Genomic DNA, 61,271 nt, shown 5'->3' with positions numbered 1-61,271 from the left:
ATAGGATAAAAACGACAAATTAATTCCATGTTTTTTTGCCACAAAATTACGTTTTATGATGTACGGAAAGTGCATACTCTCTTTCACTCTCTCTCCCACTCAACATTCAGTATGGACACACACTCGCACAGAAACGTGTTGTCAACGCTTCTCTGATCATTTTAATCAGAAAATTAGTTTAACAACTTAAAAGCTACATGACATTTCTCACTAGCAAGTTAATAACGTTGCTTTTCTTGAAGCAGGTAAACTTACAGTTTTGCTATTAGTTGCTATTTGCTGCCGAACACTGTTGAGGGACACGCAGATTCAGGTAATTTACACACGCTTAATCTCTCTCTCTCTTATAACTGCATTATAACGGCATTAGTCTGCTATCAGTGGCTCAAGCCTTTGTTGCTAGCTCTAAAATAACATTTTGGAATTAGCAAAGAGGCCTGGGATGAGATGCTTAAGAAATGAGTCCCACACACACAAGAGCGTTTTAAGGACAAAAACCTGACAAATGTCTTTAAATACATCATCTGAACAATGTCTTGAGGTGTGGTAACCGTAGTATAAGCAGAATAATGGATTGCGGGCCGTTGAATTATTAGAAAATAATGCACACCCAAGGTGTATTTCAGTTATTTCAAAGGTTCTTACAGCCTACAAGAGCAAAACAAACAAAACCCACAACGACACTGACTGAGCAAATACATTTAGTAAACAATAGGATAAAAAACGACAAATTAATTCCATATTTTTTGCCACAAAACTACGTTTTATTATGTTCGGAAAGCGGATACTCTCACAAATGTCTTTAAATAGATCGTCTGAACGATGTCTTCAGGTGAGGTTACCGTAAGCAGAATAATTGACTCCAGGCTGTTGAATTATGAGAAAGGGATGTGCATTATTTTCTAATGCTTCAATGGCCTGGCGTAAATTATTCCTTGATGATGCTGATTATCCTCAAGTTCAAAATCAGCTGTTTCTGTAGGATTTTTTAGGCCATCATCAACAAGACAATGGGGGCCGGTCAAAAACTGATGGAAAAAACATGTCTTGAGTCACAAATGGTGACAAATACAAGATCATTCTGCCACTAAACTGACAGGTCTCCATTAAAAATCTGAAGATTTCATCTTTCAGCATGATAGTAACCTCAAATCTAAATCATTAGTTTTGGAAAGAAAGTCAGAGCCCAGAACTAAATCCGATGAAAAAACTTGAAGAGGGCTGTACTCAAGAGATCCCTCACAATTTGATCATCCTGGAGCTGTTTAGCAAGGAAGAGTGCGAAAAAACACTCAAAAACTCTTATGCAAAAAGAATGACTGCTGTATTAAAAGCAAAAGCTATTTTTACCAAGTATTAAGGGACACACGCTGCAACTAACCCGCATATTTTTCTTTAGTTTTCCTTAAAATATTGTATTTGTTTGTTACTTGAATTTTGTTGGTTTAAATATTACAATAAAGGTGGGAAAAGATCTAACCATGACTTATTTTTTATGAATAAACAATTTTATAAATACAATAGATACTCCTTAAAGCTACAATATGCAAGAATTTTTGGCCTCTAGAGGGCGCTACATTCCAAACAACAACAACGGCGTAGCTTAATTGATGACGATGTGAAGGAGCGTGGAATGATGGGAACTGTCGTTTTAAACTCCACCGTGGATGTAAATCAGTCAGACGGGAATCGAAAAATCATGTTCATGGATGAGGCTAAGTTCTTTTTTTATAATGACATGCTTTTTGTGGCGAGGGGGGCGTGGTTCAGCGCGGTCTGTAATGGGAGAGAGAAGAGACGAGCAAGTAGGTCAAGTGCAAATGACGAACACCTGTGTCTTATTGCAGTGATCGGCGTGGAGAGACTGCTTATAAGCCGCACGCTGGAACGAGAGAGAGACTGAAGAGAAAATTGGACGCAGAGAAAGAAAACCGGTGGATCCGAGCTCTCATTTTTGAACTGTTTTGTGCCGTCGCGGTTGCCATGGTGAATCCGCGTTGTGCACGACTTTTGTTTGTTTTGCTTTATTTTAATAAAGTACGAGTCCCAGTCACGCCGACCCCTGTCTTCTTCCTTCCTGACTCTTGAACCTCATCACACTTTTATTTCAATAAAATGAATTAACCGCAAGAAAAGTAAGGTTTAATACTAAATTGGTTATCATAGATGTTACTGTATGTCGAATTCATTGTTGTGATAACGCGGCACAGTTTTACGTGTTCTAAACAATTGTTGTAATAACACAGTCTCACCCCCAAACGTCACATACTGACGCGTCTTGACCAAACGGCAATATACGGCGAAAAGGGTACCCCTAAAACGTCCGTATGTGACTATTCGGGTTATGGGTAGGTTTAGGTATGCGTTAGGGTACCGCTAAGAGGCGCTGCTGGTGCGCTTATGTCTTCGTCTCATATGGACGTTTTAGGGGTACCCTTTTCGTCGTATATTGCCGTTTGGTCAAGACGCGTCAGTATGTGACGTTTTGGGGGTGAGACCGGGCTGGTTGTAAAAGTACATTCGAACATACCCACATCATTTGTCAAAATACTGATTAATCTTTATGTATAACACATGCTATATTTACATGGCCATAAACACCAGACGTGATAAACAATGTCAATAAACTAAACACAAATCTAAAGCAATAATACTTCCCTTACATAAACATAACTATTACCGAATGCTACATTTGGAAAATATAAAATTAAGCATGCTTTGTCGACAGAACCAGCTGCAATCGGTAAAGAATAAATGTGTTCCATAACGACAGCACGAAACAAGCTAACGTGTGTTGCTTGATAGACGCTACAACTACAACTTCCGCATTTGTCCAGCGGAAACCAAGGGTAATGCGGATATGACGCAATTGACTGGCGACTCCCAGCTCCCCCCTGCTCTAACGCCCCGTTTCCTTGGTTAAAATCGCAATTTTCTCACGATTTAAAAATAGTTGGAAACATTTGGGATATTGTAAGTAATCAACTTAACAAAATATATAACACTGGCCTTGAGATTATGGGATATTTTAATGCAAAATTCTTGCATATTGTACCTTTAATTTCATTGAGGTTCTCTACGGTCTAAATATTATGGATTTGTACATGTCTTTTTGCAAGTTCTTCATCTTGTGATCATGTATGGATCCTGTGAGAATAAAAGTCCATTCATTTTCTATGAAGAAGATCTTCCTGGAGCATTGTGTCTGAAGATCATGCTTGTTGGGTCATTTGTTAATATAACCCAGAGCTGCAATGATGGAGAGTCACAAGATGAGAGTATACGCACAGTCCTGTCAATGGTGCTCTTTCACTATTGTTCTCTTTTCCCATGTCTTTTACCTTCTTAGCATTCTTCAGTTGGTATTAGTGTTATAGTGAAACAATCTTTGTATTATTATTCTTAGAGGCGTCTTTTCAAAGGAATCTTAATCGAGTTATTCAAAAATGTTATTAGGCCTATATTTCTACTACAAAGTTATTACATTTAACTGCTACTGGGACCCAGGAATGGACATTATATTTTAGTGAATTTCTCTGACATCATACATGTCACATGTCACAACCTGGGTGTCCTGTAAAGAGCACATTCAGGGCTTTTCAGAGATACCAAATGTTTGGAGGTTTCACCATGAAAACAACTTCTCCTTGGTCTTTAAAAATGTCAATGTGATCAAATGTAGCTCTCTTATGGAAATATGATAATATATTGTAATTATCATTTAAATCGGACTACTTTTCAAATTGTATTTCATAAACCAACATCTCAGGAAAATAATATGGGGTTTCAAATCAAAAAATGACTTTCTGTTCCAGAACAGGGCGTTGATTTCATACGTGTCCACTGTAGAGGACATCAGGACTTAAATCATGTTTATCAGGCATTTTGGGAGACACAACACGTGAATATGGAAATAAATTATACATCAATATTCCTATGAAATAGATATTATTATTAAAATGTTGCTAATTATTACACTTCTTTTTTCATTAAATGTTGCTCCAAGAACGCATTAATGTGCACATTAGATACAGTGTATGGATACATACATCATTGAATGGGAAAATTAATTTATGCATTTTATATTGCATAAAGTAAAATGGTGTATCAATTCATTCCGTTATATCTTTCATAACATAGTTGAGAATCATTTTTATACAAATTTTGGTTAAAAAAATCCTGAAACCCCAAAATGTTGGTGATTGGAAAAAAAATCCCATTGTTTTTGCGTATACATATAATTTCATGTCATTTTATTTTTTAAACCTTAGTCCTGTCCACTACAGAGGACATAGCATAACGTATGAATAAAATATTATTTTTCCAAAATGTTTTTTTGAAAAAAAAAAAAATTTCTGGGTCTCAGGAGGATATGTGTACTTATTTATACTATACTATTACTTTATTTTTTAAACATTTCTCATTTTTATAAGTTTTAGATGTCTCACTAATTAAAACAATAGACTCAACTCGCCAGCTTATTAGTGTGTTGAATAGGGAGACATCTTGAGACCGGGGACCGTAGCAACACTTTTTGCATTTCTCTCAGTTACTCAAAGACTATTTGGACTAAACCAACCATATTAAACTTGCATCTGTCTGCTAATTACCCATACCATTTAAAGATGATTACATATGACATATCGTCCACAGTATTCATTTGAATGGAAGAAGCCAGATGTTGCAACTGACCCCAACCCAGGGGACAGCTGCAACACAACCATGGGACGGTTGCAACATGTTAAAAATACCTTAAATTTCACTAATTAACTTGAGCTTTTTGTCTCAATGAGCATAGAATTCTGAAAATATTAACTGTTTTAGGCCTACTATAATATTATAGTATTGTAGCCTATTACTTATGTAGAACATAGGCCTATAGATTCAGTGTGCAGGTGTGTAGACTTGGAATTAAGCCTTTCCCCGTTATTATTTGATTCACAGGACCGGACACCAGTTATCTTGCCAAGAAAAATCTTTATTCTTATATATCAGGAGAGAAACTCTGAGAAGATGTTATATTCATGCCAGGTCTATGCGTTTCCGTGTTTCTCTGCTGTAGTACAGTAAGATTGAGCTTAAATACACAACTGAGCGACTTTCGACTTGTAAGGTAGGAAAAAACATATTGTTTTTAGACGGAACGTACACTCACCTAAAGGATTATTAGGAACACCTGTTCAATTTCTCATTAATGCAATTATCTAATCAACCAATCACATGGCAGTTGCTTCAATGCATTTAGGGGTGTGGTCCTGGTCAAGACAATCTCCTGAACTCCAAACTGAATGTCAGAATGGGAAAGAAAGGTGATTTAAGCAATTTTGAGCGTGGCATGGTTGTTGGTGCCAGACGGGCCAGTCTGAGTATTTCACAATCTGCTCAGTTACTGGGATTTTCATGCACAACCATTTCTAGGGTTTACAAAGAATGGTGTGAAAAGGGAAAAACATCCAGTATGCGGCAGTCCTGTGGGCGAAAATGCCTTGTTGATGCTAGAGGTCAGAGGAGAATGGGCCGACTGATTCAAGCTGATAGAAGAGCAACTTTGACTGAAATAACCACTCGTTACAACCGAGGTATGCAGCAAAGCATTTGTGAAGCCACAACACGCACAACCTTGAGGCGGATGGGCTACAACAGCAGAAGACCCCACCGGGTACCACTCATCTCCACTACAAATAGGAAAAAGAGGCTACAATTTGCACGAGCTCACCAAAATTGAACAGTTGAAGACTGGAAAAATGTTGCCTGGTCTGATGAGTCTCGATTTCTATTGAGACATTCAGATGGTAGAGTCAGAATTTGGCGTAAACAGAATGAGAACATGGATCCATCATGCCTTGTTACCACTGTGCAGGCTGGTGGTGGTGGTGTAATGGTGTGGGGGATGTTTTCTTGGCACACTTTAGGCCCCTTAGTGCCAATTGGGCATCGTTTAAATGCCACGGCCTGCCTGAGCATTGTTTCTGACCATGTCCATCCCTTTATGACCACCATGTACCCATCCTCTGATGGCTACTTCCAGCAGGATAATGCACCATGTCACAAAGCTCGAATCATTTCAAATTGGTTTCTTGAACATGACAATGAGTTCACTGTCCTAAAATGGCCCCCACAGTCACCAGATCTCAACCCAATAGAGCATCTTTGGGATGTGGTGGAACGGGAGCTTCGTAGAGCCCTGCACGGGCCTCAAATCTAGGCCCGAGCCCGGCCCTGGCCCGAGACGCTCAGGCCCTAGCCCGACCCGTGTCCGACAGCTCATCAGAATTATCAGCCCGAGTCCGACCCGAGCCCGGTTTTTTTTTTTTTTTCACAGCGGCAGCCTGCCCTATTTGCAGCCATTAAAATATGTCCGTTTTGTTAGTTATGTTTCTTTTATTTTCATTTCTTTATTAAGTTAATTTAGACAAATGTTTGGAGCATTAAAAAAAAAAAAAAAAAAAACGACCAAGCAGCCGAGCCGACAGCGAGTAAAACATGTTTGATCAATTTAGCCTCTCAAATCAACGCTAATACTTTAATTGGCTACAATAAAATCCATAGATATAAAACACTTCAAGCATATCACACAGACAGTTAGTTTAATGTTTATTTATTAAACCACAGTGAGTAATTTTTTTTTTTTTTGAAATACTGAGGCAGGCTCAGGCTGCGCGCAAAAGCGCTCGCAAACGAAATGAGCAATAGAGCAAATTAAATTAAATAAATCAAAAACAAACTTGCAGGTTATCTTACCTCAAAAATGCACCACAGAACATGGCCATTCTTTTTTCCAGTAGTTTCCAACAGTTAAACGAAAATAAAGTCCAATCAAACGAAAAACATCAGTAGCCTAGTTTCCAACAGTTAAACGAAAATAAAGTCCAATCAAACGAAAAACATCAGTAGCCTAGTTTCCAACAGTTAAACGAAAATAAAGTCCAATCAAACGAAAAGTTAGAACAGTCTCTTACAGAGCATCGTGGAGAAAAAGAATAGCATCCACAGTGGAAGATTTTAACCCAGTCCTCCTCTCTTCTATCACTTATTTTCTCTTAATATTCTCCATTATTTGCACGTGAGGTGAATCGTTGGTTGCGCTGGAAACCTTCTGTGTGTGCGCGTGCTTGCGTGCGTGAGACTGTCATGTCAATCATATGTCAGTGTAATTATAAGATTATGAAAGTTATGAGGTTATTAAATGTCTTTCTATGTTTGTTCTTCTATCGTCGACGTCAACTTCTCATATTTTTTTAATTAATGTCTAAAAATATAAAAAGAAGGATAACCCAAAAAAGGCCCGAGGCCCGGCCCGCATGTGAACTATGACGTGAAAATTGGCCCGAAGCCCGGCCTTAGGGGCGTAAAAAAGTCGGGGCCCGTCGGGCTCGGGCTGAAATGCAGGGCTCTAGAGCTTCGTGCCCTGGATGTGCATCCCACAAATCTCCATCAACTGCAAGATGCTATCCTATCAATATGGGCCAACATTTCTAAAGAATGCTTTCAGCACCTTGTTGAATCAATGCCACGTAGAATTAAGGCAGTTCTGAAGGCGAAAGGGGGTCAAACACAGTATTAGTATGGTGTTCCTAATAATCCTTTAGGTGAGTGTATATGCTAATGGTAATCCACTTTCCACATTAAGAAACTATTTCTCAGTGTATATTAGTGGTATACAAATGGTACATTTGCATCAGTCGAAACATTCATTTTCTTGCCAAGAGCATACCCAGCAAACACATTTACGTTGTGGCAACGTCTCTGGCACGTTGCATTTCTGCTATGGCAACGTCACTGTATACGTGCTCGCAACATTGTAACAACGTAGAATTGTAAGACGTGACAGGGCTGTAGCAACGTTATTGCGCGACATTCAGCAACTGAGAGACGACGTTCTGACAATATTTTTATATGGTGTACTTTTGTTAGATAATTATATACTTTTTATCGTTTATTGTTTATCTATATTATTTAATGGGGCTATCAACACCTGCAAGTGTAGCCTACACTTTGAAGAGTAAAAATGACATAAGGTTTCGTTAATTCAACTTTATTAAAATTGCATATAATCAAATTGCACTTCCAAAAGTCATACATTTGTGAAAAAAATAAAGAAATAAACGAATACACATTTATTTTAAGTATAATAAATAAAACATGAAAAGCAAAGGCAGATCAGAACATTTAATGAACAAAACCGGGTCTGTATGGCAGACAGTAGCCGAGCAGGTGTCACCGGGAAACATATCCACAAATCCAGAGGAGCAAAGAAACGAATGAGACTAAATAGCGGAAAAACTAAACCGTGCGAGCGATGCTTCATTAATCACATTAGAAATTAAAGCTGTAGGTTGTGTTTGATAGCTGAGGTAACTGTTAGGCTAAACGCAATACTCACGTATCGTTGCTCGATGATGAATGAGAACACAATGAGCCCAACAACAGGTGGTTGGAATTTAAAAGGCTGATTTTCCCGCTTCAGGGCAGTGACGAGTACATTATGTAGTCCAGTGGTTGTCAAGACACCCTAGGCACAACCTTAAGCAATGGCCCTGAACGATGGTTTAATGTCAACATTGTGACAACGCTGTAACAACTTCACCACACAACGTAGTTATAGCAACCTTTTGGCCATGTTGTTAAAACGTTGTTAGAAGGTTGGCTACGTTGTGCCAACGTTCTGTGTTTGCTGGGTACCAACTGTACACATCTGAAGTATCATCATCATTGGAACTCGCTAAGTGAATATTGCATTTTACACATAGCCTACCTTTAAGCAGAATACATAATCCTCCCAGCTTGCCAGCTACCATCCTTATGTCTAAAATATGTTCCTTAAACACGTTTCCATGCAATCTATAGTAAACTCGCGCATTTTAAACTATCTAACTGTGCATGTGCACTTGTGCAGTATGAGTGTCATCACTCATAGCTTGTTTCTGATTGGAGAAAAATTACATGTTGCAGTCATGCCCTGTTGCAACTGTCCCCAGTCTCTCCTATTCTAGGAGGATTTTAGAGGGTTTTGGGTTATGAACCCATGTCACTCATGATTGACAGGGAATCCATGTCTCAAGAAATCAGTGTTTCTTACAGGGCCGAACTGACTGGCGTTGTCATGTTGTGACGTCCTGCCGAACTGATGTCTGGGGATATTAAAGAAGCTTGTTTTTGGACACAGGCTACCGGGTCTACTGCCCCATTATCTGTGGTGATTGGGGTTTATGTGTGTTAATTATGTTGTGGGGGCATGCTTATTAACACTTTTGTTTTGACCATCCAATGCTACCTGTATACATTTGGGTAGTTCTCTTCATCAGTTTCTAACCAAGCAGTTCGTGTCCGCGTCTCTGTGGATTATCCTCGTTCTCAAACTACTATTTTTCCAAGTTACATTTTGTTGTTGGAAACGTGGGTGTGCTTCACAAGAAGATGGATGCCTGTCTTAACAGTAAGTGTTTTATTATTTAGTAATATTATTAAGAACCTTTATTTTTATTTATTTATACGAGAGTGGAGAGTCACTGTTCTATTGCGTTACAGGTTCTCTGCGCTTCAGGTGACACGACCGGTGCGAGTCTTTTCGATATTGTTGAGGAGCTTAATTTCCTGAATCAAGCGAATGGTACGTATAATTACGTTTTATGTTTAAATGTTGCGTGTGTGTGTGTGTGTGATGCATAATCATGTGTTTTTAATTAACCAGGAGATCCGAATCGGGGGTCTGGCATTGTATCAGCGCGTGCATCTTCGCGAGCGTGCGCGAACATCCGTGACCTACCCAGGGTAGGTCGCTTCAGCCAGTCTTTTGACCTTTTCTCTCTCTTTTTTTTCAATAAAACTCTAGCTATGCAGACCCAAATTAGCGTTGGGAGAAAAAAAAAAAAAACATTTTAGTATGTACAGTCCAACCCTACTACAAGAAAAACTATTTTAATAAAGACCGCTGTTGCCAAACCACTAGCTACTGTCCAAGACTCTTGATTACTTGACTTTTTACCCTTGAAACTTTTTACAATTCAATTTATATACATACAAAACAATGCCTAATGTTTCCTTTTGCTTAATTCTTGCACTGTTTTACCTCAACTGTTTTGTGATATTTGTCATTGAAAATACTTTATACATTCTATATCACTATCATTTGCAGCTCCACAAAAATGATTAGGCCTACTCATTTTGCTATATTAGACTGACCCGTTTGTGTTGAGTGTGTGCTTCATTCCTGTTTATACTGTGATGTGCATGTGTAAAAATATCTTATCTTCTTTGTTTTTCCTCTCTCTCTCTCTTTCTCTCTCTCTCTTTTTTTTTTTTTTTTTTTTTACCTGCCCGACCGAAACGGGAAACTATCACAGCGTTTGTACATGAACCTCCTCGAGACAGCGCGCACATTGCACCACTCGGTAAGTGTTTGTAATTCGCCATTATACTACTATTATATGCTATTATGGTTTGTTGAGTTTAGTTTAAAACTTTCTTATGTGTATTTCCAGAAGGCTTATCAAACCTTGTGAACAGGATTGATGCGCCTGAATGCACTAATGATACGGAGAAGGCTAGTTTGAGAGGAATAGTGGCAAAATAGACTCAAACGTAAAGCTGCTGCGGACACCGGTGCAAAAGCAAAGGTTCCGGTTGGTGGGGCTGTGAGAGACAACGATTTCAAACCACAGACATCGGCCTGGAAGAAGCCAATACGATCAGCTGCTAAAGGGATGTGAACAAAGCTGTTGGATTGATTTCTGTTCATTCTAAATCAGATGCAGATAAAGTAGCAGAGTACGATAATGTTTTTATTTGGCTGTAATAGTGAGATATCGCCTGTGTGTGTGTGTGAGAAAATGTTAAAATAGCAGTCATTAACAAATGCTTTAACAGTGGTGTGGTTACAGCACAAAACTGATTATCCAAATTTTTGGTAGTCTAGGACATGTGCACAGACTTGCAAATTGCTGGACTGAGTAAAAAGACCTCTAAGCAAATAGCCAGATACTGTTCTGTGTCAGCAATAGGCAGTCTGCATGTTTGGAGAAGGCGATGTCACCTCTATCCTTAACATGCATAGCCTATTTATCTATGTGGTTGTGACTATTAGCAGTGTTTGTATTGTCAGGTGAAACATAACAGGCTCTATGTGAACATTTGGATGCTGTGTTGTTTTAATCAGTACTGGTCATTCCAAATAAAAGAATCAAATGTGTGTGTGCGTGTGTTTGTGTGCATGCGTAGGCCTATACAATGTGACAATGCACTGTTGTTAACATACATGTGCAACAAGTTGTTTAAAAACATAAAACATAAACTTGCGTATCTCTTAGAGTATGCAGTTTATTGATCATTTTAACTAACTGTAATGGAGACATCTCTTTTCAAACCCCCTTTATAAATAAGTATGTTGAAAAAACATTATTTTATCTTTTAATGCACACATCGTTTAGCCTGGCTAACGTCAGACGTTATTGAGACGTGGTCTAGGAACCATATGTTCATTTTCTCGTATTTGAGGCGTGGTTTACGAATGCCCAGAGCCGTTTATTGGACGCTACGAATGTCTATCAAATGCGCCTGTACGTAGCTCATAGCCAATCGTTTCAATTATACCAGAAGACGTATGTAGAGCAACAGAAATTCGACGAGGAAGAAGACGAAATAAACTCGCGTTCTAAACTACTTAGAACACCATCTAAGGCTGCATCGAAAGGTAACTTCGCGTCTGATGCCATGTTGGATCCATATATAAACAAACTGCTTCGGTGTGTCTCATAGACGTCGTCATCGTCTTACTGCTCCCTCCCCGTTCTGTGATTGGTTCCCTTTTTGAGGGGAAAATCTGGTCCATGGTATCCAGACTGCCTAGCAGCGTGAATAAAATCGCTGAATGTGATATTTCAGTTTTTCTTTTTTAATAAATGTGCAAAAATTTCAACAATTCTGTGTTTTTCTGTCAATATGGGGTGCTGTGTGTACAATAATGAGGGGAAAAAAAGAACTTAAATGATTTTAGCAAATGGCTGCAATATAACAAAGAGTGAAAAATTTAAGAGGGTCTGAATACTTTCCGTACCCACTGTACGTTGTTTAAAGGATTAGTTCACTTTGAAAATTTTTTTTGCTGATAATTTACTCACCCCGATGTCATCCAAGATATCCATGTCTTTCTTTCTTCAGTCGAAAAGAAATTAAGGTTTTTGAGGAAAACATTCCAGGATTTTTCTACACAGAATGGACTTCAATGGCAACCAACTATACCAATGTTCAAAGAAGGTTCAAATGTCCGTCTCAATGCAACTTCAAAGTCTCTACACGATCCCAGTCGAGAAATAAGGGTCTTATCGAGCGAAAAGATCGGTCATTTTCAACAAAACAAAAAAAAATATATATATACTTTTTAACCACAAATGCCTGTCTTGTACCATCTCTGAGATGTGCCATGTATTACATCATCACGTTGGAAAGGTCACAAAAAAAAAAAAAAAAAAAAAAAAAAAATTAAAACAAAGATGTCGGACAATTTTGAAGTTGGAGGAGAAAATGAGATGAAATTTTTCGCCCTTCCCTACCTTTTTGAACCTTTTGAGTACACAGACAAATAACTTAGACAGATGACGTGATGCGTGACCTTTCCAACATGATGACGCAATGCGTCGCACATCTCGATGAGATGGTACACGATGAGCATTTGTGGTTAAAAAGTATATATATATTTATTTATTTTTTGAAAATGACCGATTGTTTCGCTAGATAAGACCTATATTTCTCAACTGGGATCGTGTCGAGACTTTGAAGCTGCATTGAGACGGACATTTGAACCTTCTTTGAACATTGGTATATTTGGTTGCAACTGAAGTCCATTCTGTGTAGAAAAATCCTGGAATCTTTTCCTCAAAAACCTTAATTTCTTTTCGACTGAAGAAAGGATATCTTGGATGACATCGGGGTGAGTAAATTATCAGCAAACATTTTTTTCAAAGTGAACTAATCCTTTAAGTAGACACTTTGCCAGTCCAAAGAAATAGGGACCCAGTTCAAACAAGCAGGAGTGTCTAATCTGACTGGGGTGATCCACAGACAGTTGTAGATTCTTGAGACATGGTGAATAAATGTAGCGATTGTTGAATGATTGTACGGATCTGCAAGCGTTTTTGATGGCTGTAATATGTGGGTGGGCTTAAGAAGCGGGCTTCGGGGTTTTTAGACATAGACATCTTGTCTATGCATGAAAAAACGTTAAGCATATGAACATCTTTCCACTGAAACAAAAATTTCATGTCGTAACACATGTGATGCTCAGATTCACGAATAGGCCACGCACGTTCGCAGAGCTTTGTCTTGTCGCTGCAGCCAAAAATATAAACGCAATCGTCTGGTAACTTTTTACTATGGTCTTCGACCACACGAAATCTTGTGTCAGGAGTTAAACCATCCCACTCGGCGATGTACAACGGATCATCACCACTGTCGTTCAAATCTCTCCAAACTTAACATTAGTTGAAAAATAGAAACCAGTCTGTGTCGTGGAAAATCAGACATGGGGCCTGCGATGTAAAATCGTCTCCAACATCTCCAGTGTAGAGTTTCACAGTACGCAACACCTTGTCAAACGCATATCTTACCACGATTACCAGACATTGAGAAATCACGTTTCACAAAAGCCATGTCTTCATGAGGAAACTTTGTCAAGCCAACATTTTGCTTTTTCCTAGGAGGAAAAGTTACAGACTGTCTCATTTCAACAGGTCCTCTTGTTGGCGAAATACACATAACCTTTCTAGGGGTTTGAGGAGTTCTCGGAGCAGCCACTGTAACTGGAAAGTTGCAGAATGACTTCTGTGTTCAACAGTGTAGCCCCTAACCTTATTTAAAACATCCAATTCAAGATGTAGGTAGTGACGAAGGTGTTAAAAGCCAGAGCAGGAAGGAACATACCCATAATACTTCAATGGCAAGTTGTGAGGTGCGAGCTCATTAAACCAGTTGTAAAACCCAATTAAAAGCCAAATTTAACATCTGTTTGATCTGATTCTGTCTTTTAAAATATCCCCAGACATCAGCCCGAGAGGACGTCACAACATGACAACACATCGCTATACTTACCTGGCATATACATGTTGGACAGTTCGGCCCTGTAAATCAGAAACACTGATTTCTTGAGACATGGATTCCCTGTCAATCATGAGTGACATAGGTTCATAACCCATAAATCAAGGTCATAAAACATAATTTTAACAGAAGGTGTATGGTAATACTACTGAGAAACACTGCTATTCCTCTGGTGTTCTTCGCATGGCGGTCAAAAATTATCAGTTTTTTTATTTCAGTACTACACTCACCTAAAGGATTATTAGGAACACCTGTTCAATTTCTCATTAATGCAATTATCTAATCAACCAATCACATGGCAGTTGCTTCAATGCATTTAGGGGTGTGGTCCTGGTCAAGACAATCTCCTGAACTCCAAACTGAATGTCAGAATGGGAAAGAAAGGTGATTTAAGCTATTTTGAGCGTGGCATGGTTGTTGGTGCCAGACGGGCCGGTCTGAGTATTTCACAATCTGCTCAGTTACTGGGATTTTCATGCACAACCATTTCTAGGGTTTACAAAGAATGGTGTGAAAAGGGAAAAACATCCAGTATGTGGCAGTCCTGTGGGCAAAAATGCCTTGTTGATGCTAGAGGTCAGAGGAGAATGGGCCAACTGATTCAAGCTGATAGAAGAGCAACTTTGACTGAAATAACCACTCGTTACAACCGAGGTATGCAGCAAAGCATTTGTGAAGCCACAACATGCACAACCTTGAGGCGGATGGGCTACAACAACAGAAGACCCCACCGGGTACCACTCATCTCCACCACAAATAGGAAAAAGAGGCTACAATTTGCACAAGCTCACCAAAATTGGACAGTTGAAGACTGGAAAAATGTTGCCTGGTCTGATGAGTCTCGATTTCTGTTGAGACATTCAGATGGTAGAGTCAGAATTTGGCGTAAACAGAATGAGAACATGGATCCATCATGCCTTGTTACCACTGTGCAGGCTGGTGGTGGTGGTGTAATGGTGTGGGGGATGCTTTCTTGGCACACTTTAGGCCCCTTAGTGCCAATTGGGCATCGTTTAAATGCCACGGCCTACCTGAGCATTGTTTCTGACCATGTCCATCCCTTTATGACCACCATGTACCCATCCTCTGATGGCTACTTCCAGCAGGATAATGCACCATGTCACAAAGCTCGAATCATTTCAAATTGGTTTCTTGAACATGACAATGAGTTCACTGTACTAAAATGGCCCCCACAGTCACCAGATCTAAACCCAATAGAGCATCTTTGGGATGTGGTGGAACGGGAGCTTCGTGCCCTGGATGTGCATCCCACAAATCTCCATCAACTGCAAGATGCTATCCTATCAATATGGGCCAACATTTCTAAAGAATGCTTTCAGCACCTTGTTGAATCAATGCCACGTAGAATTAAGGCAGTTCTGAAGGCGAAAGGGGGTCAAACACAGTATTAGTATGGTGTTCCTAATAATACTTTAGGTGAGTGTATATTTTAGTTTTATAATGTTTTTTTATTTAATATTTTGTATTTTTAGGGGATTTTATGGTACCATAAAACGTGGTCACGTTATTAGCATAAACCTGAAAATTTAATTTCCAACTTAAACTGTCGTAAATCTTGAATACTTTAGAGCACAGGCTTAAATTTGATCTCTTTTCAAAGACGATACTTGATAAATTCTTTCTGAAGTGAAAAAAAAAAACGTTTAAAAAAGTGCATTTAAAAGTTACAGAACTTTACGTTTATTGTTATGAAAAATGTACAAAAAAACTATTTTCAATTTTTATATGAAATATATATTTTCAAAAACACGTTTTACTCTAAAACTGCAAGAAAATCAAAGCCATAAATCTAAACAAGTTGTTCCAAATTTGAGTTTGATATCTCAAAAAATGAGCTTTCTGTAAGATTTAATTTGGCCGCAGTACCGAAAGTTTCCACTAGATGAAATTCGTCTCCTATTCATTTTCGTTGCGCTCATTTTTGACCACAAGGAGCACAAGAGTGACTTTTTTTCAGGTCCATTTAACCTTTTCGAATCATGTCCATGATTTTTTTTTGTGTGTTCACGTAAGTGCCAAAACCTTTACCAAGTTTCGTACCATTCCGATGAAGTAAAAAATAAATAACATAAAAACGTAAAATTTTTCGGACAAAAATGACCGGAGCACCAGAAGGCTATACAGTTACTGACGTTGGTTAAAACATAATTTGAGCTCCTTACGCCAAAGTGCCAACTTAATTGTAGCTTTAGCCCCTGATGGTTTCGTTGTCTTTATGCTAACATTAAATTTTTTATTTTTGAATTTGTTTTGTAATGAGACTAATTCATGAGATAAAAGTATACATTTAGTGTATAGATGGCAAGATCACGCAGGTTTGCAGCGTACAACATCAGGAAGATCAAGTTCAGGAAACTTTTATTAACATACAAAGATTGTTACCTTATAATAGCAAAATTTTCTTTGTATAAGGACAAGTCACAATTATGAACACTGTGCCAAAAGCCTATAGAAATGTGCGACGCTGCGTTTAAAGGCGTACATTTTCAATGACATCAAGTTACATCAATGACATTCAAATGACACCAATTTTTGTTTGTTTTGCAGGCACTAAAATAGAAAAGAGGAAAATATTAGAAATTAAACCAAAAAAGTGAGAATGCCGGTGTATCAAGTTCAAATATCACTAAACCAAAAAGCATGTGAAATGTACAACACAATCAATGAAAAGATTTCTCAAAATAGTAAAACACCACAGATATGGTCAGCATTTTTTTTTTTAAGGTAACTACACAATTTCAGGAAAAAGGATAGATTGAGGACTTGGTAATAGTTAACATTTAAAATGAAAGAGAGAGAGAGAAAAAGCAGCAAATTATGATAGTCCGGCGCTGTTAATATGTCTAGTCATCCTCGTCCTCTTCATCACTCAACACTCTCTTGTATCTGCGTTTCGCTGGGGCTGCAGGACTCTCCCGGTCTGAATCCAGGCTTCTGTCAAACTTCCTCCTGGATAACGGATCCACATCTGAAATATCTGTGAGAGAGACAAAAGATAGTGTCACCAGCATGCATGGGAGGAATTCACTGTGCTTTTCCTGTGGGATAAATAATATCCATCAACTGATTTTGCTCAAATTCAAGACTTATTGCAATCTGACTAGCCAATAAAAATGCAACATGGCGTATTGATCAACTCAAAACTACTTTCCTCAAACTATAATATTCCTCCTTTCCCTAACCAGAGTCTCCTCTTTCACATTTAAAACCACAATTGCCAAAATGCAATTCATTTTGCTCTATTTGTTTACTAGTGCATGCTGATGGTGTTTTATTCTTCTATTTTAACTTATGTCGTAGCCTACGATTCAATAGGTGTCATCGTCATAGTCTACATACATGTGATTTGTAATGATCTTATAGACGTTATGCACCAGAGAAACAAGGGCGCGGCCATCTTTAGAATAGTGTCTTTGAACTTTCGTTTTTGCGGTCGCTCTGTATATTTCTATGGCACTGCTGTCCAGGAGTAATTCGCTTTTGAAGTGGATTTACTTAATGTAAAGTTAACGAAAGTTATCATGAGGATTGTAATGCTTAAAGCAGATGTCTTAAACGTCAGTAGACCGGGAAGATTTTAAAACGAGCCGTTCATTCATAAATACGCAAGAAGTGCGCATGTGCGATATGTGACAGGAAAGCATCCTTACTGTGGATTTAAACACATCCACACAGTATGTAGAGGAGGAGGACATATACTGCAAACTCAGAGTCTTTCTTGACCCAAGAAATGATACATATGTGTTCTCTTCTCATGCAGCCCAAGTGGAAGGGGTACAATCAAAAATCTATAACTGCATGAGTCTGTGAGCTGACATTTTGGAATATTACGCATTGGTTTTAATGCTTTATTTAACATCACAACAGGCGTACCCAATGGAATACTCTGAGTAAGATACACCAATGGTTAGATTTTGATGTCACTATTGGGAAATAACCTAATTTATTAAAGGGAGGGGGTATAATGCCCTTTTCACAAGATGTAAAATAAGTCTTTGATGTCCCCAGAGTGTGTATGTGAAGTTTTAGCTCAAAATACCCCACAGATATTTTTATATAGCATGTTAAAGTTGTCACTTTTTGAGGGTGAGCAAAAACTTGTGTCTGTTCCTTTAAATGCAAATGAGCTGCTGCTCCCAGCACAGGGGGCGGAGCTTCAAGAGCTCATGTCCTTTTACTTCACACAGACATGCACTGAAAATTTCACAAACTTTCCGGGGGCGGGGTTTATGTACATTTTAGGGTTGGTGATGTCACTAACCCGGGAGGAATGTCGTGTAGTCTCTACCAGCCGTTTGTTGTAGTCCTTAAAAAGCGATTTCTTTAAAAGCAAATCTCTCCCTTTGCTTTGAACTTTGAGCATCGTAACTTTGCAGATGTTGTTTATGCTCAAACAGCAACATTACACACTAACTAAAGTTAGAAAAGTTAAGTTATTTTCAATCACCCCTTTAGTAAAGGTGGTTTACTTGCTTCACCGGGTTATTGGTTTGCATGTAAACCAGGACAACAGATTATTTCAATAAGCTGATTTTTGGGAGTTATCAGTGTAACGGTGTGCATGTAAACACGCTCATTGACTTAACAGTTAATATTGTTCAGCTTCATTCACTGACTATGAAATACATCAATCGTCCTCTTACAGATAAACTGCAGCATGAAACTGCTTTAGATGTTTTTATTTATTTTTAGCACTATTCAGAATTTCACAAACCGCTTAAAAGACGTATCTTACATTTTGTTTAAAAAGTCACTGCATTTACCACTGCAGGGCACTATGTGCAAGACTTTTTAAAGACGTGCAGTAACTCTGTATTCATTCCCCTTTATTCACAAAAATCTAGATCATACCTCATTATGACAAAGCAAAAACCAAATTTGTGGTAACTTTGCAAATCGTGCCACAACTTTATTTTCCACACCACTCAACCTTTTGTTTTGTTTTTTATTTGCATATGCATAACATGCATCTAATTATGAAAAAAAAATATATATCAAAGACTTTGCAGAAATTCTAGATAAGCTTTTGAGATGTTGTTCATTACCTCTCTGGTCATCATCATCATCATCATCTTCATCATCATCATCATCCAACACTCTGCTTCTCTTCTTTGAGATTCTCTTCTCTATATGATCACTGGAACACAAATCAATAAAATCACCCTATACAATAAAACCTTCACAAACTTCAGTCACTGAAGAGTTTCCATCAATACTGGCACTAACCTTGGTTCCACCGAATCAGAAACGCCCTCACATGATGGAGAGTCTTATAAAGACAGGGAAAGTCAGTTAAATGGATTCATTGGCAATTACCAAGTAAATACTTCATGATAGTCATTTTAGTTAATCGCACAGTCAATACATTTCATCGCAAGCAGCAATGATGGGGCCAAGCACACCGATGGCAGAACGTTTGATTCAATATAGCATTCCAGTGATGTTTTCAGGCAAAGTAGTTTAAAAGGTCATATCTTGACCAATAGGTTGTGTATCGTTTGAATTTTAGCAATTTCAGTTATTATTGATTCCCAGTTTCAATTCCAATATGGTAAAAACAAAACAAAAGTCAAACATAGATATTTATTCTGTCTTTTTGCAAAACATTCAGTTGCAGCTGAATACCATGAACAAAAATCAGCAGTCTAAAGAACTACTAATATAAATTTCAAACATTTTTAAAGTATACCGTCAGTAGTACAATACAACAAATAAGCAAATTAGCAATAGCACAAATAAATACTGAAGAAACTGAAATCAAGTGTAAAAATACTACATAGTTTTGCTTTTAACCAGATTATAGATTCATCATTATTAAAGTTATTCAGTCAATATTAGTGAGTGATTTAATTTTTCCTTTGTTCTTTGATTAACATTAATGACACATGAAACTATACAAGTTTCAGAAGTTTAGGAAGATGGAAGTAAAAAACTGTGCACGTTTAATCAGGGCATGAAAGAAGTGAACATGTATCACACTCACCCTTTGATTCAGCAGAGGTGTGTTTCCTCTGGCGAGACAACAGCAAAGCTCTCAGTGCTTGAGCTCTCTGCTCTTGGTTATCCTCATCATCATCATCCTCCTCCATCTCAACAGCCCGACTGGTGTCCTGGTTTCCTTCAGACTCCCCTTCAGCTTCTGTCTCAACCGGGTCCAGAGACGCTGCTAGTTTCCTCAGCTGATCAACACTCAGACTGGCAGAAATCCTCCAGAAAGACTCCTGATGGATGCAGATCGGATGTGAAGACAGCAGGTATAGTGTTTTCAAATCATCGCTGTTATAATCATATGGAAGCATTGAGAAATAGACTATATAAGTGAGAGGCCGAGAGTGAGAGACAAAGAAGCCCAACCTGTCCGTCAGAGGGTGCGCGGATGCCAACTGTGCACAGGAGTTTTTGGAAAGCCCTGTTCTCCATGGCATCCTCGTTCTCCTCTGTCAGAGGAACCAGTGCCACAGGATGAGAAACACCTGGAGAAAGAGATGCCATATTTTAAATGACTATACAGCTCTCTGAAACGCTTACAGTAGGCCTACAGTAATACTGCTGAAGTGTTTGTTGTTGCTAGAATGATTGTTTTGCACAGTGTAATGGATTGTAAGCTAATAAACAGGTTTTTTTTTTTTACGGTTTCTTCTCAAATCAATATTTTATGTCCATGTCATTATTTATATGGTGAAAAGTCATGTAATAAGTGGGACACCTGTAAATGATCCTGTCTGGTTTCTTCACTTTGCATTTTAATGAGCTAATACAATTTAAACTCAAATCAATATTTTGTGTCTAATTATTTACAGTATGTGGCAAGTAGCCGTGTAATAAGCGGGATAATGTACATCCAGCTGGTTTATACTGAACCTGAAAGCAGTCACATCGCAAAGTAAATTTCAAAATGCTCTTTCTGCAAATTAGTTTAATTTTATTTATGAATAGCGTTATATACAGTACTGTGCAAAAGTCTTAGGCATGTTAAAATCCTAACCAAAAAAAAAAAAAAAAAAGGTTTTAAGTCAGTTATTTATATATTTTGCTGTAGTGTGTCAGTAGGAAATATGATCAGTTTACATTTCCAAACATTCTTTTTGTCATTAATTGTAATAATCCAGTGAGATTTGTGTATGCACAAGGAGTCTGACAACAGCCGGTATGATCTGATCTCACCATCATCGAGTCCGTCTGTGATTACAGGAAGAAACTGAGACAGACTAAATCCAGAAGAACTGCGGGAACGTCTCCGAGACGCTTGAAGAAACCTTCCTGCAAAGCTACAGTGCTGTGAAAAGCTCTGGCACTTGTGTTAAAATGCTGTAAAGTGAGAATGCTTTCAAAAATAAAATCACAAATTGAATTTATTTATGATTTAACTTCTATTAACTAATTCAAATCAATATTTGGTGTAACGACCCTTTGCGTTTAAAACGGCTTTTGTCCAGGTACACTTGCGCATAGTTCTTCTTTGCAGGAAGGTTTCTTCAAGCGTCTCGGAGACGTTCCCGCAGTTCTTCTGGATTTAGTCTGTCTCAGTTTTCTCAGTTTCTTCCTGTAATCACAGACGGACTCGATGATGGTGAGATCAGATCATACCGGCTGTTGTCAGACTCCTTGTGCATACACAAATCTCACTGGATTATTACAATTAATGGCTAAAAGAATGTTTGGAAATGTAAACTGATATTTCCTACTGACCAGAGGTGTCAAGTAACGAAGTACAAATACTTCGTTACCTTACTTAAGTAGAAATTTGGGGTATCTATACTTTACTGGAGTAATTATTTTTCAGACGACTTTTTACTTCTACTCCTTACATTTTCACGCAATTATCTGTACTTTCTACTCCTTACATTTTAAAAATAGCCTCGTTACTCCTATTTAATTTCGGCTTGTTTTCATTCCGGCTTGTCGTCGTAAAAAAAAAAGAAAAATTGGCCAATTACACAAACGGTTTAGTTTGTCCCGCCTCCTGAATTCACATCGCTAAACTGATTGGCGTTGTGTTTTCTTTCTAACTTGTGAGAGGCTGTAGTCACATTTGGTTGTGCGAAGCGCCAAAACTCCTCCGAAGGGAACCTAGATGCGGTAAGCGAGGGAGAAATCGGGGCAAATCGCGTCAAATATTGATTTAGAGAGAGAGAGAAAGAATTAATTGCATTTTTTTTCCCTACATTACTTTTACTTTTATACTTTAAGTAGTTTTGAAACAAGTACTTTTATACTTTCACTTGAGTAAAAAGCTTGAGTTGATACTTCAATTTCTACATTTAAACCCTAGTATCTATACTTCTACCTGAGTAATGAATGTGAATACTTTTGACACCTCTGCTACTGACACACTACAGCAAAAGATATAAATAACTGATTTAAAACCATTATTTATTTTTATTTTTTTGGTTAGGATATTAACATGCCTAAGACTTTTGCACAGTACTGTACATCAGCGTTTTGAAAACATTGAGTTTGGAAGGCCTTAAAGACAAAATCAAGTTTTTAATGTTGTTTATATTTCTTTATGTGTTTAATTACTGTTATGTGTCGACTTTTATTCAAATAATGAATGGATTATATACAGCCTAGAAAGTTTACAATTTCTAAAAAGCAGTCGCTCGCTGATTTCGATCTCACAAACCTCCATTATAATCAATGAAGCTGTCTACACTGCACAATGAATATCTTATTTGTACTGTGTCTACACACTTTGTTAATGACAGGATTCGCAAACTCTGGTGTTTGACCGGTGACTGGATTCTGACTAAATTAAACACTTCAGATTGGCCACTGCGTTCAAGAGATCAACTAACACGTCTGTGATTGGCTACACTGCTGCTCACCGCTGCAAAACACATTGTAAATAGAAACATTTGATGTTATCCAGAGCGCAAACGTTAAACGTTAGTCGACTAGAAGAGGCTAAGTCGACCAAAATTGTATTAGTCGATTAGTCTGAGAAAAAAAAAAAAAAAACCTACAGGAAGTCCATTAGGGATGGATCATTACCGGCGGGTCTTTGTGGTAATTACAGTATATCGGACAGGAAATCCAAACTTTACACATCTGCTTGCTCTAACGTTAACCTAGATAAATGTGAGCTATTATTAGGAGCATATCCAAGTGTTTGTGCCTACCAGGCACCATCTAAACATTAAGTGTGATCCGCTCAAATCCGTCATTTTCTTTCCAGCTCAAATGATATGCTCCTGTAACAGACGGAGCCAGAGGGTGTTTAGCCGGTGTGGGACCATGACTGATATGTTAGATGGGGAAAGAAAACCAGCTTCTGTTATAGAAAAACAAGCAAAAATTCACTGCGTTGAGACCTTTAAGATTAAACAGGTCAATGCGAATGGGGCAGTGTGATGCGACACGCTACAATGGACACAGAGCTGACCTGTGGCACAGTCAACACGTGTGTCTGTCTAGGGCGCCGCACGAGAGGCGGTGCTAAGGGTGAACGGTGCTAAGCAGGCATGTGATCAGCTAATGACAAAAAAAAGGAAAACCTTTTACATTCTCTAGCCTCAATCATAAGCAGGAGTAACCGAGCTTTAATCAATGTTTTACGTCCTCACCATCCTCCTCACGGTCATCAGCCGTTCTGTTGAGGCAGTTCTGGAGCCACAGGACAGGCCCTGACAGACCTGTTAACAAACCAAATGCAAGTAACTATCTCAGTCTTTATTCAGAAAGCCCTTCATAATCATGCCTGATCAAGTACCTTGTTGCTGTAAAGTCTGGACCATGTTTCTCAGACTGTGGATTTTCTCTGAAGAAATGTTTCTACTCATGCTCTTTTGTCCTCCTTTGGCTGAGTGGGCAGTTTGATCCTCATTGTCTTCATCATCATCATCTTCTTCTTCTTCTTCTTCCTCGTCTGTGTCCATGTCCTTCTCCTGGGACTCTCCAGCCACATCAAAGAACTCTTCCTCTGTCTGACACACACACACACACATATATATGAGGAACCTTTTCATAGTTCCTAGAACTAATGGCTAACTAATTTATCTCCTGCTTCAGAGTCGGGTCTAAACCAGCACTATAAGAACTATCTGTGACATTAGTGTACGCGGATTGGCCAAACGCACGTGGACCACCAGTACCCGCCATTTAAAAAAAAGCTGTGTAAACACACCGATTATAGCCTATATATTTACTCCAGAAACTAACTCTACGAACATGGAAAACAGTGATAGATGAACCTCTCAACCTTTACAACTAAGGAGAAAATCCACAACTTTGAGGAGACCAAGTGAAATAGGATTTTGTGTTTCTGTTCAGCATGTGACATCGGGACCCTTTCGCGTCTCTGGAAAATAGTGATTCTTTTTTATTGTCAATTTGTTGAGGGATTTGTGGAGTAAAAATTATAGTTTAGCTTTTTATTTTGAAGTATAAAGATAAAATTAGTAATTTGGGGTAAGATGCCCTCCAGAATTGTTACTATTTTTAAACTTAATCCTTATTGTATTTTATGGAGTTTTTATTCAATAATTCCATGAACTAGATGAACATTTCAGACATGTTTACAATTCATTAAAACCTAAAGGCTTACTGAGTGAAATCAATTTAAATTCATAGTGTTGCTTTTATACATATATTTGATTAAAATATAGCCAATTAAATATGTAAATATTCATCTCTTTTACTGGAATTTTGCTCGACAAATAAATTGTCAAAGCAATTTTATATAGAGTAGTTGATTAAGTATTTTACCTAAAATAAAAAGTCATTTAACTTTCATTTCTGTAAAGCTAAGGTAGTGGAGAAATAATTCTATCATTGTACATTTTGTGCTATGACGACATGTCAGTGAGAACACTTTTCTATTCACTGCCCTTCATAACACAACGCAAACTGGGTGCTGCAAAGATGCCGGCACACGAAATCGGGTCTTGCGCGCACAGCCGCCCACACCGTGATGGTGTCATGTTTTCCACGCGCACACCTTCGCACTCATGCGGACGAGGAGAGAATAAAGCAGGCTTTATATGTTGATGGACGCACCATTCCAGTCCTCCTGCCAGTAGCGCCGCGCTGTCTCTTCTTGTACAGGTCTCTGCGGTCGGACACTAGCCCCATGCTGAGGATCTTGTCAACTATTCGTGCCCGTGAGCGCTTGGCTGTGATCCGCTTTAGAATGTTTCCAAGCACATCTGTGAAAACAGCAGAGAAAGCAGAAATAAAGGACTTTGCAGGCGTAACAATGAGTCGAGAGATGTGATAAGTAGTTTCACACCACCAGAAAGCAATTACACTGATTTTATGAACTTCATTTCAAAGGTTTCATGAACCTTAAGTGCACAATGCTTCATTTCAAAATGGACATCACTGAAAGATGATGCAGTAATAATCAGATGTTAACTCAGAAATGACTGAGGACATGTTCACAACTAGTAGTTTGGTTCTTTTGGTCCAGAACAAACAAGATGATGATACATTTGCTCCTGTTTCGCTTAGTGTTCAACGGCAGGAATTCCAGTCACAAACAAATGAAGATCTGCTGCATTTGCAATGCGGTTCTGACTACTGTGCCGAACGGTGATGGGCAACATCGCGACTATGACAAGAAAAAACAGGTAATTCTTGAGGGTCGCATCATGTTTTGGTTAGTTTAGATGTCTTTAGTGCGGTTAAGCCCTATTTGGACGGGACTAGTTTAACGTGGAGAGGTGGGGTAAAGTTATAATTAGCTTCTCAGTGATTTTAGTCCCGTCCGAATGTGCATCTCAGTAATCATCATGGACAGTGTCAGTAAAGACTACGGCGACTTTTGCCTTCAGTGAAAAGGTCCGGAAAAATTTACTCAGTTAATGCTAATCCCGTGCGAATAGACCCGCTGTAAATATGTACGGAAATATCTCGTTATTTCCTGTTTAAAAGTAGTTTTCCGTGGTTTTCCAAGTATGGAGACGCTTGAAAAAGCATTGAGTTGCGTTCTAGACGCTGGGACGAGTCTGTGGCAAAACTCAAGTGTTTTCCACACACCATTCAGATCAGAAAGAAGATCGACAGCATTTGTTAGAGGCACGAAACATCTTTTAGCGTTAGGTAAGTGCCTTTTACCAACACAACCCAATCTGAAGTTAATTAATAAATCGTTCGACCGGACATAACTGTTTTACATATATACATATATACATATATATATACACCTATATATATATATATATATAGGTTGTTTGCGCACGTGATATCAGGAAGCAACGTAATACACACATGACGACAGGAGTGACGGCGATGGGCAAATCGAGTAACTCTCCCACTTCTGCTAGTTTTACTGAGATATCTTATCCTGTGCGAATTGGCTATTAATATTACAGACGTCCTGTGGTAAAATTGCATTCCTCCATCTACCCTTGTAAAGTTAATCCCGTCCGAATAGGACTTTAGACTGAAATATGAATGCAACGCAGACCAGAGTTCGTTTGGAGCCAGTCTTGTTTGGTGCAACCAGGTTTCGTCGGCAGCGTTCACATTTATTCATCTGAACTGTACTAACAATGAGTTCATTTTGATCAAACCAAACCTGTCAAGTGTGAACACATCCGGAGTTATTTAGTGAGTTCAATAATTCAAATGTAAAAATGAATTTTGAAATAAAAAGCAAAAGCATAAAAAAAAAAATCCTTAATACTGTTTTTACTTGATTATGAATCACACACACACACACACTTAATTTGCACTAACCATCAGAGTCTTTAAACTCCTCAAAGAGCGCCTGGAGGTCCTGTTCCTGTTCTTCAGTCCAGAGCACGATACGAGTACCTTTCCTGATCAAATGAGAGGGGGGTAAAACTGTTTTAGTCAGTAGGGGTTGTAAAGGTTCTCAGTAAAAAAAATAAAAAAAATAATAATCTGATGATGCATAGAGCAAATGGCACTTGTACTGACCAGTCATTTACATGCTCTACTTTACTACCGGTCTTTACTTTCACAATTCAGACATTAAAATAAAACCGTACCTCTCTTTCTTTAAATCCTTCGCACTGTCCACCAAACCCATGGAGACCATGCGGGTCACCACGTCCCGTCTAGTGCGGCTGCTGCTCAGCAACGGTAACAGCGTCTCGACAACATCAGGCACTGAAGAACAAGAAACACAACACAGATCATTTAGAAGACTGTTCGACATACTCAAAAACCAAACGACAGAGACCGTGAACAGGTGCAACTCTACCTCCAGAGTCCTTGTACTCTTCATACAATCGCTGAAGCTGTTCCTCTTCTTCAGGAGTCCACTTGCCTTTTTTCTTTGTGCCTTCTCTAATATATATATATATATATGGACATGTGAATAAAACACATCACTAACTCTTAATGAAGCTCAAAGATACGAGCTTTAATCCACTTTCATATCAATAAGGTCTAAACACATGCACAATTACCCGTCTTTATTGTATCCCTCTGTCATTTCTCTCACAGCCCCCACAGTCTTCCAGAACAGCAGCTCCACAAACGCTTTGTTGTTTTGAGCAGCAAATACAAAGAACCGGTTCAGAACATATTTTGCAAATGTAACAAGCTCCTGTAAGGACAAAAACATGTACATGTATATTAAATATACTTTTTTTTGGTCCCACTTTATATTAAGTGGATTTATTATGTACTAACATTGACATTAATAATTTTATAAAATGGACTTATTGTGTACATACATGTTTTTACACTGAACTTATATTTTGAAAATACCTGCATGTAATTACAGCAGTAATTAATTTATGTAATTACACTGTTGACCCTTCCCTTATACCTTAACCCAACCTTAAACCAACCCATCCCACCAAACCGGTCCCAAACTTTACCCGTTTCACACCTTAATAGCAGCAAAAGTGTTTTACAATACAACATTAACACATTTTTCGATGTAAGTACATGGTACTTAAAGCCACTTAATATAAAAATGGGACCATTTTTTATTTATTTTTAATCTATAAAAAAAACAGGTTTAGAACAGGAACAGGTTTTCATGCTTGAATGTTCAAAAGCACATTATTTCCCCATATTTTACATTGCTGCAGCTCCTCTCTTCCCAGTCTGTCAGTAACGCTCTGTTTAGTTCCTGTCTCTATGAAGCCCCTCCTTCTGAAACACACAATGTGCTCTGATTGGTCGGCTGGATCAGTTTGCTGTGATTGGTCAACAGCTTCGAGCGTGTTTGCGAAATGTCACGCCTCTTAACTGCGAGTTCCAACGCACTACTAACTAAGGGCGCTTTCACACTTGGTTCGATTTCCTGTTCCGAACCCGAGTTCGATTACTCCCCCGTCCCCCTGCCCTCGATGGACTGTGTTCACATTATATTATTTGTATCCGAACCGCGGTACGCTTGCGTCATCGAGCTGCAGCTGGCGCGTAATCGTGTTGCTTGGTAACCGCTATGAATCAAAATGGATAGAATTGCTCGCTTCACATTTTTTCTTCTTTTTTTGAACCTTTGGTTTTGTTTTCAAAGAAAAGATACAGAAACACACTTGCGTCTGTCTGCCGCAAAATACCTAAAATCGTTCCAAAGACAGCGGGCCGTCCGCCGAAGAGGAGGCAAGCAGAAATCTTCTCTGCTTGCAGTGCGTCAACACCGCTTTTCTTCAAGGTAAGTGTATACACACACACACACACACGCACGCACACACACACACGAAACAGCTAACGACCACAGCGTCATCAATAGCGGTTCACTTCCGTGATTTGGTACGACTGCGTTCATATCAGCAGCGAACCGTACTGGAGTTCACATGAACCGTACCCCCAGACCACCTTTTTAAGCGGACTCGAGTACGGTTCGCGGGTGCGCACCCGAGTTCGGAAGACAGCGTTCACGTCATCCAAACGAACCGAACTCTGACGTCATTCGAACCCGGGTGCGCGCCAAAAGTGCTAGTGTGAAAGTACCCTAACTGAACCAGGCCCGCCCCCTTTTTGCATATAGATATGAAGAATAACTCCCTCTGGAGTGTCTTTCATGCTCAAACAGCAACATGTAACGGATAATGTACATCCATATCACAGAATAAACCTTGACGGGGGGATTAGGCTTATTCCACGATAACAACCGGCTAGATGTACATTATCCCGCTTATTACACGGCTACTTGCCACATAAGAAAATAAGGTTACACTTTATTTTAAGGTGTCATTGTTACAGTGTAATTATATATTTAAGTACTGAGTGATATTAATTACCTACATGTACCTACTTTAGGGTTAGGGTAGGATTAGGATTAGGTTGAGGGTTAGTTGCCTGCAATTATGCATCATTTACTGTTATTACTATGGTAAGTACATGTAACATATGTAACAAGGACACTGTAAAATAAAGTGTTACCGAAATTTATTAGACATGAAATATTTTATTAGCTCTTTAAACGCAAAGCTTCTGCGGAAAGAGCAGATGTTAGCAAGCGACAAGCTCAAACTAGACAGACATTTAAAGGATACAGTGCAGTCATACCACTATATCACGGTATTTCACCACATAATTATGGGGATAAGAGATTTGATTTAAGATTAAACCATTTAAAATTGTACCTATTTGTTATCTTCGTAATTCATTAGTGTATACAAAACAATCGTCGCAAAATGGCAATAGCTGCGTTTGTATGAAACGAGAGAGCGAGTCCGCAATACCGGATGACATAATTAAATAACTGTACACAAAATATTGATTTGAGTTTGAATTTTTTTTTGCGCAAAACTTCCATGAGGAAAAAAAAAAGTTCCTAGCAAGCATTAAGCCCAGACTTCAGTGAACCGGATCAGCCTGTGTTATCAGTTTTACCGGATGTTATCGAGAGAAAACATACCGCTGGATGGCTCGACTGACCAATCAAAATCAAGTATTCCACAGAGCCATGTAATAATACATAAAGAAAAAGCATAATAGGACCACTTTAACATTAAGATATGCAGTGGTATGAGATTAAGAGCTTTCAGACATCAAAAGCAATGAACTTGTCATCGTTAGCATTATGCTCTACCAGTTGAGCAACAGAAACCTCAGGATTACAAAAGATACAGAAAAAACAACACTGCATTAATGGAGAGTATTAGTGTTTGTTACCTGATAGGCGGACGCTGCTGGGTCTCCCAGGATCTTATTAAACAGGGAAAAGACGGACAGCTGATAGAGTAACGCCTCCATCTTCATGTCCACAGCCAGTCTGTGCAGCATGCGTGCGATACAGTGGTTGGTGTGAGTAGAGTTCTGGGAGTAGGAGCGCAGAAGGATCATATATGGACGCACAACAGCTGGATTGGCAAACCTGTCAATCAAAAATTTCAATTATGGAATATTAATGGAACATAAAAACAAGAGAAACATTAATCCAACCAGGTGTTTAATTATTATTATTTTTATTTTCTTTTTGGTTTACATCTGAGTGCTTGTATATGATTGATTAATTGATGTACCACACCCATTTAGGCATGTGGCCAATGATCTGAACTTTGATTCTGAACATTGACTGTTTGACTCTGAAGACGCATGGGCGTCGAAACGTTAATCATTGTGTACCATTAATAAATTATTTAAAACGTTGTGTGCTCCGGTCCGGTTCCTTGGTCCTAGCTAGACCTTGGTTTTCCTTTCTTGATTAATCCAACCTTACTTTAAATCAATATCAAATGGCATTTTCTCAATTTTTTATAAATGATCAGCATGATTAGCTTTTCCATTGTTGGGCCGAACAGCTCTAAGAACGGTAAGGAACGTCTCCAGTTGTATTTGCACTTGCACTGTTGGCTAACCAGGGCAACGACTGACACAACTGACGCAAAGAGCAGCCGTTATCAAACCCAAAGTGGAAAATGAAACCGTATCCGTCCCGGCTGGGGCAGATGGGCACAGAAAGGAACGGTTAAGCAACGAGAACGGTTTGGCCCGACAGTGGAAAAGCAGCTTTTGTCAACAAGGCCAATAAACTCACATATTTGGCTTTTTCCATTTGAATCATACATCATCTTGTGATGTTAGCTGAGGTTCACCACTGGGGTCCGTTCTTCGTACCTCGCTTAATACATCTGAGATGATTTGACAGATGCCAGATCTTCTAACTGTGATAACTGATATCTGGCTAATTTGGTTCTTCAAACGAGTTTGCGGATTTGATTCAAATATCTGGATTAAGTCATCTGAGATTACCCAGCGTTCATGTGTTCATTGGAAATGGCAGATATATCGGGGTGTAGAGTTACATTCAAGGCATGAAGAATATTTTTTTGCCACAGGAAATGGCATTAAATGTAATTATGGTGTTTTAAAGGGACAAAATGATTGACTACAGGGGGACCTGTTTGTGTCAGATAAAGAAGATTGACATGCACTGTTGGGGGGCTTCAGGAACAGATCTGAGAACCACTGACTGCATTAAAACAATCATTATTGGTATATTGGTTTTATAAATACAGAAAATACAAGACTGGAAGTTTAGTTTTACACTGGGAAAATGAACTTTTCATCTGCTCTACAGGTGAAACTCATGATTAGAATTAGAATACTATGCAAAAGTTTTTCAGTGTATTTCAGTAATTAAAATTAAAAGGTGAAACTAATATATGTAGTATATATAACTATATACATATGCATGATTATACTTTTCAGAGGGCCGACATTTCTGTATTTAAAATCTTTTTTGTAATATTCTAATTTTCTGAGATTTTGGGGTTTTCATAAACTGGCAACTTCGGTCCTGGAGGGCCACTGTCCTACAGAGTTTAGCTTCAACCCTAATCAAACACACCCGAACAAGCTAATCAAGGTCCTCGGGATACCTAGAAAATTACAGGCAGGTGATTTTTTCAGGGTTAGAGCTAAACTCTGTAGGACAGTGGCCCTCCAGGACCGAAGTTGCCCATCCAAGCTATAAGCCATAATCATCAAAATTATAACTTTTGCACAATATTCAAATTTTTCGAGTTTCACCTGCAAGTGTAAATAATTCTCCACGCACCTCTTGATGAAATCTAAGAAGCTGAACTCCGCCTCAGACACAGCAACAGACTCCAGCTCTTCCTCTTCCTCCAACTCGACTCCATCCTCTTCCTCCAGAGCCGAATCTAAAGGAACGGACCCTACACAACACAAAGACAAAGTCCATCTATCACTCTGCTGCTCCAGCACTGGCAATAACAATAGAGTATTGTTTGTAATGGTATCAGGTTGAAAAACCGAAAATCAATGTTTAGTCAGTACCAAAACCAGTAAAATGTATTGATTATTGATTTGAATTTTGATACTAAAGCAAAAAACTATTGATAATGGAAAACACTTCATTTGAAAATAAAAATATGAAATAAGTAAAATATTAATCTCAAATAATAATAAGCTGCTGAACATTTAAACTTTTCAGGCAACAGAGAGACTGCATAAAGCGCCCTGTCAATTAACTTTTGACAATAAACGTCAGCCATGCTGCAAAAGAGAAACATTTACTATTTAGCATCTACTACGAAACACGACGAAGAATTGTGGGTAAAAAATCTCTCCGAAAAAAAAAAATCAACCAATCAAACATTGATGTAAAATTACAGAGCAGAAAGATGGTAAATCAAAAAAGCTCAAGGGAATAAAAGGTGAGGAAAATGCAGATTCATAAATTATATTTGATCAGTTAATGTATTCCCTGGGAATATCCATCTAGAAGTAGATATACTATCAGGTTTAGTAGTACAGTGAGTGTAGTATTGTTTATGACAGTGCCGGGAATAGCAGTACACTGCAGTCTTGTCAATAATGGTATTGGGTAAGTTGTATAATGTAATATTGTTTGTGATGGGATCAGGTACAGTAATATAGTGTAGTATTGTGATCTTACTGGGGAGCTTAGTGAAAAGAATCTGCTTCAGAAGTTCTAGTTCCTCCTCCGGTTCCACCTCAACAGATCCAAACGTTTCTCCTTCAGGCCACACTGCCCTGATTCAACACACAAATCCCAGAGAATGAGTACATCCTTTCTTTCTGCAAGTCAGAAAAAGTCCTAACCCCGTCATAACCTTTTCTATCAGATAACAAAAACAGCAGAAATAATGTAATTATTGAAAAATCACAGTGAATGTTTGACAAAACAAGTGAATGGATTTAGTTTGCTGCTATCACAGGAAGCAAATATCGAACAAAATATAAAGAATTAGCTTTAATGAGTGCAATTAAAGGGGTGGTTGATTATGATTTCACTTTTCTAACTTTAGTTAGTGTGTAGTTGAGCATAAACAACATCTGCAAAGTTACAACGCTCAAAGTTCAAAGCAAAGGGAGATATATGCTTTTTTAAGGACTACAACAAACGGCTGGTAGGGACTACACGACATTCCTCCAGGGTTAGTGACATCACCAACCATAAAATTTACATAAACCCCGCCCCCGGAACACAATTTATAGATGAAGACAGAATATGCTAATCAGTGACTAGAAGATAACTACACATAAGCGAAATACATCAACTAACATTCAGAAACTACATGTTGCATTCTACATGTTGTCACTTCTTTAGTCTCTCCATCATTGTCTGAGTCCGGTTTGAACATAAACATTGACATTTTTAGTGCATGTCTGTGTGAGGTAAAAATGACACAAGCTCTTGAAGCTCCGCCCTCTGTGCCGGAAGCAGCAGCTCATTTGCATTTAAAGGGACAGACACAAAACCGGTGCGTTTTTGCTCACCCTCAAAAAAGTGACAACTTTAACATGCTATATAAAAAATATCTGTGGGGTATTTTGAGCTAAAACTTCACATACACACTCTGGAGACATCAAAGACTTATTTGACATCTTGTGAAAAGGGCATTATACCACCCCTTTAAATAACACTTATTTAACACTGTTAAAGGGATAGTTCGCCCAAAAATGATATTTAAGCCATGATTTACTCACCCTCAAGCCGTTCGAGATGCATATGTCAATCATTTTTCAGACGAACACATTTTCAGTTAATTTAGAAAATGTCTTAGATCTTTCAGTGGTTATAATGTGAAGCAATGGGGTCCAGCTGATTCAAGTCGCAAAATGTGCATGCATCCTCAAAAATAATCCATCTGGCTCCAGGGGGATAAACGAAGACCTTCTGAGGGTAATCCGTGCAGTTTTGTCGTAAAAATATACATATTTAAAACTTTATAAACGAAAATAACTGGCTTCCGGTGGCGGTCGGCGCGCGTTCATGGAGATGAATGACGTCGTGACGTAGAGCGAACGTTGAGTTTTGTTTTGCTCTGCTCTCTGGCTGCGCTGTCACGCTCGTTCTACGTCACGACGCTTCCTACGCTACATCCTACGTCATATGCCAGCAACCATCTCCGTGCACGCGCGCCGACCGCCACCGGAAGCCAGTTATTTTCGTTTATAAAGTTTTAAATATGTATATTTTTACGACAAAACTGCACGGATTACCCTCAGAAGGCCTTCGTTTATCCCCCTGGAGCCGGATGGATTATTTTTGTGAAGGATGCATGCACATTTTGCGACTTGAATCAGCTGGACCCCATTGCTTCACATTATAACCACTGAAAGATCTAAGACATTTTCTAAAATAACTGAAAATGTGTTCGTCTGATAAAAGATTGACATATGCATCTCGGACGGCTTGAGGGTGAGTAAATCATGGCTTAAATATCATTTTTGGGCGAACTATCCCTTTAATGCATTTATCAAATTTGTTTTCTTAAACCATCAGAGTGGAATCTTCCAGCTGACTGAAATGAATCATAGCTGCAGCAACAATCTCCCTCTTTCACAAACAAAGGGGTAGCTTATATACCGCTGGACATTATATTATACATATAAATATTTTGGCAATTTTGGATTATTGGCTGCATCCGAAATCGCACCCTTCCCTACTATATAGTAGGCGAAAAACAGTATGTGACAAAAGTAGCATGTCCAAATTCACAGTTCTCATAAAAGAGCAGGAAAAAAAAAGTACCCAGATGACCTACTTCTTCGGGCAAGATTCTTAAGTGTGCATATGAAGGACACTTTCCTATCCCATGAGGCATCGGGAGAGGATTTCTAAATGCCAGTGACGCAACACAATTGACGCTGGTAGGTCAGATGATAACAACATGGCGAATGTATTACGTCTGGATTTCATTCATAACATATTCATTCATACTATACAGAACATATTTTTTAGCAGCTTAATGCATTTTGAAATACACAGAATCTCTCTTTTTAATTCCAGTGTCATCCAGAAAAACTGCTGTAATAATTACACATGAGAAATTTGTTTTCTTTGAACTAATTACATTAAGATGTTAACTATGACCAACATTATGAGATTACTCATTACATATTTTAAGCTATTGACAGATCTTCTACGAACCATTTAATGCATCAAATGACATCTTTCAAGGACGTGGTGAATCAATCAGCGTCACACACATTTTTTCTCGTGTGGAGAAATGACATGATGTGACAAAGCTCTGACAAAGCTAGGCATTTAAACACGCTGAGAAACTAGACGACACTCTCTAGGTGTTGGTGTGGTTGATGTCTTACCGTGCAGCCCGGAGTAAACTCAAAGCTTCAGGTCCTGAGCGAGATATGATGCAGTCTTGAATCTTGAGCAACGCTTCAGTCCTCTGCTCATTGACTGGAGTGTCAGATGCGGCGTCGAAGGGCACCGCACCCTCAGTCAGACTCTCTGACAGCTGCAGGCCAACATGAGAAACAGCACACAAGTGTGTTTATACGCACAACATGTATTCATTTAACACGTATGGTATTTGTAATCAGACTGAATATTTGGGAAATAGTCACATTAGGCGCATTTCCATTACAGATATGCGCAAAACTTTTGCGATTTTTCTAAAATATCGATAAAAAACTATTGCGAAATGACGGCGTTTCCATTAACCGATGTTATGCGACTAAAACGTAATTTTTTCCTCTTGCGATAAGTCATTCCAAAAATCATGGCAACGGACATTGGCAGGTTTATATATATCACAGCCACCGCACTAGACATTATTATTATTATTATTAATGGAAGGAAACGTAGGCGTGTTATCCAAGCATTAATGGCAAGGAAAGACTCTTACTGTGAGCGGCACATATGAGGTGTTTCTGGGTGTTTCTCTCTCATTTCTGCTCCGAGGTCTTGATTGTGGCATTTCTATGAGGTTTAGAATCCAGTATTCCTGTAATTCTTTTGTCTTTTATGAATTTAATAAAGAACTTTGTCTCGTATTCTGTCCAAACACACCGCGCCTTCTGAGTCAGGTGACTGTAAATGCGCAAAAACTGTTTCCATTGCATACGGGAGATTTTGCGAAATTGATGCGTTTCCATTGGGTGTTTTTCCAATTCGTAATTTCAATTTGCGCAATTTGAAGGGTAATGGAAACGCGGCTATTGTCAAGTGTGTCACTTTAAAAATGTTTTTACTGTCTGACGAAGATCAAAATGGTCTAACCAATGTCCCATTTGTTATTAAAAATGCTTGATTTCTTTCTGTTCCTGATTTTCTATATTAACCCTCTGGGGTCTGAGGTGTTTTTGGGGTCCTTGAGATGTTCTGACATGCCCTGACATTTGTGCTTTTTTCAGTTGCTTATAAACATATTAATGACAAAAAAAAAGTACACACTATTTAGCACAAACAGGGCTACCATAATATGTGAGCAACAAGAATGTACATGTCTGCATTTTTGAGAGAATAATGTTTAAGCGTGGTTATTGAAAAAACTAAAAACTAAAGTTTCTGAAATAAGACCACAAAACACACACTAAATATGTGCCAATAAGACTTTTGTCTAATGGATGTCATCGCCTAGTGTTTTTTCTTCAAAATTATGTGAAAATCACCCTGCCTAATCCTTCACATAACACAATACATTGATTTGAATTTTGCAAAGCACTTTCTGTTTGGAAAGGCCATATGCGGAGTGGGCGTCACAGATCATGCATATGTAGTGGTTCACACCTGAGGACCGCATACTTAATGAGCCATTCATTCAGGTGAGTCACTGAGCCACAAGAATGCAAGAGCAACAGTTGGAAGCATCTCAATTCTTTTTTATTTTTCCACATATTGTGCTTGCAATTTGGCCTATAATAGCCAAGGAAAACATGTAATTGTGCAGTTAATTCTCATACTGTATTTTCAGTTTTGGAATATTTATCTTCTCCCCAAATTTGTCACTAATAAAACACAATAAAAATTATTTAAAGAAAAGGCTTATATTTACCTTTTAATAGTTTGTTTACATCTACCTTGTAAATATTTAAATAAACAACAATTCAAGTGTAATCTTTCTTTGTACAAACTAAAGTATACATTTTATCATACATATTTCAAAGTTAAGGATTTGATTGATTATTTTTGACAAAAAAATTGGCAAATAAAAGCTTATTTGAGGTGGCAGATATTTTACAGTAAAAATGTATAATCTATCCAAAACTAATCAACGAAATGTTGTCTTTCATATGTCTGTAACATAGGTCTTTCATTTTTATTATAAGGAATATAAATGCTAAAATGCTAAAAGGAATATAAACGAGAAAACACAGCCCCTCACAGGTTTGCGCCGTGGATTCCCGCGAGTCAGACGCGGATACTGTGTTTGTTTTAGGCTCGCGCAGTCTTCACTCGGACGCGCGCTTCAATCCGTTGTGGAGACTCTCTTTTCGTTCCAGTGAAATTACAAAACAAAATACACACACACACATGTCTCTGCCTGATATACAACCACTGATAAACATAATCTGATTTGACAAAAAAAAAAAAAAAAACATATGAGTGCGGATTCGAACTCAGAACCTCTGACACGCTAGGCAAATGTTCTACCACTAGACCACTTGAGTTCACGTATTTACTCACGTGAAAACTCGGTCTTTACTCGGCGTGATCAATTCGCTCTTGAACATGCTGCCGTTCGTCTGAGTTACAATCTTCCTCTGAGGAAAAGCCAAGGTGAGTTATTCCTCGCTGTCCAGGATCAACTATCAGTGAATCTGATCTGATGAAACTTCGTGTTTTCAAGGCATTGATCGGGGGGCGGGTGCGAAGCATAGATCACCTAAACTATTTACCATGTCAATAGCGCCGGGGGCGGGGCGGCCTCAGTTCATTATAGAGATAATTAGGCAGAAGGAAAAAACTGTACCTCTCCTTGCTTTCAAACGGATTACATGAGTTGAAAACATTTGTTTTTTTATTAATTACTTCATTTAAAAGAAGAGATTTCAAGCTTCATAAAGACATATATCACGTGCCTGTGTGAGAAGTATTCGCTGAGTTATGATTCATTTTCGAACGCGTTTCAGAATGGACTACACGGACAGAGAGAAGGCAGATCGCGCTCCGTGATTATTTTTCTTAATTTGGCGAAAAGCACAACACTTTGTTTTTATTGTGAGTATACAGAAAAATAATACACATTTAACAGAATCGATTGATGTATGAAACTCCTATGGAAAATCAAAGTCAACAGAGTATTTATGAGTTTCTTTTACACTGATAAAAAAAAAGCGAGCTGGTATCGCCGGCGATACCGCCGACCTCAGGGGGTTAACTCACCTGAAAGCCAGAAGATATGAGCTCTTGAGACACGATCTGCCATGTCTGTTCCAAGTCTTCAGCTGAGGGCTTTGTCTGAAGGCTCTTCTTGCTACTTTTCCTTCGTTTCACTCTTCTTTTCTAAAAGTAAAAAAAAAGAAGAAAAAAAAGAAAAAAAGAAAAATTTATTTTCAAGTTTCATCACCATAGAAAAAAAAAGAAACAAGAAAAAGAAAAAACTGCCCCAAATCTTAATGCATCATGTTGCCTTCTTCAGCATCAATGAATGTTTGAACCTTAATAGTTGTGTACGAGTCGCTCAATTGTCATTCAAATCTATGCATTTTCTTCACTACATTGCAAAGCATAAAATTAGACTTTTTCCTCCACTTAATTTCAGGAAAACACGCTGTTCCTCGTTACTTTAAAATGAAGAATTCGAGATCTTCTCCGAGACCCGATAGTGATGTCCGTTTCGTGAGCGGATTCTTTTCAATCAACTGGTTCACAGCATCGAATGGTTTATTTGTGAATTCCACTGATCTAGAAGTTCAGCAATTAAATAAGTCAACTGAACAATAAACACTTGATTTGGTCTTGCCCCGCTCAAAAAAAACCAAGATCCGGGAGTAATATGATATTCTCAGATCAAGTGTGTTCCTAATAATAATTCATAATAAATGTCAGACTGAGACCTATTTTAGGTCTATCTTATTTGTGTTGCATTAGAAACCTCACTTTTACTGGAGTAATATTTTACTAATGTTTCTCTACTTTATCTCACGAACAGTGTTTGTGCACAACGTCCACCACGAATAAACATTTCATAATTAATTTCTCTTGCCATAGCGGAATATAGGTCAGTGTTGTATTGTCTGTGCATTACAGTGAATCAAATCAGGTGTATATCTTATTTCTACTCTCCTTCAGCACAAATAGACTCTTGCGTTCTTTAGAACATTTGCAGTGCATCAGAGAATCTGTCAATCACAGCTGTCAATCATGACGTCACACCACCGTTTTTATAGCATCAAATAACTAACTAAAAACAAACACTTGAATTTACATCAGCGTAATAAAAACTACAGTAAATGACAGAAACCACCTTCGGAAAAAAGATATTTGAAGTGTAGTTAAATTGTTTAGTTGGTCTCAAGTCCCGTTGAATAACACGAGGAGGCGGGGCTTACGACCTATACTAGGACCAGTCACCGGGGGGGGCGATCGAGACATTTTGGCTTCACTTTTCAGGGCTTGTGCAGCACGCTTGGTCTCTTCTCAGCGCTCTCATGTAATGACTGCGCACAAGCCGCTCCAGCAACAGATGCAACCCAGAAAAACTATAGGTGTGGATTTTTGACGATAACGATAGTTCCACCAATCAACTATCGCCACCGATATATCGGCAAAACCGATGAATCGGTCGACCTCTAATCCAATCGAACTTGGGTTCGGCCCAGGCAATCGAAACAAGTTGTGTGAATAAAAGCATCTGCCAAATGCATAGAAGTAAATGTAAATGGCACACACCACATGTCATTTTAACTTAAAATGGTTCAGCTTATCCAGTGATCTCGACTAATGCCGTCTCAGGTCTCACCTGCACCACCAGATTGTTTCGGCCCTTGCAGAATCTCTCCAGCATCCTCAGAAACAGATGTGTGGACTCCACCAGATCTCGGAGGAATGAGCGCGGCTGCATTCGCTCATCAAATTTACGCAAGAGAGTCAGAAAAATCTCCCTGAACTCCATCAGATAAAAGATATTACCTGCACACACCGGAAAAACACCAAACAAGTGACAGTTAGATGTGCGTCACAAAACCATGGTAATTACCTAATCCATTTTACAGATTTAAAAAGGAAGAGAATAAAACATACTCTTGATGACGCTGGAACTGTGTCGGATGTTTTCATCCTTTGAGCGATCCATTTCATTTACTGTCAGCAGCAGTTCCTGATACGCTTTCAGAGCCAAATGCATCCTGGTAAAAAGAGAAGATAACCGGTTCATATTAACAGTACTTCACTTAACTAAGTAATATTAGGCTACCTTTTTTAGTTGTTCAAATATGCAGATGTCGGTTCTTATAGTTCAACACAAGATTCAGGGAGTTTTCAGACCTGAAGACAGTCGCTTTGTTCGACATGTTGCAATTTCTCTTACACTCGTACGTCAACATGAAAGTTTATTATTTGCATGCATTTTAAATCCTTGCCAGTTTATTTTTTGCATTTATTCATTTTCATACTTGAATGCTACTGAAAAAACACTCAAATAGCTAAAACAGAGTTGTACAAACATTTAAAATTCACATAAGGCTTATCAACTTTTTAATAACAAATGTTTCTACTCCAGTTTGTTTGTGAAATATTACAGTAATAAATTAATTACAATAATTTGAAATGTTTATAACTTGTTTTCAAACATACATTAAATATCAAAGACATCACTAACAGGATAAGTAAAAAATATAATGAATTTGCAATACAGTGCACATATTTAGCAAAATCCTCTTTAGTTTTTTTTCTAGCTAAGCAATGAGTTTATGGACATTGAATCGCTTGTTTGAGGTAAATGTAAGGTTAAGTGACATTGTATAGCCTACAAGCTGTTTTATTGACGTCTTTCCTCTGTTGAAACACTGATTAAGCGATTACATGAGACGGGGTTCATTTCGGTGAGCTGTAATGTATCTTTCAATATACACACTGGTGTTCACCCTTGTTTATTTCGTGATGTAGTAAAGAGGAGATGAGATCTGTTTACGTGCGCCTGATCCGTGCTGACGCTCGCGCTGAGGTGCTACAGTGTCACAGCGTATTAAAGAGCACCAAAACCACATTTATTGTTTGAAATTTTTTATTTAAAAAAAATACTTATTTTGAAGTTGAGACTGTACTTCATATTTCAAAGTAACAACGTTTTTTACGATTGGTTGGTGAAGTTTTGCTCACGCATCAACAGAAAACAACAGATTTAAGAAACCATATCATTACCAATTAAAATCAAGAAATTAATATGGTCAATCCAGAAAAATCTAATTTTGGGAAATGATTACAATGCAGTTTGTGCGCAAGTCCAGAAGAGAGATCGGCCAAATTAAATCAGTCAGAAAATAGGGCAAATATCGATCGTGTGTTTGGAGCAAAAACCGACCGGTTCTGATTTACGGCCAGTCGACCGGTGCATCTCTACCCATAACCAAGAGTAAAATTACAAGACCAACCTGCGAGACCAGGATGTGGCATCCCTCTTGTCAGTGAGTATCATCTCATAGTAGTTGGTGATGTTCTTCTCAATGAAATGAAAGGTGCGGATGGACATGGTCTCAGACACCACATCCGGTCTGAAGTTCTGACCCCGGTTAAAGGCCATGAAGAAGGTTAAAGCCCACAGATAGTACGTCTCATCATGCTGCTGTGCCCGTTCCCGGATCAACCCCTCCTGCTCGGAAAACAAGACGCATGATAGGTAAAACTCATATAGAGAGAGAGAGTTCGAGTTTCAGTGATGTGGATGTCGTCATTCACCTTCACAAGGTACATAAGTCGATTATAGCAGTTCTCCAAGAAGTCGATGCAGAACTCGCGCAGGAAGAGACGCACATTTAACGCCGAGCGTCGTTGGCTCTCCGAATCTTGAGCCATCTGTTTGCGTTTGGGCACACGTCTCACGGGCTTACCCACGTCATGAGAATAGTTCTTATACTTAAGACGTCAAAAAAAAAAAACATGTGTTAATAAAAGAGAGGTATTTACAAAAACTAAAACAAAAAGTCCACTGAAATACGAAATTCTAACTATTTTAAAGTGACACTTACATTGTGAAGTCCTTGGTGAAAAATCACATCTTTCTCTCCAACCGACTTCAATCCTTGAATGACATACGAGCCACGGAAACGAGAGTGTCTAAATAAGAGATGAGAATAAATGATTGTTGTATTTGCTTAGTAGGCTTATGTGAAGATATGATCTAGTGCAAAGATAGCTGACTAGCTGTATTATGACACGAGGGTGAACTAATCATTTAAAGCACTGCTGCTAAAAACATAGCTTAAAAAAATACCAATAACAACTGATAAATTAGTCAACCATCCTGACCCATACCTAATATGATCACATTCTCTCACCTGGTGCCTCTCAGTAGCGTACGGCTGCGTTTTTCAGCTAGTTCTTTCTGTCTCAATAACTCCAGCTCCTGCATGTCCTTTTGTTTCTCCTGGGCAGAACGCATCTGTCCTGCAGTCACCAAAAGCTCTGGAGTCTGCAGGAGCCGTGCCAAAAACATACAGGCGATTATTAAATACGTGAGATGAAAAGATCCATGTTTCCAGTGCATTTTAGTGTAAAACTCCAAGGTGTTCTATTGATCTTGCAATCAGAAAGGAATAGTTCACCCAAAAAAGCTAAATATTCCAGCTGTTCATCCAATAAATGCAAGTCTGTTATTACTCAACCTAGTAGATCACTTTTATTTTTATTTTAGTAAAGGTTTGGTAACTACGGAAGAGGATTAGGGCCAAGCAATAATAAAAAAATAAAACCATCTCGAGATTAAAGTCATTATAATGCGAGATTAAACTCGTTAAATTTCGAGAAAAAAAGTCGAAATACAATCTTGAGAATAAACTCATTACATTTCGAGAATAAAGTCGTCGTGTTTCGAGAAAAAACTCGTTAAATTTCGAGAGAAAAAAGTTGAAGTAATCGTGAGAATAAACTCATTAAATTTTGAGAATAAAGTCGTTGTGTTTCGAGAAAAAAAAGTTGAAATGAAATGTAGAGAATAACGCATTCGATCAGTGTTCATTGCATAGCCTACTGATATCAACCTCATCGAGGTTTCGTGGTTTCCCAGGATACCATAAGACGCATTATTAATCGTTGTTGGTTGTGTACGCCTCCATCAACAGAATGTAACGACTGTAACCATCTATACAGCCATTAATGCCAGTGCCGTACGGTTTTAATTTATCATAGCTGTCCATATGCCAGAGTGCATTTGGGCCAGCGCAAGTGTACTGGCGTCTTCTCAAGCGTCTCCTTCGTCGAAGGATCAACAAGTTTAATAATGCATCTTATGGTATCCTGGGAAACCACGAAACCTCTATGAATTTCATGTTGGACAAAAGCGAGTACATCGCGCAAATTGGACTGATTTCTTCTTCTAAAAAGACCTAGCCGACCTAGACCTAAGAATGTTCTATTCTTTGTTACTGAAAGAAAGTCTAAAATATAGCTTGACTAAGTGATCCAACTCTGCCATGTCCTCTATCAGTAGGCTATGCAATGAACACTGATCGAATGCGTTATTCTCTACATTTCATTTCGACTTTTTTTCTCGAAACACAGACTTTATTCTTGAAATTTAATGAGTTTATTCTCACGATTATTTCGAGTTTGTTTTCGCAAAATTTAACGAGTTTTTTCTCGAAACACAACGACTTTATTCTCGAAATTTAACGAGTTTTTTCTCAAGATTGTATTTAGAGTTTTTTCTCGAAATTTAACGAGTTTTTTCTCGAAACACAACGACTTTATTCTCGATATTTAATGAGTTTATTCTCAAGATTGTATTTCGACTTTTTCTCGAAATTTAATGAGTTTTTTCTCGAAACACAACGACTTTATTCTCGAAATGTAATGAGTTTATTCTCAAGATTGTATTTCGAGTTTGTTTTCGCGAAATGTAATGAGTTTTTTCTCAAGATTGTATTTCGACTTTTTTTCTCGAAATTTAACGAGTTTTTTCTCGAAACACGACTTTATTCTCGAAATGTAATGAGTTTATTCTCAAGATTGTATTTCAAGTTTGTTTTCGCGAAATTTAACGAGTTTTTTCTCAAGATTGTATTTCGAGTTTTTTCTCGAAATTTTACTAGTTTGTTCTCGAAACACAATGACTTTATTCTCGAAATGTAATGAGTTTATTCTCAAGATTGTATTTCGAGTTTGTTTTCGCGAAATTTAACGAGTTTTTTCTCAAGATTGTATTTCGAGTTTTTTCTCAATTTTACGAGTTTTTTCTCGAAACACAACGACTTTATTCTTGATACTTAATGAGTTTATTCTCAAGATTGTATTTCGACTTTCTTTCTCGAAATTTAACGAGTTTAATCTCGGATTATAATGACTTTAATCTCAAGATGGTTTTATTTTTTTATTATTGCTTGGCCCTAATCCTCTTCCGTAGGTAACCATTCACCAAACCTTTACTAAAATAAAACTAAAAGCGATCTACTATATGACAATCAATTCAAATCCTTTAAAAAAAAAACTAAAAAACTTTGGTGCTCATGATTTCAAGCTCGATTACACTTCCTAGCACTATCTACATGCTTCAAGTTCTAGAAATTGTCATTTTGAATCATTGTGCCTAAAGACTGAAATGACAAAACAGAGAAAAAGTCGCTACGATCAGATCGCTTCAGAAATAATCCACATGGATTACTTCCGCCTTTATGTGCTTTTTAGAGCTTCAACGATTTGATAACCATTCACTTGCATTGCATGAACCAACATAGCCCAGATTGTGTTCTGAAGAAGAAATCTATTAGGTTATAAACATGAGGGCATTAGTTGATGATAGAATTTCAATTGTTGGGTGAACTATTCCTTTAAAGATCCTTTACACGCAAAATACTCAGCCTTATAAACATCATGTCACCTGATCTCTGAACATGAGGGAGATGATTTCCAGGATGTGGAAGCTCCACTGCTGTTCACTCTGAGCACAGGCCAGAAACTTCAGCAGATCATCCAGTCCACTCATGTGAACGGCCCACAGCAGTTTATCGTGAACACTGGCATCATCATCCACATTCTGCACATAACCGCACGCAAATCATCCAACACAAAAAAACCACTACATTCCCAAAGGCAAACGGTGTGAAGGACCCAAGCTGTGTTTAACCGAACGCTGTTTAATAGCATCTCGGAGTTTATCTTCAGCAGCAAAACTGGGGCTAGCAGAACTGACAAACTTGGGAAAATGTTGAAAGATGGGGGATCAGGGGCAAGGCCAATAACAGATGCCTATGTGCTCGGCCCCTAATAATAATCATTTTGTTTTACAAAACAACAGTAAAACTAAAATGGCTAAAATTTATTGATTTTGTTTTTATCAAGTAATTAAAAAGCAATAATTTTAGTAATTTTAGTAATAAGTAATTTTTTTTACTTGCAGCATGTTTGTATTGTAGAGAAACCGGTTACACTTTGTTTTAAGGTGTCAGTATTACAGTGTACAAGTACTGAGTAATAATAATTAACTACATGTACTTACTATAGGGTTAGGATTAGGATGAGGGTTTAATTGCATGTAATTATGCATAATTTATAGTTATTACTACAGTAATTACATGTAACATGTAAAAACGACACTGTAAAATAAAGTGTTACCGAGTAACCTCTTATGTATGTACATATCAAGGTCAAGTTGTTTGAATTTTATTTTGATTACTAGGTCGATGAATATCAAGGATGTGTGGTATATCATAAACGAGATTTCTGTGATCATGTTCAAGTCTACGAACTCTCACCTTTTCTTCATATGGGTCTGCAGGGACGTGCAACACATTTCTGACCAGCAGCAAAATTCTCTCAATCAGTAAATTATCTTCTTCGGCTCTTTGCTCCCAGTCCTCAGAGGAAAAACATGAGGAATTATGAATGATATTTCCAATCAATCACACCATCTGGCACATGAACATAGATTCGACCCTCACCAGTTGAAGGAGGTTGTAGAGCGTTTCACTCAGCACAGTAAAGATCTTCTCATCTGCAAATGCCTTAAAACAGAGAAGATTATTTTAATAATTTGTATCAATATTCAGGGTTTGACAACAACGACTGCATGATGCAGAGGCGGCCTTTGCAATTCATACATGAATGAATCAGCTGATTTGAATTAATCATTTGACTGAATTGAATCAATGACTCACTCTTTAAAGGAACACGCTGACTATTTGGGACTTGAGCTTATTCACCGTATCCCCCAGAGTTAGATAAGTCCAAACATACCCTTCTCATCTCCGTGCGTGCCGTAACTCTGTCTGACGCACCCACCGCTAGCCTAGCTTAGCACAATGACTGGAGGTAAACGGCTCCAGCTAGCATACTGCTCCCAATAAGTGACAAAATAACGCCAACATTTTCCTATTTCCATGTTGTGATTTGTATAGTCACAGCGTGTACAAATAACAAGGTCACATGAGACACAGCCATCTTCTAACCGTATACACAATGGGAACTATATTCTCAGAAGGCGAAGCACTGCTACTTCTGCGGAGTGATTGTGATGAAAAGGGTGTGTATGGACTTATCTAACTCTGGGGGATACGGTGAACAAGCTAAAGTCCCAAAAAGTCGTGATAATAACCATGATGATTTTTTATCATGGTTAAAGATAGATAGAATGCGTAGATAGACTGCGTTTCCATTACCCTTCAAATTGCGCAAACTGAAATTGCGAATTGAAAATACGCTTCATGGAAACATGTAATTTTCACAAAAACTCCCATTTATCGCAAAACAGTTTTTACGCTCGCATGAGGTTTTTCAGGCAATTCGAAAAAGAAATATTTCGCAAAACTGCAATGGAAACAGTTTTTGCGCATTTATAGGTCACCTGACGTAGCCTAGATGACGCGGTGTGTTTGGACAGAATATGAGACAGAGCTCTTTATTAAATTCATATAAGACAAAATAATTACAGGAATACTGGATTCTAAACCTCAAATAAATGCCTCAATCAAGACCTCGAAGCAGAAATGAGGGAGAAACACCCAGAAACTCCCTCATAGGCCTATGTGCCGCTCACAGTAAGGGTCGTTTCTTACCATTAATGCTTGGAAAACACACATACATCTCCTTCCATTAATAATAATGGCTAGTGCAGTGGCTGGGATTAGTAGGCTACATAAACCTACCAACGTCCGTTGCAATGGTTTTTGGAATGACTTTACTTATCGCGAGAGGAAAAAATTCAGTTTTAGTCGCATAACATCGGTTAATGGAAACGGCGTCATTTCGCAATAGTTTTTTGTCGACATTTAAAAAATGTCATTTGTTTCTTTGTTCTTGTATTACTGATGGTTTACTTGTCTTCAGTGATTGCTTGAGAACTTTTTACTTAGGCTGGAACTTAATTTTTGCAATAATAATGAATTGGTATTTAGCAATGTGAAGATTACATGCTTTTAGGTTTCTCTTACGCATCTTATTGCATGTTGTGATTACTGCGGCTTTAATTAAACTGGCAACGAGTACAGCAGTAAGACAGTAATGAGGCAGCTTCTAATTATGAGGCCTAAAGAAAACGTTTGTAGTGCATTGAGAGCAGCAGTTTATATCAGTCAAAAATGAAGAAAACAAATCATTAATTTCTTATTTTATGCAAATGAAAATGCAAGTAAAAATCAGAACCATAAATATCTAGAAGGCGTCAACAGTGTTTCCCACAGAATTTTGTGAAAGTGTGGTGGGTGGACCTCTAGGCGGGAAGAAAAATGTGCACATTTTAAAGTAAAATGAATCAATCTGGTGCACTTTTAAAGATGAAATTAAGAGCTTCAACCCATATTCAGCGTGCAAATTGATCAAAGAAAAAGTCACTGACTTGTACCTGAACTTTAAAGGGGACTCAAACCTCTTTTTAGTTGTGATATTGTCTCAGTCTACATTACACTACATAATACTGCTACAAATAATAATGTTATAATATCCTTCCTATGACAGTAATAGCCATATATTGTAAAACAAATGCACTGAAAAATAAATGAAACTTTCATAATTAGTTTTGTCCTCATTTCTATACATGCAAGAGATAAACCTGTGAGCTTTTATTTTGATGGAAACGGCAGTCGTGCTTTTATTTGGGCGGTTTTACAAATGCGTCTCATTACAAATGTAGTGAAATGCTGTAATTGTCAACTATGCAAATGTAAAAATAATGCGCTCCCAGATGCACATGCACAGATGGAGGTCACTGCATTCACTCAATGTGAACCGGTATTCGCTAGTTGCACGTGGCCGCCATTTTGCATTTCGGATCAGCGAGTGTGCGCTTAGACACTTCCGGTTTCTCATTACGCCCGGCGCAGGGAGCCGGAGAAAGATGAAAATTATCTTTTATAGTTGTTTATAGAATCAATTATCACTTAAAATACTACTAAGATCCATATTACTATCACACGAGCCAATGACAATTAAATGAATCAGATTAATGAATGAAATACAACTGATCACGAACAGAAGATTGTATTTGACTCATGCTGCATACGCATACGCAATGACAATTATGCCTACTGTAAATATAGATTTACAACTACGATTAGAGTTGTTTGCATAAAATGCACCGTGAACATTCACATGTTTGTCCTGAGATAGGCTACAATTTATCTCCATAAATACTATTTTCTCAATTCTGCGCATATATTTTTACTCACTTACATCAATTGCTCGATCAATATTATCATCACATATTTAACATTTACATTTTTAACTGTAGCAAACAATTTAATATAGGTAAGTTTATGTATATTTAACACGTGGTGCAATACTGTATGTGCTGCTTATAAACACCAGACAGATAATGATTTATGAAACAGGGCCCGTATTCATAAAGATTCTAAGAATCCTCTCAGAAAACTCTTAATTTAGCTTAAAACCTTTTATGTAGGAGTCTTAGCTTAAGAGCGATTCGGGACCGATCTGAGAGCAACTCTGTGTAAGGAAAATACAAAAACTTTTATCTTAGTGAGGAGGCGGGGTTGACCCCGTTGCTATGTATGACACAATCTTTTGAAGACTGTGATTGGTTGGTTGTCCAAAAAGGAAAAAAAAAAGTGATTTTTAGTATAGGGTCTATTCTAAGCCTTCACTTTGAACTTACATGCGTAATTTTTCCTATTTGATCGTTCTAAGTTTAAATATATTTTCGGGCCGCCACACTCTAGTTCAGTGGTCACCAACCTTTTCAAGCATAAGATCACATCCAAAGTCCAAATGTAAACCAAGATCTACCACTTGCATAAAATTATGAAAAAACAAGGCCACAATGTAGTTCTACTTTGACATTCTTTGTTGCCTGTTAGTCACTAGCAAAATATTTATTTAACTATACAAATAGTATAATAACTATACAAACTGTCAACTATAATTCAACATTTGCGGAGGTGCGCGCGTGGCAAAAAATGACGTCATTGTAACAGCGCGCGCGCCTCCGCATCCGAAGATGCACGACTTTCAGCCGAATCTGCCCGAGCAGACGGATATTAGTACATCTCATCACACCGGCAGCCAGTTTGCGCGTCTAAATCAGTTGTATGGTCTGGTTTTCAGTCTAAAACAGTTGCGTCAAGTATAAATGCCTCGTCTGTTTGGGGAGGTGCGCGCGCAGTCAGCGGAGGCTCGCGCTGCGGTGCCAGGCGAAAGTATAAACAAGGCTTAAGTCAGCGGTTGTTTTACAGACATTATATGTAAACTATAGGCTATTTGATTGGACAGATATACCCCTTTCCTTCTGCTAGACACCATTTACTACACACAATAGGCTCACACATGGTGCATTTTAAATGAATAAATAATAATGAATAAAAAAATATATTAATTTTTTTCTCTGATTTTGAAAACTCTTCGCGATCGACTTAAAATGCTTCCAAGATCGACTTGTCGACCGCGATCGACGGGTTGGTGACTCCTGCTCTAGTTAATGACTAGGAAGCACTGAAATGTATTTGTGGTCGTTAATGCTGATATAGCGGCGGGCCTCCACAAATAAATCAACACATGGGAAACACTGGTCAAGTCTTCAGGCTGTGTTGTACCTCTTTATAAGCCTGAAGGTATGACGTCACTTGCAGGAAGTGATGTCGGAAGGCCGGATCATCAGGAACTTTTCCAAAGCAGAGCAGCGCTGGCTGGGTCAGGTTCACCATTAGCCTGAGAATGATTTGAATCAGTCAGGTCTCTTATTTTTGTCATTGGATCATTTATTATTTTAATCATTTGTCATTGCAGCCATTTTATCGGATTCATCAAGACATTAAAAAAAATAATGAGCTCAAACACCTGATACAGGCATCAAACAGCGGTTTGTCCTGCGTGTGCTGGGTGATGATGGGTAACAGGTCATTCTGAAGGATCTGTCCAGCTCCCAGCTGCTGTCTGATGTCCCTCGTGTCATCCTCGTGTCTCAGGTAACGAATCAGATCCTTTACGCTCTCTATAATCAACAAATAAAATCGCAACCATGACTGTCACAAGATAATGTTTCGTTATTAAATTCAAAGACGGTTTCCTGATATTCCTTCTGTAAAGTAGTTTGGCTCAAAGGTTTGAGCATTACCAAGGCAGTCTGGCTCTTTGTGGTAAACGTCTTCCTCCAGAAAACCCAGCGCGCTGCACGTGGCCAATAACTCACAGTTCATCATGAACAAGTCCATACAGCAGTCTTATCCGAGAGAATAACTGGGTCCAAATCTGCAAAGAAGACACTGATTTAAAAACTCATTGTCTATTTGTTTATGTAGATTTCAATTACAATACATACAGTGAGGAAAATTAGTATTTGAACCTGCTATTTTGCAAGTTCCACTCCATTTATTATCCTAAATTAGATGCACCTGTTTGAGGTCGTTAGCTGCATAAAGACACCTGTCCACCCCATACAATCAGTAAGAATCCAACTACTAACATGGCCAAGACCAAAGAGCTGTCCAAAGACACTAGAGACAAAATTGTACACCTCCACAAGGCTGGAAAGGGCTACGGGGAAATTGCCAAGCAGCTTGGTGAAAAAAGGTCCACTGTTGGAGCAATCATTAGAAAATGGAAGAAGCTAAACATGACTGTCAATCTCCCTCCCGGACTGGGGCTCCATGCAAGATCTCACCTCGTGGGGTCTCAATGATCCTAAGAAAGGTGAGAAATCAGCCCAGAACTACACGGGAGGAGCTGGTCAATGACCTGAAAAGAGCTGGGACCACCGTTTCCAAGGTTACTGTTGGTAATACACTAAGACGTCATGGTTTGAAATCAGGCATGGCACGGAAGGTTCCCCTGCTTAAACCAGCACATGTCAAGGCCCGTCTTAAGTTTGCCAATGACCATTTGGATGATCCAGAGGAGTCATGGGAGAAAGTCATGTGGTCAGATGAGACCGAAATAGAACTTTTTGGTCTTAATTCCACTAAACGTGTTTGGAGGAAGAAGAATGATGAGTACCATCCCAAGAACACCATCCCTACTGTGAAGCATGGGGGTGGTAGCATCATGCTTTGGGGGTGTTTTTCTGCACATGGGACAGGGCGACTGCACTGTATTAAGGAGAGGATGACCGGGGCCATGTATTGCGAGATTTTGGGGAACAACCTCCTTCCCTCAGTTAGAGCATTGAAGATGGGTCGAGGCTGGGTCTTCCAACATGACAATGACCCGAAGCACACAGCCAGGATAACCAAGGAGTGGCTCTGTAAGAAGCATATCAAGGTTCTGGCGTGGCCTAGCCAGTCTCCAGACCTAAACCCAATAGAGAATCTTTGGAGGGAGCTCAAACACCGTGTTTCTCAGCGACAGCCCAGAAACCTGACTGATCTAGAGAAGATCTGTGTGGAGGAGTGGGCCAAAATCCCTCCTGCAGTGTGTGCAAACCTGGTGAAAAACTACAGGAAACGTTTGACCTCTGTAATTGCAAACAAAGGCTACTGTACCAAATATTAACATTGATTTTCTCAGGTGTTCAAATACTTATTTGCAGCTGTATCATACAAATAAATAGTTAAAAAATCATACATTGTGATTTCTGGATTTTTTTTTTTTAGATTATGTCTCTCACAGTGGACATGCACCTACGATGACAATTTCAGACCCCTCCATGATTTCTAAGTGGGAGAACTTGCAAAATAGCAGGGTGTTCAAATACTTATTTTCCTCACTGTATCTTTAAAGGCTGTTTTCTCAAATTGAGTCAGAAATCTCCACTTCAGCAGAACTTGCACCAAACTTTTATTCCTATCCATATCCTGAAGGTTTGTACCGAGGGATTTGTTCATATTATACATTGTATACAACATATATATTTTTCCCTGTCCGTTGACAGTATTTTCAGATTTATGGAGCGATAAAAAGGAGAAATCCAAACCCTTTAACTCTAATATGTCAGCAAAATGAAACAAAAATTTTAACCTGGCTCAATCCAGTGTCCGGATTTCCGTTCTGGGTTTTTTTTCCTGAACATTTCAAAAAACTTAATACAATTTTCTTTTGCAATTCTTAATGTCATCAATCAACAGGGGAAGTACGTGATATCTATTTAACTTTTTGTCCTGCCTTAATATTAATATCTTAATGTTAATTTTATTATTATATTTAGTTAATATCATCATTACTAGATTTTAGAAAAGAAAATAGCATATTTGAAGACCTTTTCAAAATACAAAGCTATGATGTGAATGTGAAGGTTTAGGGTGGACGATATACCGGTAGAAATTTGTCAACAGATAGAGATTTTGGACCATCATCTTTATCCTGGATACACTCACTGTGCTATTGTTGCTGTGCCATCAAGAAAGCTTATCATTTTCATGCGTTTTTAAGCATTGTGGCTTAAAAGTATGGATTTCAGTTACTTTATCCACCACTTCAAGCCCACAAAAAATATGCACATTACTAGATTTAATGATAAACATCATCTGGCTCATTTATGAGCAAGGTATAACTATATTAGTGTGAACGTTTTTAATAGTGACGACATTATAGCACTCACGAACATAGCCAAACCTGCAAACAGGTGCACACACACACACGTTATAGTGAATTTATAGGCATTAACACTGAGGTATTAATATTTTAATTTCCATCTCTTAACCCCTTTAACTCTCATAGAAAACTTCGGACACTTTAGAATTTCAATACAACATTGTTTAGCATGTTTATTAATTCGACTGATTTACCTCATAAACACTGTTTACATCGTAATGCCTACGTAATTATAACATACACAGTTGTGTCCTCGTAAATGAATACAAAGAGCGCGTGCACGCACTATAAACACACTTGTACAGTAACGTTACATTAGGATTATATAAGATCTGGCAGCTGTAATGTTACTAAAGACTAAGTTCAACTCGTATAATCCTAGGGCAAATACTTTTTAAAAACTCGTTACATTTGTATATGTTCCTGTATGTGTGCAATATATGCACAATATGTCATCGTAATATTATATTATATTACTGTATTATGTTAAAATATAAGGAATGCAAGATAATCATACATACCAGACCATGTCTGACCTCTCTGCGATCGCCAATGTATAGATCTGTCACACTAAAGATTGTTAATCTATCCGCTCGCAAAAAAATAATTTAAAGGTTGTCATAATTAATCTGAAATCAACTTAATTAACCCCAAATTCTCTTTTGATTCAACGCAGGAAAACAACTAGCGCGCGCATGGTCCGAGGCGCGCTCATCCGAACGGAAATGACGACAGACCCTGCGCTGCGTACTTAAAGGAGCCACGGCTAATATAACTGTCCGTCAAGGATAGGCAAGCTTTTAAAATTAGACTCATAATTAAGCATAATGATATAATTTAAATCATGAAGCATAATGATATACACTGTTATACCTTACCAGGGTTTTTTTTACAGTAAAATAGTAATGACTTTAATGCTATAAGGTAGCCTATATTGCGAGTTGAAGTTTCTCCCATTCATAAGCCAAAATCAAAAAAATCAAAAAGCAAAACCTGTTTTATAATTTCTGATAAAGTTGTATGTATGTAGGCATGTGACGGTACCAAATTTTCATGTTGCGACAATTGCTGAAACTTTTATCACGGTATACGGTATTTTCTCGACACACAATTTTTTTTAACAGGTTTAATAACTTTTATTCTTATAACAAAAAAACTCTGAACATATAAATATAATAAAGCAGTACACAATAAAAAAAAGTAAACAAATGTTTCAAATAGATTAAAGTGCAAAAATAATTAAATAGGTATCACTTTACAATAAGATCTTATTAATGTTAGTTAGTGCCTAACTAGTTAAAAAAATACAACTGATCATTGTTAGTAAATGTTAGTATTATTAAATGTTGAAATTAACATTAACTAAGAACTAGGGCATGTTGTAGTCCAGATTAAAATAGAAAAAAAATTAAGTTTGAAAATAAATAGCCTATTAAGTCTAAAGATATTTAAAGGGTTAGTTCAGCCAAAAATTTAAATCCTGTAACACGAGAACAAACCTCACTGGTTCTTGCAGAAGCTCAAACGTGCTGCGTAACACGTGAATGAAGCTCATTGGTTCTTGCTGAAGCTCAAACGTGCTGCGTAACACGAGAATGAACCTCATTGGTTCTTGCAGAAGCTCAAACGTGCTGCGTAACACGAGAATGAACCTCATTGGTTCTTGCTGAAGCCCAAACGTGCTGCGTAACACGAGAATGAACCTCATTGGTTCTTGCAGAAGCTCAAACGTGCTGCGTAACACGTGAATGAAGCTCATTGGTTCTTGCTGAAGCTCAAACGTGCTGCGTAACACGAGAATGAAGCTCATTGGTTCTTGCTGAAGCCCAAACGTGCTGCGTAACACGAGAATGAAGCTCATTGGTTCTTGCTGAAGCTCAAACGTGCTGCGTAACACGAGAATGAACCTCATTGGTTCTTGCAGAAGCTCAAATGTGCTGCGTAACACGTGAATGAAGCTCATTGGTTCTTGCTGAAGCTCAAACGTGCTGCGTAACACGAGAATGAACCTCATTGGTTCTTGCTGAAGCCCAAACGTGCTGCGTAACACGAGAATGAACCTCATTGGTTCTTGCAGAAGCTCAAACGTGCTGCGTAACACGTGAATGAACCTCATTGGTTCTTGCGGAAGCTCAAACGTGCTGCGTAACACGAGAATGAAGCTCATTGGTTCTTGCTGAAGCCCAAACGTGCTGCGTAACACGAGAATGAACCTCATTCGTTCTTGCAGAAGCTCAAACGTGCTGCGTAACACGTGAATGAACCTCATTGGTTCTTGCGGAAGCTCAAACGTGCTGCGTAACACGAGAATGAAGCTCATTGGTTCTTGCAGAAGCTCAAACGTGCTGCGTAACACGTGAATGAAGCTCATTGGTTCTTGCTGAAGCTCAAACGTGCTGCGTAACACGAGAATGAACCTCATTGGTTCTTGCAGAAGCTCAAACGTGCTGCGTAACACGTGAATGAAGCTCATTGGTTCTTGCTGAAGCTCAAACGTGCTGCGTAACACGAGAATGAACCTCATTGGTTCTTGCTGAAGCCCAAACGTGCTGCGTAACACGAGAATGAACCTCATTGGTTCTTGCAGAAGCTCAAACGTGCTGCGTAACACGTGAATGAACCTCATTGGTTCTTGCAGAAGCTCAAACGTGCTGCGTAACACGTGAATGAACCTCATTGGTTCTTGCGGAAGCTCAAACGTGCTGCGTAACACGAGAATGAAGCTCATTGGTTCTTGCTGAAGCCCAAACGTGCTGCGTAACACGTGAATGAACCTCATTGGTTCTTGCTGAAGCCCAAACGTGCTGCGTAACCCGAGAACAAACCTCACTGGTTCTTGCAGAAGCTCAAACGTGCTGCGTAACACGTGAATGAAGCTCATTGGTTCTTGCTGAAGCTCAAACGTGCTGCGTAACACGAGAATGAAGCTCATTGGTTCTTGCTGAAGCCCAAACGTGCTGCGTAACACGAGAATGAACCTCATTGGTTCTTGCGGAAACTCAAACGTGCTGCGTAACCCGAGAACAAACCTCACTGGTTCTTGCAGAAGCTCAAACGTGCTGCGTAACACGAGAATGAAGCTCATTGGTTCTTGCTGAAGCCCAAACGTGCTGCGTAACACGAGAATGAACCTCATTGGTTCTTGCTGAAGCCCAAACGTGCTGCGTAACACGAGAATGAAGCTCATTGGTTCTTGCTGAAGCTCAAACGTGCTGCGTAACACGAGAATGAAGCTCATTGGTTCTTGCTGAAGCCCAAACGTGCTGCGTAACACGAGAATGAACCTCATTGGTTCTTGCGGAAACTCAAACGTGCTGCGTAACCCGAGAACAAACCTCACTGGTTCTTGCTGAAGCTCAAACGTGCTGCGTAACACGAGAATGAAGCTCATTGGTTCTTGCTGAAGCCCAAACGTGCTGCGTAACCCGAGAACAAACCTCACTGGTTCTTGCAGAAGCTCAAACGTGCTGCGTAACACGTGAATGAAGCTCATTGGTTCTTGCTGAAGCTCAAACGTGCTGCGTAACACGAGAATGAAGCTCATTGGTTCTTGCTGAAGCCCAAACGTGCTGCGTAACACGAGAATGAACCTCATTGGTTCTTGCTGAAGCTCAAACGTGCTGCGTAACACGAGAATGAAGCTCATTGGTTCTTGCTGAAGCCCAAACGTGCTGCGTAACACGAGAATGAACCTCATTGGTTCTTGCTGAAGCTCAAACGTGCTGCGTAACATGAGAACGAAGCTCATTGGTTCTTGCTGAAGCTCAAACGTGCTGCGTAACATGAGAACGAAGCTCATTGGTTCTTGCTGAAGCTCAAACGTGCTGCGTAACACGAGAATGAAGCTGAGATTCATACACTGATTCTTGATGTCTGTGTGTGCCTAAAAGAAAGATTTTTAAGAAATCCTTTCGATTATTAAAAAAAATTCTGGATCTTATGCTGTAGAATTACCAGAGGCGGACAGATTACACAGCTTCATTACTTGAGTAAAAGTACAGATACCCCTTGCTAAATTTTACTCAAGTACAAGTAAAAGTACTACAGTCAGATGTCTACTTAAGTAAAAGTACTGAAGTACTTGTTTTTAAAAGTACTTGAGTATCAAGAGTACAAGAGTACATTATCTAAATATTGCATTACTACTGCCACTGCTTACATTGGTAAACACAGCAGACACTTGAAGCGAAAACTATCATTAACTTGTTCAGAAAATTGAAATAGTCTGGCGAGGTGGGGCCACGGGTTGGCACATTCCCGGGATGGACCTGCTGCGGCTTCATCCATTGTTTCGTCCATGGTTTCGTCTCTTATCTAAATCTGACCATGGAGTTGACTTTGGCGGAAAGCTGAGGTGATTGCTGATAGGCTGTCCCAATCAGTGGCGCCTGCACAATCCAATCACGTTTGAGATTCGTAAACTGGTTTGTAAACTGGTTTCACACTCGGTGACTGAGGTTTAGATGATGTTTTATTGAAAATAATAGTTTGGTTTGATGTGGCCATTATGGTGGTCAGTATTTGCTTTAGTCGGACAGTTTGACTCTTGATGTTTTAATGCTAGCTTTGTCTGTTTGCTGGAACTGCTTGTTATTGTAAGAGCAGCAAGAGAAAGTGTGACCTGATGATGATGATGGTGTTAAAGATATAATTAGCATGTAGTGCTCTGATCAGCTAGCCTGCCAAATGTGTTATTACTTTCATATTATTTCATAAGATTATAATAATGTTACTACAAATTGAGGTCCAAAAAGGTTTTAATAACAGAACCTGTATAATTGTTTAAAGTCACCTGTAGTCAATAATTTTATCCATTAAAACTCATCTTTGATCACCAAAATGACATATTGAAGCTTTTTTTTTTGCCTTAAAATAGCTTGAATGTAACTCTACTACACCCTTTCCTCATTTAGTATACGCGATTCTATAAATATGTAAATGAGCCCCGCCTCCACTCACTCACACCAGCTCAGAGATCCACCCGTTGACGATCACACGTTGATCTGATTGGTTACAAGGTAGTTTGTGACATCAGAAACACCAGCGATTTCAAACCTTGATTTTGAGACTCTTTAATTCGATGCAGTTTTAAGGAGAAAATACTGAGCAATGGCGTTAATTTATGAATTTGTACAGCATTTTTGAACATACTTTTAACACACCAAAAATGTTTAAGAACTCGTGTCCTAAGACACACCCAAACATCAAGAATCAGCGGATGAATCTCAGCAATGGTGATATGCTTCATGGCGCAATGCATTCTGGGTGAATCATACAAAACTCATCAGTGGCTCCCAGAGCAATAACCTCACCATTATTGAGATTCATAAGCTGATTCTTACGGTTTGTGTTCGTCTCGAAGAATAGATTTAAAACTTGTTGAGAAGTTCTTTTTTTATTTTTTTTATTTTTTTATGTGTTGGATCTCATACTGTAAAGTTCAAGGACTGTTATAATCATGAAAAACTGGTACTAAAGATTAGACTCTGGTTGAACCAGAAACCAAAACATGATTTGCTCACGCAGAGGTCTGTGTGTGCCACTGTTTTAATTACACCACTGTCTCAAAACCTACAAACTTTTACAAATCTGAACCAATGATTCACAACAAAACTGTCGGGTAGTTTAACAAGGCGAGGCGAGACGGTTTTGTACAAAAAATATATACATTTTAAATAAATAAATAAATAATAGATAAATACTGTAATAGTAACGAAACAAAATCCTTGCATCACCAGAAGTGTATATGTGTATTTGATTGTCAAAATATTTGGTATCTGAACAAAATTTCATGGAGATTTAGATAGAAAAGAACAAAATTAAAATCTTATAACAGAATAAAACCAACAGTCGCAGAAATCTCATATAGTCGAACAAAACCAACAGTCATTGAAATCTCCTAACAGAATAAAACCGACCGTAATGGAACTAAACAGACCATGTTTGAAATCGGGTAAAGCAGGGGTGCCCAAACCTGCTTCTGGAGGTCCACTGTCCTGCAGAGTTGTGCTCCAACCCTAAATAAACACACCTGGACCAGCTAATCAAGACCTTCAGACTCACTACACAGCATGAAATGTGATTTTTAAAAATCGGTTTCAAACTGCATCCATATGTGGTTTGAAATCATATACAAGTCAATCATTTTAGATCAGATTCCAACACAAATAATCGGATTTGGACTGACAGACTGAACGTATAGCCGTTGAGTCCACACTCAAGAAGCAGTGTTAAAGTTAATGAGATAATTAGGCTAAGTGATTAGGTGAGTGACGATTGACCATTAGTGATGTTAACAAGCAGAATCACTAAAGGAAAGAGTCATAATTTGTAAGTCGCCATTATGGAGATCAGTGTTGGCTTTAGTTGGGCTCTTGATCCTTGATATTTTCATAGTTTTTCCTCAGGCTGTTTTTATAACTTTGTGTATTTAAGGCAAATTGGCTGTATGGCAAAGAAAGAATCTCACCATGTGCTGGTGGATATTTTTTAAACTTGCTTAATCGCTGATTATAGAAATGAGTTAATTTTACCTTATTGATTATTACAGCCCTGCTAGTCTTTGAAGGAGTGAGTGAATTCGGACAGCCATTGAGCATACATCAGTTGTACACTGTGGGATTGAGTAAGTAAGTGAGATACCCTATATCGTCCACTATGGTTTCGGACACCACAACATGGCTGTCCCTTCAAATAATGCCCTATTCGATGGTATAGGGGGCGATTTCGGGTTCTAGTTTCTCTTTAATCGAACAATCATCACTCAATTAATAACTTAATTATCTAATTAACTCTAACACTGCTTCTGTGTTACTTTAACACCCTGCTAGTGGTTCGCATATGAGCACTGAGCTGTGTTCATTTAACACCAGGAATTTTATGGGGATAAGACTCGAGAATGGATTTGAAGCGCCCAGGTGGCAGGTCAGTTGCATCTGTGTATAGGCTTTTGTAGTTTTTTTTTCTTTGTTTACTTAGTTTAGCATTAAACTGCTAGCAGCTGTTAGCAGTAGCAGCCATTTACTATTATCACTCAAAGGACATCATTATTATCTATTGTAAAGGTACAGTAGTAATCTAGCAGACAAATATTCACATTGTTTTATAGGTTTAGAGCTAGGCTAGACAACAACAGAACCCTTACGAAAATTAACGACAGTTTTACCACAGGTTTCCTTGCCTGAAATTTTGTCCCAGTCCAGCCCTGTTCTACATGTTGGTTGTTCAGGCTGGATACATTCATTAGCTAACAAAATTTGAAATCTAAGTTCATTTGTATTAATGTATTGATATGATGTGAGGTCCAGTTACCAGCGTGACACTAAAACGAGTAGTAATGACTACTTTTTTACTTAAGTCAGAGCCCATACTTCTTTACTTTAACTTGGGTCTTTTTTTTTTCGTCTGCCGGAAGCTAGTTATTTTACTCGATAAAGTCTTAAATATGGATATATATCTTACACGAATGCATCGCTTCACTTCAGAAGGCCTTTATTAACCCCCGGAGACTCGTGGAGTATTAACTCCAATCGTATTCGTCTAAAGAAGAATGTCATATACACCTAGGATGAGTTGAGAGTAAATCATTGGGGAATTGTCATTTTTGGGTGAACTATCCCTTTAAGAGAATTTCAAATATTGCATTACAAACACTGTGCCACTATAACAAAAGATTCAACACTACTGTGGTAATCAGATACTTTTTAAACATGCACATAACATTTTTAATCTGTAAATGTTATCTGTAAATCTGTATTTAGATGCACACAGACATCAAGAATCAGCAAATGAATCTCAAAAACGGTGACATGCTTAATGCTGCAATGCATGCTGGGAACAATGGATGACTTTTATACTATGGTTGTTCCCAGCATGCATTGTAGCATGAAGGTTTAGATGTTGATATTTGCTTCATTTG

The 61,271-nt window shown here is 38.4% G+C and overlaps 1 protein-coding gene across 1 annotated transcript; it reads right to left on the bottom strand.

Annotated features, from left to right (window-relative positions):
* Nucleotides 1–16,450: 16,450 nt before the first annotated feature.
* On the bottom strand, nt 16,451–54,098 carry timeless (timeless circadian clock). The gene is made up of 30 exons (XM_084394660.1): nt 53,875–54,098; nt 50,943–51,076; nt 50,666–50,819; nt 50,422–50,536; nt 46,321–46,383; nt 46,135–46,236; nt 45,261–45,416; nt 42,724–42,857; nt 42,415–42,502; nt 42,125–42,301; nt 41,821–42,038; nt 40,472–40,575; nt 40,191–40,360; nt 38,612–38,731; nt 35,590–35,741; nt 32,912–33,009; nt 32,048–32,168; nt 30,160–30,361; nt 27,489–27,628; nt 27,281–27,366; nt 27,066–27,186; nt 26,791–26,873; nt 25,108–25,256; nt 23,822–24,035; nt 23,676–23,744; nt 20,464–20,582; nt 20,093–20,330; nt 19,336–19,378; nt 19,155–19,246; nt 16,451–17,086 (listed from the first exon to the last, which is right to left on the bottom strand). Exons 2-30 carry the CDS (start codon nt 51,037–51,039, stop codon nt 16,953–16,955), a joined length of 3,759 nt encoding a protein of 1,252 aa, XP_084250786.1. The 5' UTR covers nt 51,040–51,076; nt 53,875–54,098; the 3' UTR covers nt 16,451–16,952.
* Nucleotides 54,099–61,271: the final 7,173 nt, after the last annotated feature.

This window comes from Rutilus rutilus (assembly GCF_951802725.1).
Source record: "Rutilus rutilus genome assembly, chromosome: 22".
Classification (NCBI taxonomy): domain Eukaryota; kingdom Metazoa; phylum Chordata; class Actinopteri; order Cypriniformes; family Leuciscidae; genus Rutilus; species Rutilus rutilus.
The sequence above is the reverse complement of the archived record's forward strand: the minus strand, read 5'-3'. Positions and strand labels throughout refer to the sequence as shown.

What these genes read in the sequence shown, in the direction of transcription:
- timeless (XM_084394660.1), bottom strand. Translation starts at nt 51,039, where the DNA reads ATGGACTTGTTCATGATGAACTGTGAGTTATTGGCCACGTGCAGCGCG. An exon ending in CAAAGAGCCAGACTGCCTTG is followed by an intron (nt 50,820 to 50,942) that starts GTAATGCTCAAA and finishes TGTTGATTATAG; the next exon opens with AGAGCGTAAAGGATCTGATT. An exon ending in TTCACCAAGGACTTCACAAT is followed by an intron (nt 42,302 to 42,414) that starts GTAAGTGTCACT and finishes TGACGTCTTAAG; the next exon opens with TATAAGAACTATTCTCATGA.